The sequence below is a fragment of the Phalangium opilio genome, unplaced genomic scaffold (assembly GCF_054372755.1).
Source record: "Phalangium opilio isolate 3A_F unplaced genomic scaffold, DU_Popi_V2 ptg000062l_1, whole genome shotgun sequence".
Lineage (NCBI taxonomy): Eukaryota > Metazoa > Arthropoda > Arachnida > Opiliones > Phalangiidae > Phalangium > Phalangium opilio.
In genome coordinates, this window is record NW_028324179.1 from 912333 (window position 1) to 966203 (window position 53871).

The 53871-nt window shown below is 38.5% G+C and overlaps 2 protein-coding genes and 2 long non-coding RNA genes across 5 annotated transcripts; all 4 read right to left on the reverse strand.

The window, feature by feature from the left end:
* Window positions 1-6633: 6633 nt before the first annotated feature.
* LOC149663445 (uncharacterized) lies at window positions 6634-8116 on the reverse strand. The gene is made up of 2 exons (XM_089842204.1): window positions 7611-8116; window positions 6634-7308 (listed from the first exon to the last, which is right to left on the reverse strand). The coding sequence occupies exons 1-2, from the start codon at window positions 8091-8093 to the stop codon at window positions 6634-6636; spliced, it is 1158 nt and encodes a 385-aa protein (XP_089698330.1). The 5' UTR covers window positions 8094-8116.
* Window positions 8117-8616: 500 nt separating this feature from the next.
* Window positions 8617-9469, reverse strand: LOC149663446 (uncharacterized). Its single transcript, XR_016368558.1, has 2 exons — window positions 9114-9469; window positions 8617-9041 (listed from the first exon to the last, which is right to left on the reverse strand). It is a non-coding gene; the product is annotated as an uncharacterized LOC149663446 (long non-coding RNA).
* A 642-nt stretch (window positions 9470-10111) lies between these two features.
* On the reverse strand, window positions 10112-20822 carry LOC149663447 (uncharacterized). Its single transcript, XM_089842206.1, has 3 exons — window positions 20574-20822; window positions 12597-14550; window positions 10112-10165 (listed from the first exon to the last, which is right to left on the reverse strand). Exons 2-3 carry the CDS (start codon window positions 13293-13295, stop codon window positions 10112-10114), a joined length of 753 nt encoding a protein of 250 aa, XP_089698332.1. The 5' UTR covers window positions 13296-14550; window positions 20574-20822.
* A 3834-nt stretch (window positions 20823-24656) lies between these two features.
* LOC149663448 (uncharacterized) lies at window positions 24657-48450 on the reverse strand. Of its 2 annotated transcripts, XR_016368523.1 has the most exons (3): window positions 48337-48450; window positions 48250-48279; window positions 24657-25679 (listed from the first exon to the last, which is right to left on the reverse strand). It is a non-coding gene; the product is annotated as an uncharacterized LOC149663448 (long non-coding RNA). The 2 variants fall into 2 exon arrangements; XR_016368522.1 differs by lacking the exon at window positions 24657-25679 and having other exon boundaries at window positions 47344-48279.
* Window positions 48451-53871: the final 5421 nt, after the last annotated feature.

Consider the following 53871-nt stretch of genomic DNA (forward strand, 5'->3'; position numbering starts at 1 on the left):
AACACCAATTTCCTTATAGATAGGTTGCATTGGAAAAATCATACTGGTAACTAAATATAATAATTTTTTTGGCATTGAACTATAGTCAAATTCACCCCGACTTCAGAAACGACAGTTTCTTTTGCATGAGGCTAAGCATATGTTCTGACGCCTCAACTTTAACCATTTTATGAAGTTCTGGTTGAATTGTAGTATACCGAGTCTATTTTTCTAAGGAACTTTTATATTTCAGGCTCTGCTTTAGGGTACTGTTAAGATAAGTACATTAATTTAAAAAATATGAACTCTGAAATCAATGAACAAAACAATGCCAGTCTACAAAAAATAAAAATTTCTTTGTCGTACATGACTCAAGAAAATTTCATGCTACATTGTAAGCTATACCTATGGTTAGTAAACCAATCTAAGAAACATAACATACCTATATGAACCAAAAAAATTATACTTTGAAACAAGGAATTACGCGAGACAATCTTGTGAGCTTTGGTAAAGTTATGACAAATTTCTTTACCAATGTATGAACAAAGGTCAAACATTCATATTCATGAAGTCTATATTTTTAATTTATATTAATTAGTATAAACCTTAAACAAACTACTTTGTGTACACATTGTGATGCAAAGAAATATTTCTTTAGCCAAAAGGTTTAGCCCTAAACCATTATTATTAACTATAATTTCTCTTCCTCTGTTACATTTTAAGCCTAAAAGAAGTAATATAAAATACTGAAGAACGATTATTAGTTTTGACTAGGGTTTAAAATTGCTTCGAAAATGATCTCAGCTCAGTCTCATTCCTTCCTCTTAATAAAAATAACTTAATAAGGTTGTTAAAAATAGCGTATCACCTTTTAAAATACTGGAATAAAAGTTAAAAACATTCATATGACTGAAACTGGTCCAATTTTCAACTGTCTTTAGTAAAAACATTCATATGACTGAAACTGGTCCAATTTTCAACTGTCTTTAGTAAAATTAATTTAAATACTCAGATAAAAACTGCTATAATTCTATTCTAAGATAGGTATTGTTTTTATAAATCTAGAACTACCATATTCAATAAGAAACACGTTAATAGTCTTTGACTAATACCAAAATTTAATTCATATAATGTGATATAAAATAATTAAACGAAAGTGCGTCTCCAGTGGCCCTATAGGAAAAAACTTTCTGGGTTTAGCTTTGAAATTCCACTGCCACTTGTGGCTGAGAAATCTATTATCGTTTTAGCGATGAAAACTATTTGAATAGACCTTTTCACACTTATGGCCGCGCATGAGCAGTTGCAAGTTTGTTGCCATGAGTTTTACACTTCTATGGAGTTAACGTGTAAAATAAACTCCGATGGACGTGTTTTAGAACGTTTTGTAATTTAATATTGAAATGAAATGCCTAGTATTTAAACCGAGAGAGTAAAATTTAAACCATGTTAAGAAACAAACAGTTTTTAAGTTCTAATGGAAACGGTGCAATGATAATAGTTGGTTAAAACTCACTAAGCCTCGGCGTGCGTATAGGATCGACGCTTCATCGGCGGACATCGCCGATGCCGTGCCCGAAAGCGCCGCGTATAACACGCTCGTAAGCCTTGGCGCCCAATTTGGTCTGTAGAATATTATAAACTACCCCAATTTTACGTCTATTAATTGAATTCGATAATATTTCACCTAGGAAGTTCAATTTATACTTTTACAACCATTAATACAACAGTGTTTTATAAAAATAAACTCAAAAGCCTAACTAGTAAGGTAAAAGCAATGGTCACATAAATACGACTGGCAACAAACATTCTTTCTGCGCATGCTCACCTCTCGAGAATTTTACCCCCTTTTCACCCTCGCTCTAAGTGTGAAAAGGTCTATTCACTTTTTGCAATATGAAGCAAGAATTTATACATATACCAATGAATACATAACAGGTTTTAGAACAGTTGTCTCTGTCAAAAAAGTTCTAATGCAGTTTGTTTAACTTAATCATACTTAAAATAATAAAAACTGTCTTTGCAGACAAAGACTTGAAAAAGTAAGCGATAAGTTTATAAATTAATTGCCTGAAGTACAGATATTAAGAAAGCCGTATTTACGTTCCGAGAGCGCATCAAGGCTCCTCAGAGAAGTCCGCACTTCTATCGGAACTTCATACTTTCACTTCAATTGAATGTAATCAACTTAAAGTCACTTTCATTACAATATAACCTCATTTCAACCCAGGTTAAACGGTACGGTGACTATTGAGTAACACGTTTCCCGCTGTCCTTCAACAAATGAAAATGAGGAAATTTCTGCCGGGTAACGTAGAGACTAGATTGAGAGGCAAGAAATTGGGAAACGCCATTTTGTCAGCGTGCTTGCCAAAGCAGGGGTATTATAGAAGGGATAAGACACATTACCTAGAAAAGCATTTTTAATTTTGCGCTTATGATAAATTTAGAAAACTTGTATCGAGGGGCTAGTCACTTGAATAATCAGGTGTACAAAACCGCAGAAATCGATTACTTGATTTCTAGAATTCTTTGAAAATCATCAGTAATCAAAATCATTTCTGCGGGTAATCAGAAATCTCCGATAATCACTGGAAATCACGTGAAATCTTGAGAAAATTAGAAATAATCACATGATTTACTAGTAATCTTTTGTAATCACCTCGGTAATCACGCCTTTCGTGAAATAATCACGCGTAATCAATGGAGGAATTCGAAAATCCAAAATAAAAATCATAATCAGTTGAAATAGAAATAATCACTGTATTCATCGAAATTCACGAGGAATCCAGTGGTAATCACGGTATTCACCAAATAATCACCGGAATTCATTGGAATTCAAACGGAAATCACAAGTAATCCGCGGCAATAACGGGAAATCAGTGTAATGATTATGGAAATCACCGAAAATAATCGTAATCACAGAAATCAAGGAATTCGTCCAGTAATCATAGGAATTCATATAAAAATTCAGAAATCAGTAATCAGGTGTACAAATTTTGGCGAGTGACTAACCCCTCGACTTGTATTTTGTCATGAATACATACTAATAATCTTGGAAAGAAACTGGCCATTGTTTATTGTATTCTTAGGTAACTTTAGAATATGCACTAAAATGAGCATAATATAAATAATTACTAATTTAATTGTTACCTAATAAAAATGATTGGAAGAGCCACAAATAAAAATATTGGTTTGTTCGGTGACAGGGTTAAGTGATTGTTTGATTTCATCTCTCATTTATTTTACGAGCAATTTAAAGCCAAAAAATAATCTTCTTTGCTGTTATCGTTGTCACCTGGTGAGAAACGAAAACTGGCCATTGTTTATGGTTTTCTTAGGTAACTTTGGTATATGAACTAAAAAGAGCATTAAATAAATTAACTGGCCTCTGTTTATTTTTTTCTTATGTAACATTAGAATAAGCACTAAATAAATAATTAAAAATTTAATTGATACCTAATAAAAATGATTGGAAGAGGCTAAATTAAAAATATTGATTTGGTTACAGGAAGTAGTGGCAGTGTGATTTAATCGATCATTTATTTTACCAGCAATATAAACAAAACCTTATCTTCTTAGCGGTTACCATTGGCTGGTGGCAGCAGTCTAGAAACCACGGAATGAACCCTTCTGCGTACTTTGAATTAACCTACTTTAAACATCAAAAATTTATCTAATTTAAACAAAAACGTTTATTCTAAATAGCGAATATCGTTACTAATAAATAGTAATTAAAAACGAAATTGTCACCTAATAAAAATGATTGGAAGAGCCGATAAAAATGATTGGAAGAGCCAAAATAAAAAATAGTGGTTGGTTTGTTGACAGGGTTTAGTGATCGTGTGATTTAATCTATCAATTATTTTACCACTAATTTAAACAAACAAAATGATCTACGCAGTGGTTATCGTTGGCTCGTGGCACAAATATAATCTCTGTATCGTTTATAATTGGCAAGCTGGCCATTGTTTATTGTATTCTAAGGTAACGTTAGAATGGGCGCAAAATAATTAATAATTCAATTGTTACCCAGCACAAATGATTGAAAGAACCTGAATTTAAAATATTGGTTGATTTGATGACAGGGTTTAGTGATAGTGTGATTGAATATATCATTTATTTTGAAAGCTATTTAAACAAAAAACTTATCTTCATAGCGGTTATCGTTGGCTGGTTTCACCAGTCGAGAAACTAGGGAACGAACCCTTGTGCGTAGTTTGCATTAATCTACTTTAAAAAACAAAAATTGATTTAGTTTAAACAAATTACCTAATTAGCGGCTATCGTTGGCCGATGGCACCAAGTGAAACACCTTAAAAGGAACGCAACACGGCCGAACGCACAGTCAAAACTTTCTCAAATGACCTACCAACTACATTTGTTTCCGCATTGCCAGTCCCAATGTCTGGCAAGCCACAAAATACAACCGGTGATATTTCTACCTCGTCCGCTCGAAAGTTAAATTCATTGTTATTTCACGTTCCTGACCACAATTATCCCCAGGAAGACATGAACTTCGTCCGCCAACTCCTACAAGACATGTTCTTCAAACTAGCCGAGTACAATTCTGTCTCTACACGCCAGAACTATGACCGTCCCCTTCGACTAACCTTTTTAACTGTGTCGCATCGACAATATTTTGTGCAAAGCATCTTGGAATGGCGACCCCATAATAATTTTCCGTATGCCGTTACCCATGATCGTAACCCTGTCCAACGGCAGACTCATCGCTCCCTCCTCGCGGACCTTCGTCAATTGAAAGCCCAAGGCTGTTATGACCTTTGTATTCGTCAAGGCAAGATTGTTTCTTATTCAACGAAAGCACTGTGCCCTCACCAGTCTCGCTCCCACATTCTTTGCTGCTAGATCAGTCACCACCGTTAAACTACCACCACACCCGCCGTGTTATCACCAATCTCCCTACCATCACGCGACACAAGTCTAAGTGTTTACTCACTCAACGCCCATTGTCTCTCCAAAAAGGGAGATGAACTACTTACCCTTGCATCTACTGGTACACCTGATTATATTTGTATCTGTGAATCCTGGGCCTCCACCAATCATGCCGATGCCATTTTTAACTTGACTAACTATTTATTTCTTCGTAAAGACCGCGCGCTTCACAAAGGAGGCGGTATAATTATTTATATCAAGAACTCTCTAATATACCATGAACTAACTGTCCCTAACCAATTTGACGAATCCTTGTGGATTAAAATTAAACCTCCCACCTCCAAGTCATGGGTAACATTGGGTTTTATTTACCGGAGTCCTACCACACCAAAGGAGCAAACGTCGCAACTCTACCAGAATTAACTCCATATTTCCACTACACAAACTAACTTTATTATTACCGGTGACTTCAACCTACCGTTAATTAATTGGGATACCTTCTCTACGCTCCCACGTGCTTCCCCCGAACACGAACAATTTTTACAATTGCTAGCTGACACAACTCCAACTCAACATATTACGTTTCCTACACGCTACAGCCAATCGTGACATCTCAGTTCTAATGTCCTTGATTTGATCCTCACGCCTGTAACAGTACTACCCCAAATTGTTAGTCTTCCCCTGCTCGGTGGTAGTGACCACGTCTTTATCTCTTCGGTCTTTCTCCTTACCAGCTAACCTAAACGTGCAACGACACTTCCGGCATGACTTTGACTACTCGCGAGCTGACTTTACTACACTCAATACCAAACTTGGGGAAGTAAACTGGGCACCCTTAGATGCGTTACCCATGGAACAATCTTGGTCTTATTTTAAGAGAACAGTTATTCCGCTGTAATTTCCTCTGTTGTCCCGCTATACTCACCCCATACACACCAAACCCGCCCGTGGATAACTAGAGCGACTAAACGTGCCATTCGCCATAAGGAGCGCCTTTGGAAACAAGTTGGGAAAACCAAAATATTACCCTTCCGAGTGGAGATGACTATCACTACCCCTTAAACAACCTAAATATATGCATCTAACGCTTTTTTCAATTCTTTGCAAGTGCAGGAATTGAATTTTAAAATAATCAATTGTTCAAGCCTTTTCAATATCTCTCACTTGCTGTGGAAACTCTACTCTCTCGCTATACCTCAACCGTATTCTTAGTCTACCAGTATGATTTGTAACATTTGTCCATATCAAAGCTGAATCATATCTCGCCACACAAAAAGAAAATGTCCCCAAAACATGGAAGCCACAACCCAATCACACATAAGCTTGGCTCCCACTTAACCAAAATAATGACCTAAAACTTTAGCATGGCCATTTTCACAGGCCTTTGACTGCAAGCGTTAAGTTTGATTTCACATGCGACGGAATTCCGACCGAATTTAGTGGTCGAGTAGGATGACGTCTAAGGAAAGTCTCTTCAAAAATGTAAAATCTTCTTCTGATATTTCTTTTGAAACCATGAGCATATCAAACCACCCGGGTGGTTTGATATGCTTATGGTGAAGCACATAGGAACCACTAACTAGGCAATGCTGGAACTACTCACAAATTTTAAACATTGAACCAAATAGCATAAAAAAACTCTTTAGGCATTCCCAGTGTATTTTTCTTTATTTTCGTTCAGTTACCAACATTATTAAGCAAATATGTCAATTTTTTCTTCTTCATCATTATTTAAGGTTTTTTTTTCTGGTTTAAGTTTTACCCAGTTTTCTGTGGTTGAGGTTGACTAGATCGAGCAACCACATCTTGACTAGTTTGAGCAATCCCACCTTGACTAGTTTGAGCAATCCCACCTTGACTAATTTGACGGCGCGGATCTTGACTAATTTGAAGGCGCGGATCTTGAAAAATTTGAAGGCGCGGATCTTGACTGATTTGACTAGGTGAATCTTGACTACTTTGACTAGGTGCATCATGATTAATTTGACCAGGCGCATCTTGATTAATTTGACCAGGCGCATCTTGATTAATTTGACCAGGCGCATCTTGATTAATTTGACCAGGCGCATCTTGATTAATTTGACCAGGCGCATCTTGATTAATTTGACCAGGCGCATCTTGATTAATTTGACCAGGCGCATCTTGATTAATTTGACCAGGCGCATCTTGATTAATTTTACCAGGCGCATCTTGATTAATTTGACGAGGCGCATCTTGATTTATTTGACCAGGCGCATCTTGACTAGATTGAACAGGCGCATCTTGATTAATTTGACCAGGCGCATCTTGATTAATTTTACCAGGCGCATCTTGACTAGATTGAACAGGCGCATCTTGACTAGATTGAACAGGAACATCCTGATTTGGCGTCAAACGTGGAAAAGCGGGAGCAATGGGTGGTCCAGACTTGGAATGCGCAATATAACTGGAAACCTTAATAAATAAATTACAATTTTAAGTTCTAATGGGGCCATTCCGAATCAAGACACACTGCTAACGGACTCGATTCATGTGTACACAATGTTTTTAGACTAGAAAGAATAATACCATTTACACAAGGAGGCGTGGCTCTTGACTCCACCACCGAGTCAGGTCCCCTTGTGTAAATGGTATGAATGCTCCTAGGCTAAAAACATTGTGTATAAGTAGCACTGAAAGTAATAAATTATTTCAAGCCCAGAGGTGGTTCCCTCTCGAAGTTCCCGAACTACACTTGACAGTAGTAGATATAATACCTGATTTTCAAATCTGTCTAAGGTCGCAAGGTCAAAATCTAAGTCCTCGTCGTCAACGAAAATTTCTTCCACGTCCGTAGCTTTTTTTCCCGCAGAAGTGCTGGGCAGAGGCCGAGAAGAACTGTTGACGCGGTTGTACGGAGTTACTCTATGCTTGGATTTGTTTTTAGAACAATCAGCTACAAAGGGCCCTAAATTCCCGCAACCGAAACATTTTGATCGTTTAGAGAATGTTCTAGATGGAATAGGTGGAATTGGTACGTCATCTGGTTCACCGTACTTCGTCTTGAATATATTTTTTAATTGCATTTCATTCAGGGGTGCCGCCTTGTTTAATCTAAACATTCTAGTTCTAAAGTCTATGTTTGCACCAAGTCCACAGAGAGTTATGGCGCCTAATTCCACAAAGTTTTCTTTAGTCGAAATTAACATTTTATGTCCTTCCAATTGCTTATTTTCTAGTTTGAGATTTACGAATATCATTCCAATGCAGTCTGTTACATCTTCGACTGCTTTAATGTTTTCTGTGGCTGTTCTTTAATAACTGGGGCAACTAGAAAATTGTGAAGCCAATATACTAACGTAGATAATAGTATGGACTTTGTTCAGATCTATGCAACATCGTACTAACAATAGTATTAGGACATAACGTTAACAAAGTTAATTTTGTCTGTTTTTCATCGAATAAAATGAAAATGTGGGGAATATTTTTTGATAATTCGAGGCAGAGTGTAATTCTGTAGCTAGTTAAGACAATTTTAACTCAATATTACGATAATTTTGGTTAATTATTGCATTTCAAAATGAATTTTATCCTAACTTAGCTAGACCAAAAAGGATATATATACTAAGCCAAATCATCTCCACGGCACCGAGCTCAGTATCCTAAGCTTGGAGCAGGTAAATCCTGCTGCCTCGGTATCGAGGCTTTAACGGTCTGGAGTGGACCGAAAGTTAATTACACACTTAAATTATGCCTACATTTAAGATTAATGGAATAGTCAGATTTCATCACATGACCTCTTTATTTCAGGGTTATTTGGGTCATACAGTTTTTTAACACATTAAAGAAAGTTAATAAACACGTCATCTCCACATCGTAAAGCTTCACGGCGCCACAAATACTCGCATAGGTGCATGTAAGTCCTTGGTTTGAACACCTCCTCGACAAATACTTCTTTTCAATATAAAGTAATAGTCAATAATGTAGTACTATTGAGGCGATGATCCGGACATAATTCGATGCGGAACCCCCCTCCACGGCGTTCGCTTCCAGTCCATCATCCCATCCATTGTCCGTCAACTTTACAGCCTCGATGGTACTTCATTTTGCCAATTTTGGTCTCGTCTATCTCTACCACCAAACCCACACCCCCAATTTGGTATTCCTCCACCATCATTTTATCTATTGTCTTAATAGTTAGCTGCCACCTTTTCCAAAATATTCTCCTATTAATTAGTTGCTACCATTTCCATAATATTCTCCTAATAGTTAGCTGCCACCTTTTCCAAAATATTCTCCTATTAATTAGTTGCTACCATTTCCATAATATTCTCCTAATAGTTAGCTGCCACCTTTTCCAAAACAATGGTTTCAATAATTCGTTGCCACCTTTTCCAAAATATTCTGCTATTAATTAGCTGCCACCTTTTCCAAAATATTCTGCTATTAATTAGCTGCCACCTTTTCCAAAACAATGGTTCCAATAATTCGTTGCCACCTTTTCCAAAATATTCTGCTAATAATTAGCTGCCACCTTTTCCAAAACAATGGTTCCAATAATTCGTTGCCACCTTTTCTAAAATATTCTTCTATTAATTAGCTGCCACCTTTTCCAAAATATTCTACTATTAATTAGCTGCCACCTTTTCCAAAACATTCCTAAATGTGTTAAAAAAGTGTATGATAACCTTGAAATAAAAGAGGCCATGTAATGAAATCTGACTATTTCATTAATCTTAAATTTAGGCATAATTTAAGTGTGTAATTAACTTTCGGTCCACTCCAGACCGTTAAAGCCTCGATTGCGAGGCAGCAGGATTTACCTGCTCCAAGCTTAGAATACTGAGCTCGGTGCCGTGCAGATGATTTGGCTTAGTATATATATCTATTTTGGTCTAGCTAAATTAGGATCAAAACACATTTTGAAATGCAAAAATTAACCAAAATTATCGTAATATTGAGTTAAAATTGTCTTTACTGGCTACAGAATTACACTCTGCCTCGAATTATCAAAAAATATTCCCCACATTTTCATTTTATTCGATGGAAAACAGACAAAATTAACTTTGTCCAAATACTATTGTTAGTACAATGTTGCATAGATCTGAACACAGTCCATACTATTATCTACGTAACCATTTTAGCTGCATAATTTTCTAGTTGCCCCAGTTACTAAAGAAACCCCTTTTCTGTTAATCTACCAAACGGGAAATTGCCAAGCCTTTCCCAAAGCTTTGCTGACAGTCTTGAAAAATATCTTTCACTTCGAATGAGACAATCACACGTTATCTCCCCAACCTTTACTTTCTGGAAAAATGGTGGTGTTTCGGGTCTATAATAAATATACCAATAATTTAGTTAGTATCAATTACTTAAACCACCTTATTTCCCTATCACCGGAAGTTAGCCTTAATTTAGGGCTCATACAACTATTGGTAAACCGTTTTTCCTGAAATAACCAGGTTTTCTCTTATACATATCATTCATATCCCAGATTCAAGCGTAATAAATATTTTAAAACGTAAACAACAAAAACGAATGTTACTTATAATACTTCCATATCAGGGAAATATTTGATTTTTTTAGAAAAAAAAGGTAAATTTAGAGTTAAATTGGAGGAAAATTAAGCTATAAAAGTTTAAATTGTGGAAAATATAGAATACAAAATACAAGAAAATAAGCAGTTATGATACAAATATACTAAAATGTAATAGAAAGTGACTTAATTTTAAAACAGTAAACGGAAGCAGACAAAGTCAATATTAAAATGGCCAAATTAAACTTTGAAATGGGATGCACAGCTTAAAATGCAAAGTAATTGTAGTATCAAATATTTGCAAACCATTTTGTTGGACTTCAACTATTCCCCCTCCCCCCCCCCCCGACTTTCTCGCGAACAAATTTGTTTCCCCTGACATTTTCCGGTTTCCAGATTTGTATGAACCCTTACTTAAAAATCAGTTTTCCAAATGAACGCTATCGAAGCAGATGAAAAATTTCCTTTCCGTAACTCCTCTCCACGTATCCCAAAAAAAAAAGACTGAATTCCGGTGATAGAGAATGAAGTGGATTCTTCACGGGCCACTAAACTAAGAGGACATTTCAGCTCTGCTATCGGGCGGCGCTCAAGCTAAACGGTTTTTACTAGTGTCGCCTCTAGCGGTAGTTTTTAAAAAGCGGAACTACGTCATTTCGGTAACAAGGCGAGTGAGGCTGGAAAACAGTATTTTTAAGACTAAGTAGTATTGAGTAAAGCTTACCATCTGTCTTTTTAAGGCATAGCTGACTTTGAAAACAATCGTCTTTAAATGTTTAGAACACAGGTACGTATAGTGCTTAAAATTATGAACTGTTTCTTCTTTTATGACATCTGATTACGATATCTTTCCCGCAAAATCGTCAACAGTTCATTGAACGTCGTATCTACTTTCAGTTATTAAATCTGATCCGACCTAGCGCTATCTGAACGATTTCTAATCTTATATCTGTTCAGATATCTTTATAATTTTACAGATATCCGCGTTTAACTTTATACACTGATTATACAGGGTGTTTCTGAAAAGTCCATCACAAATTAAGGGGCGTGTTTATGGGACCAAACTGAGCGGAAAGTACCAAAGAACATGGGGTGTACAACATTTTGTTACGGAGATATGGCCTTCCAAACATTCGCCCCTAAAACAAGGAAATATCCAAAAATGAGGAGTAACACTCAAGACCGACTAACCAGCTTGTTTAAAATTACTAGACAATTTCAATAGCCTTTAATCGAACAATTGATTTCTACCTTTACTAATCAGAAGCGTATAAATGAGTAGAAGTATGCCTACGGTGGTAATGTAAAATTAATCCCAAGTGACATGATGTTTCAAGATCTTCCCAGCACCAAGTAAAATGGTTCTGATTGAAGGGACTTTTATTAGCACAGCGTAAACAACGTTATTTTCAGGAATTAGTCCAAATGTCCACGGGCGGCATTACAAAAACGAGGCAGTCTTTCGAATGATACTTGGACATGTTGGAAGATCCCTGGCTTGTTCCTGTTATCTCAAACCGTAAAAAGCTACGCAAATCTTCATCATCACGGACAACACTCTTGTACGTTAGGTATGACCTTGAGAAAACCTAAAAGGACATCTCGAATGTATTTGAAAAACCCATCTCCAATTAAGGGGCGTGTTGTTTGTTTCCAACAGAGTAAACTCGCCCAGAGAACAATTACAATGCAGAGCCACGTTTCGGCGTTAATGGCCCACAAAGGTGGTCCCAAAAACAAGAACAAACTTTAATTTGTTTCGTTCAGTAAGTGTTTCATGTGTCATAGATAAAACGCCATGATTAATGCACGAAGAAAATGAATTTATTGACAAGTTTTAACATTTAATTGCAACTAGTTACAAAAATTGTTCAAAGTGTTCACCACCCGCGTTAAGGCACACATTAGCACGTCTTACAAATGATTCCCTTACACGTTGAAAAATGCCTGGAGTTTCGCGAATTGTTTGACAGCCGTGAATTATTCGTCGACGTAGCTCTTCAACATCGGGCACTTCAGTCTGATAAACTAAGTCTTTCAGGTGGCCCCAAAGAAAGAAATCACAAGGGCTCAGATCGGGTGATCGAGCAGGCCACTCCACAGGTCCACCTCGACCTAACCACCGCAAAGGGAAGGTCGCGTTAAGATAATTTCGGACCGCGATGCTGAAATGTGGTGGTGCACCATCGTGCATGAACCACATTCTGTTTACCAAACCTAAGGGTACGTCTTCGAGTAGTTCCGGTAAATCGTCCCGTAAGAACTGCAAGTAAGCCACACCGTTTAACCTGGGCTCTAGGAAATATGGCCCAATTAAATTGTCACCCACAATACCACACCACACGTTTAAACTGAATTGTACTTGGTGACTTCTAACGCAAGTTGCGTGGGGGTTTAGCTGGGACCATTGATGTTTATTATGTAAGTTAATAATACCATCCCGTGAAAAGTTAGCTTCGTCAGTAACCAACAAATCCCGTGGGAAATCGATATCGTTTACTTTAGCCAGAAACCACTGACAAAACGCCGTGCGTCGTGGGTAGTCCGCTGGATTCAAACCTTGAACTTTTTGAACATGGAAAGGATGAAACCGGTGGCTTCTGAGGATTTTCCACACGAGCGTGTGGTTTACGCCTAATCGGCGACCAACTTGGCGGGTACTTGATTCAGGCTCGTCCTCGAAAATGGTGAGAACTTCGTCTTCTACGGCCTCTGGGATGGCTCTCGCTCTAGGCTGAGGTCCAGCCGGTTGGATTCGTCCATCTTGCCTCAAACGTCTGTCCACAGCCTCGAACGTCAGTCGATTTGGTAGTCGCCTCTGCGGAAATCTTTCCTGATACAAGCGTACAGCTGCAGCGGCATTCCCCTCGGCTAGTCCATACATTAGGTGCATATCCGCATATTCGGCATTTGTGAAGAAAGGCATTGTAACAGACTTCGTTGAATTATGAGTTTAATAAAACAAACACATGTACGTGAAACCTCTTTTATTCCTTTCTTAAAAAACATAGTGCTCTGTTTTAGTGCTCTGTTTTTTAAGAATAGGCGAAGTTCTCACTATTTTCGAGGACGATCCAAAAACAAGCAGCCGCCAATTGGTTTGCTGATTAAGAAAAAACCACACGCAACTTGCGTTAGAATTCACAAAGTACAATTCAGCTTAAACGTGTGGTGTAGTATTGTGGGTGACAATTTAATTGGGCCATATTTCCTAGAGCCCAGGTTAAACGGTGTGGCTTACTTGTAGTTCTTACGGGACGATTTACCAGAACTACTCGAAGACGTACCCTTAGGTTTAATAAACAGAATGTGGTTCATGCACGATGGTGCACCACCACATTTCAGCATCGCGGTCCGAAAACTTGTCAATAACATTTTCTTTGTGCATTAATCATGGCGTTTTATCTATGACACATGAAACACTTACTGAACGAAACAAATTAAAGTTTGTTCTTTTGTTTGGGACCACCTTTGTGGGCCATTAACGCCGAAACGTGGCTCTGCATTGTAATTGTTCTCTGGGCGAGTTTACTCTGTTGGAAACAAACAACACGCCCCTTAATTGGAGATGGGTTTTTCAAATACATTCGAGATGTCCTTTTAGGTTTTCTCAAGGTCATACCTAACGTACAAGAGTGTTGTCCGTGATGATGAAGATTTGCGTAGGTTTTTACGGTTTGAGATAACAGGAACAAGCCAGGGATCTTCCAACATGTCCAAGTATCATTCGAAAGACTGCCTCGTTTTTGTAATGCCGCCCGTGGACATTTGGACTAATTCCTGAAAATAACGTTGTTTACGCTGTGCTAATAAAAGTCCCTTCAATCAGAACCATTTTACTTGGTGCTGGGAAGATCTTGAAACATCATGTCACTTGGGATTAATTTTACATTACCACCGTAGGCATACTTCTACTCATTTATACGCTTCTGATTAGTAAAGGTAGAAATCAATTGTTCGATTAAAGGCTATTGAAATTGTCTAGTAATTTTAAACAAGCTGGTTAGTCGGTCTTGAGTGTTACTCCTCATTTTTGGATATTTCCTTGTTTTAGGGGCGAATGTTTGGAAGGCCATATCTCCGTAACAAAATGTTGTACACCCCATGTTCTTTGGTACTTTCCGCTCAGTTTGGTCCCATAAACACGCCCCTTAATTTGTGATGGACTTTTCAGAAACACCCTGTATATACAACCATTCCAGTACACATGAAAACCTTCAATTATATAGTCAAGACAGAAATACAGAGATTCATGTAATTTTAGAAGCGGGAATAGAGAACAGGGTACTTTTTGCGTGCGTCAAAGTCCACGACACCCTTCCTTGAGATGGGGGGGGGGGTATGAAAGAAGAGGCTGGTCATTGTGGCGGAGGTAAAAAGCAACGATGTATTTTTGGCCGTCACCGTCAGCAACGTCATCAAAATGTAGTTTAAGTGAGCCTGTTAGATAATTTAAAATTTTCGTTACGAATTGAAGGGATTGGATCTATGAGTCGCACTGAAGTAAATACTAACCGTTCTTCATTCCTGCTAATAAAATTACACGGATCCCTGGTCAAGACTAGTCACTGCGTTTTGATAAATCATAGCCCCCCCCCTCTGGCGCGATAATTTCTTTCTATCTTTATTAAATAGGTGGAACAAATTACAATGGCAACCATTGTTGTGATTTTGAATAAATTGGTGCCACACAAATAATTGCCCGCTTCTAAGGACAAGTATTACCTCGTACCTTGTGATGTGAAATTAACATATATTTTAAAAACGGTAATTTACTCCGTAAATTACTGATTCAAATTTTGCGAAATCAAAATTACAGTTCATCACCAAATTTGTTAATTTCAATTTTACGTGCTTACAGTAAATTAAATTTCAACAACGTTGAATTGTGAGAACTATATAAAGTTTTTTACATGATTTTGCGGCAGCCGTGGTCTTTCTAATCCGATCTTTAACTAACGATTTTTAGTTCTGGCTGGCGCCTGGCAACTCCATTTTTAAGTAAATACAGTAGTAGTTGATCATTTAAATATAAAATGAACTTTTAACGCGTAATGAGCCCTTGACCCAAATAAAAGAGCACTAGCATGTGCGTGTGACTACTTGGTCCGGCTTTCAAGTAAACACCACTTCAGTGACTAACAATGAATCACTATTTTAAGCTAGAACAGCCGCATGAACGAAAGGGGTACAGAGGAAAACGGGACTCCGAAGTAAGAGAGGACATTGTTTTAGTCTCAGGAAGGATAGTACACTTGGTTTCACTCCCAGGACACAAAAATTTCAAAAATGTTTAATAATTTTTACCATTATAAAATTACGAAAATTTGGTAAATTACCACCGGTAGTTTACGGACGTTAAATTACTGACTCACATCTCTACTAGTACCAAGTCAATTGTTTGGGAAAATAAACTGAACTGCTTCCCTCGGCATCCTACCTACAACAAACATCCAATTTGCCTGGATTTTTTTAAGTATATGCGTTATAAATACATTTGAAACGTATAAATTCTTAAAAGGTATTAATCCGAAACTACGACCGATGCCACAGATATCTGTTTCAAATGTCTACAATCTGGTTTTTATCTCAGATATGATTTGATCCGAATGTGTATATGAAAAATGCATCTGATCTGAACAGAAAACGGTCCTCAACTGTTTATCTGATAGCTGAAATCAAGCAAACATATTTGATCTGTTCGGATCACAAATCAGATAACTTTGTTCGGTTTAAAGCACTAGGTACGTATTAGGTCCAATGTCATCTACTGTAAATCCGTTCTTATACTTTGCTAACCAGTTTACCCATTGAATGCAATATACTTGTTTAGTTTTATATTCGGGAAAGGGTATAAACCAAACTCCTTGCATATGAGGCTTAGTGCTGTAGCGACTATCGCTGTTGCTGTTAGGGAACACACAATACTTTACACCCGTTATAAATAATAGAGTTAAATTAAGAAGTAAACATCAAAACTAAAAAGCGAGACAAGCCTAAAGCTATTATAATAGTAGCAGAAGACAGACTGGCAGAGTCAAAGTTCATGTAATTAGTCTATTGTACGGTAGATGGCGTTGCGGTACGTGTTACACGTTCCGGTTCGACCCCCTTTTTCCCTCCTAACTCACATAGGTGCCCGTTTCTTTGAAGAGGCACACCTTTCGTATTGGCAAAGCTAGAGCTTAAATGTCCTCTTAGTTTAGTGGCCCGTGGATTCTTTATTACGATTTCTAACCTCAAAATAACTGCCATGAAATCTCAAATCGAGCACCATACAAGAAATATTACGTCTGAAAGTAAATTAGATTTATTAAAAATGGATGACATTAGTAATAATTAATAACCTTTAATCTAAATAATTTTCATCACACCAATCTTGGTGATACCTGATTCTAGCTGCTATATTGGTAATTATTAACCACTGACTCTTATGTCTATCAAGGACCGTGCTTGGTGAATGAGATAGAATATGCTATCGCATTGTGCTTGGTTAAATGGTTGTGGGGGACATTTTGTTGTATTAAGATCGCAACCCAAATGGCGCTGTTGTCAACAGATTCTCCCGTAATGTGTATTAAGCCCATTTTTAAAACCCTGATAAACGGCGCTTTTTTGGCCAGAATTCTACAGGGCCGGTAGGCCCTTGTAGATATGAAATGACACCCTTCCGTAATGTTAAAGAAAAAGTCACACCTTTTAGGGTTAGCGTCCCATAGAAAAAGCATTAAAAAAAATTCGGTTTTTTAAGGAAATTGAGACAGGCCATACGGAAAAACTATAGCGAAGTTAGTTTTAGGAATGCTTCTAAATTAACAAGCATTTCTTAAATGAGAAACTTACCTGTTTCGATTTTTAATTAATGAATTCTAATTTTTGTAATTTAACTAATTAAGATAGTACGTCAAAAAATTACTTTTGGGTCAGAAGTCAGCCTAACCTCCTAGCGCGTTTAAACTTATTTCCCCATTTTCGTTCTCATTGATAACTAGAACGGCCTAGCTTTTTGCGTGCTAACAAGTTACGTTGATAAATTTCAAACGTTTGCTTTTATGTGGAAAATTCCTAATTTCATAGCAGACGACAGTAAGGCAACTAAAATTAATTACTTTGGTATTTCATCCGAGCTTGAACACCTTTATTTGGATATGCTAATTATCTATAACACCCTTAAGAACAAATACTTTGTTATCAGTCGAATTTTCATCTAAAAAATTAATTCAGGTAAATAATTACAGTTAATAGAGGTTTTTATATCTTTTGAAGTAAGTTTTTCGACGTTCTTTACGGCCAAGGCTTAAGTTGTATTTTAGTTAGTCTATGAAATTATAGTCTTTATAGTGTAGTGTCTGTCCTCTTCAAAGATTATTAAAAGGGCTTATTTCCAGCTCTCATTTGTTTTGGAATTCTTTATATAGTCTGCTCCGTTTTATGCTAGAAGCATTTCCTAACCAGGCTAACCCCAGGTTTTTTTACTGTATTTACCATGTGCGCTTCCAATTTGAAGTAAAAAATGGCATATTTATTCAAATTATTAAGGTGTTGAAATAAAGGTAGTGCTTTTCACCCTTTGTAAAGATCGAGAACTTCAAAATACTACTGGAAAGATGAGAAAAAGTTCAATGTGTTTTCCTTACGGCAGTTTTAAGAGTCGTCGTGTTTACGTTAGCGCAGTTAATAGGCCTTTACATAAAATCCGTATGTTGCCGGGGGAAAAAGCAGAGACGAAGGCTATTCTTCCCTCCCGCGAAAAGAAAATGTTGCCGGGGGAAAAAGCAGAGATGAAGGGCGTTCGTACCCTCCCGCGAAAAAATTTATAGAAAGGCCTATTCAACATTCTCATTTGAGGTATACAAGGTTTCATTATTTGTTAATCTCACTAAAATGCTACTAATTGTGAAGTTGTGTGATATAATTCCTGAAACTCAACCAACGTAGAGGACCAGATCATTCATTAAAACAATTTCTATACTATTGAACCAGTGTATGTTATGTTACGTTAATCATTTTAAAAACCATTTGTTACCAACAGTGGATTTTGTTAATTCATAAATATAACAGTGGTGCTGGTTAATCCAGGAGGACAGCGTCGTTATGTAATTTAATTAGTCAAATAATTTCCATGTTTACATCTGCGCAGATTTTTCAAACGTAACCACGTCAGCAACGGAGGGTTACGTTGTTCGCTATCTCCACAGTTCACATTGCCGTTTGTTTATTTGACTAAATTGCTATGAATTGTTTAGGTATTGAATTTAATTACTGGTATTCAAGTCAAAGTTGCCAAACTATAGAATCACATCATTCATTAACATATGTTATAGATGATCTTTATGTTACCGAAAATTTAGCACGGGGTGTGATAAAAATTGAACGCAATGTGTTGGCAAGAATGAAAAAACTCTTTTGAACTTTACTATAAAGGTAATTTGAAACTCATTTTATAAGCTAAATCAACACAGCCAAACCTCAATCCTTCATAAATTTAAACTTAATTAAGTATAATTAGCGTGAATTTAAAGATGAATTGTACATATTTTGGATGAGAACTCGAGTAACTTAAGATTTAAACTGAACAAGCTGTTAGTATAGCCCCATGTTTTCTATTTCACACTTAAGTTAATTTAAATTATCTTTAAAATACATTAATAGGCGCGAAATTCGAAAGTGTAGGGTAAAATAAGATTCAAAAGCTCCACTAAAAATTGCAATTAACGTGAAGTATATATTGAAAGGCATTTTATAACCTAAATGTACACTGCCGAAACACAATCCTACGTTAATTGGCACTCAATTAAATATAATTAACGTGAAATTAAACCAAATATATTCATTTTTTGGATAAAAACTCAAATAACTTTTAATCTTTTTTAAAACTACCCAAGCCATTGGTATAAATCCCAATGTTTTCTATTTCACACTTAAGTTAATTTAAACTATCTTTAAAGTACATTAATTGGCGCGAAATTCAAAAGTTTTGGGTAAAATAATGACTGGCAAAAATGTTAAACTTCACTAAACGTTGCAATTAGGGTAAAAAATTCCAATAAATTATACTTTTAAGCTTAATCCACTCTCCCGAACCGCGCTCAAATTAATATTAAAACATCACAAGTTTTTCGCACAACCACAGATGTTTCCTATTTCACTTTCAAATTAATTTAATTCATCATTAAAATACATCGAAAGCTCTTACATATTTTAGGGTAATTGCAATTAAAGTTAATATTTTATCGAAACTTGTATCCACACTAGATAAACCGTTAAATTAAACTTAATCAAGTATAATTAATGTGAAATCAACCCAAAACACGAATGTTTTTGGGAAATTCATGGATACCTTATAATTAAACTAACAAATTATAATTAAAACTACACTTATCTTACACTCAGCCTCCATTTTCCTGTTTAATTCTTACACTTAAATAAATTGTCATTTAAAAGCATTTTTCGCATATTGAAAGAGAGCCATTGAAAAGGAGCGAAACTTAAAGTTGGGGGGGATGTTACAGTATTTGTGCCTTTTTAACAGGAGTATTGTTACAATTTTAACACTACCAGACTTAGAAATAGCACACGTCCACTGGTCCAAAACCAGTTTATTGGTTGCTTGGACCAGTTTTTAATTGAAAAAATTAATAATTAAGTTTTTTGATGGGAATTGAGGCGGGACCAGTTTAAAAATTCAAGCTTTCTTCCAATTTCTACTCTTAACTTTTCTCTTTGAAACACACCAACCGCATCACTCTAGAGTTTAGACCCAAATGAAGGGCTTGCCAAGTGGTACCAGGTTTTGGTAGTGGTATTAAGTTAGATTTAAAACTACACGGTAGTCGGCAGTCTCGGCACGATTGGAATTTTGAAGTCTCGCAGAGTCAATTTAGTCAAACCTATCCTTTATGGTCAAACTACCTTGAACCTTCTCGCAAATGGGCTAGCGCCTATATATATATAAATAGCCCATATATATATATAAGAACCCGCATAGCAAGGTTTTTAGTTCGTAAGAACCCCTCCAAATTTTGCCCCAGTGGGGACTCGAAAATTGGCATGGTCGCTCTATTGTTAAGAATCGATGCACGGTCTTCAGTTCGTCAGAACCCTTTTCGGTGGAAGTCGGCCTTTAATATAAAATTTTACAATCACCAGTGGTTCCAGTGTTTTGGGTCATCTGAGCCGACGCAATACACCCAGCAAATATTACCATATAGGTCGAAACCTTTTCACATTAGTGAACGGTACATGACTCTCCGAACTTGCCCACCAACCTTAATAACCTAAAACTATAAAACGTTCGTGTACAAGAATGATTATTGTTGTGGCTTGACACTCGCTAGCGCCTGAAGGACCGATCACTCAGTCTAATCGGTGTACATTTGTAAGAGAGTAGACCATTTTAGAAATTACATACAGAGAATTAAAACACAGGTGTGATGCCGCCATTAAGGTCTTCTCTCTCTCTCGAACAGAAGCACCGCTATAGGCAGTGCAAGTTGACTAGCCTCCTGCTTGTAGTCAACTTTGTTACCGTCTGGCGGTGACCCTTGGTGCGAGGGATAATACCCAATGGTGGCCTCGCCACTGTGTGTTTTCCGAAATGGTATTTACGCGTGCTAAAATGATTATGCGTAATACGTTACCGGTGTACAAGTAACGCCAACAATGTAGAAAGGGGTGGTGACGTTATAAAACTCTAAAGTACGAAGAGGGAAATTGCAGTGCAACCTTTCCTTCATAGTCGCGACATTAGAAATGTAGCATTTCGATATACGAAATTAAATGTATGAATTCGTGCAACACCCTGGTTTGGAATCGACTTTTAAAAATTTACATTTTCCTTTCGAATTATGTCAAAGTTCGCTTGGTCTTTTTAGACAGAGTGTTTCAAATATTCATTATTGATCCCTCAGCACGTACTCCCTTGAAAATAATTAATTTCATGATAAAATGTTTTCGGAAAATGTAATTGTTCTTGAAAAAGCGTAGATATGTAATTTTTTCAATTAATTTAGAGGGACTAGATCGATTAACAGTAAAATCAGTTGATTGAATTTAATATTTTTTAAGGATAAAATGGATAAAAATAACTAAAAAAAATTGCAATATCTGAACTTCAGCCAATTGATAAACCTCACACATATCGTTTGTTTTTTCGGTCTTGGTCCAAACCAAGACGTTTTTTTATATTTTCTTCTTAGTGCTGTTTGTAGTGAAGGCTTAAAGGTACTCGTTTTTGGTGTACTTGTTTTGGATGGTGAAAGCGCTACATTCTGAATGCAATTGGTAATATTATTTAGTTTAGGTCGAATGATTGGCGTTGAATTGAATGGCGTTAGAATTGTACTATCACAGTTTGCAGTTGAATCTAAGCCAGCATTGAAAAGAAAGTCAATTTCATCAACATCATCAATTTCTTCTACATCTGTTGGTTCAAATACTTTTGTAACCAAGTACTCATCATTGGTCTGTGATTGCGTGTTGGAATTTCTTTGTAGAATTCCGGGGTTTTTACCCAGAATAATCATTTTAATTCGGGCGAGAGCGTTTAATGGTGTCGGGTGATCATCAAGCCCACCACGTGTTCGCAGTTGGGAAAAGAAATTTTCCAAACAGTCCTGATTTAGACGGTGTGTCAAAATATAATTAATTCCATACTTATATTTCAGATCATACCAGAGAGATTGAAGTGATTTATTGGATATAATAATTCCTTTTTGAAAAAGCTGCAAACTATTAAACGGCACACCTTTTTTGTTGTTTGCATAAGTAGTATTAATTTTAGGATTGTAACATTTAGAAATCCATATTCTTCGGATTTTTGAGTCCTTTGGTAATGTAAAGTAACTGATATGATTCTTGTCCACATTTTTAGAAGTTACGGAAAATTTATTATCACATCCAGTTATTGCACACTTTGCTCCACCGTACGGCATGTTAAATATTTTATTTAGGTCATTAAAACAAGTTAAAAAATAGGAACTAATCAAAATTAATTGATTTTATCTAAGCCTTGTCCATAACTTATAGCCTCTACGCTGTATATTTGAGCTATGGTCGTCTGCAGAATCTCCACGTACTACGTCACAGAGAGAGTCAGGGAGAGACCAATCAAATAACGAGAAAAAATCAAAAGAAAACGGCGCGATCGAGGCAACCTTATATAGCGCTTTCTTTACGAACCTTGGGGTTAAGCCCCTATTTAGCGAAATCGTTCGAGAACCTATTGTATTCAATGGTATTTTGGAGAGATGCAGGGATGTTGAGTTTTTTCTCGCTGGTAGGGGGTCGATTGTCATGACGCTAGCCTGATGGCCAACATGTCATAATAGAAGCCCCTTTTTAGACCGTATTCACCATAAAGGGTTCCCCTCTCTACAAAAGTGAAACCATACCTATTTTCAACTACTCTTTCTGATCATACCGACATTGTTATATTGGTCAGGAAAAATAGGGGGTTGACCTTTCATACGTTTGCTACAATTTGAAATAATTTTCAGTGGTATACTACCTGTATTTCCTTCATTTGATTTTCCGTAATTATTTTTTAGACCAAATAACAACAAGAAAAATTAGTTGTCAATGTTAACAGGGATATTTGTTAAGAATGATGTGTGCACTAAAGGAGCTAGAGAAAATGACTCGCGACACTTGTCTAGAGTCAACTCTTAATTTGGAAAGTACGTTCGTTATTACAATTCCAAAAACCCAAAAAATCTTCCCCATTAAATAAAATTCTCCGATGTCAACGTTAAAATTCCTAGTTTTTTCCACACATTTTTCCCAAACCAGTGGCAACACTACATCTAAACCAAGAATAAGCGAACAAACAATCGTTATTCGTCGAACTCCGAGCTCCTATTTGATCCCCCCCCCCATAAAAAAATTAGGCAATAACTTTATATAATTTTAAAAGCATTCTCATATATACTGAATTTGGTTTCTTGAAGCGGATAAAAAAGGTAGTTTTAGGCGGGACTAGGGTAGCATATGGTTGAAAAGGGGGCCCAACGTAAGGGTCCCCGCTTATTTTTAACATCTTTGAAACCCAATATGATCTGGGCATCGCCATATAAAAATAAGGCTTCCATTTTTCTAGACTCCTGAAAAGGTGTTTGCCAAACGTTTTTCATTTCTTTACGGGAAGTTTTAAAACATCCAACCCATCTCCGGCCAAATGTTTAGAGAGAAGAAAAAAAAACGCATCTCAGTTTCATCCCTCGATTTCTCAATGAAAACCTAATCCATAACCTAAACTCGGTATGAGCACTTCGAAAGAGTACCTTCTTTACAGGGTGTTTCTGATAAGTCTGCCATAAATTAGAGATTGTGTTCTTATAGGTTCAAACTGAGTGGAAAGTGTAAGCAGAACTTTATTTACGACGATAGGGGCCAATCCATGTTTTGGGAGCTCATATCTCTGCACGTAACTAAATGTTGTAGACCCCATCCATGTTCTGGTGACACTTGCCACTGACTCAGTTTGACCCTAAGAACACACCTTTTAATTTACGTCAGACTTATCGTAAACACCCTGTACATACCACCATAACTTCCAAGGAGACCCGAGGACCGCGAAACAAAGACGCACATATGCAGTTTAAACGGCAGCCGACATAAATAAATATGAGATCCCAATACAAAAAACAATAAAAGCCATGGAATATCCTTGAATCATTCCATGAGAATTTTTATTTTCAAAATCTCGGGCGGCGTTTTGCTTTTCCTTGTGACAAAGAAATTTTGTTATGAATCACGTGACACGGTGGGGTGTTGTTTTCTTTATTGACAATCAAACTTTAACTTGATATATTTTATAATTCAGTTATGTTTAACGCATTTAATCTTTCGAAATTAGGGTCTAAATAACATGAGGTTTTTTAATAGGTTTTTGGAGAGTCAAATATTTTTAAAAACAAAACAAATCTACAAAAACAGGTGGTTATACCTGAAACGCTATACTACACCTTTATACTATGAGCGACGAAGCGTTAGAAAATTCGTAATGTCACCGTGTACCTTTAAAAAAAACCGCTCTGATGTATATTTGCGCTTTCTTCGACAACATCTAAGGATTAAAAAAGTCCCCTTCTTCCCTGGCTGCTTCTTCCCGTATACTTTAAGGGAGGAATTCTTTTTTTCTCTCTCTCTCTCCAAAGAGGCGGTATATCTGGTGTCAAATAACGGACTTTTTTTCACTAAGAGTATTAGAAGCATGGGGTTTTCAAATCTCTGATGGGCTCTAAACAATATTTTTAAGCCTAGGTCTAATTTAAAAACATTAAGACCATTATGATTGGAGATATCACGTTTTTATTAAAGGAAAGAAACTTCTACAACTATAGAAAAGAAACTTCTACAACTATAGAAAAGAAACTTCTACAACTATAGAAAAGAAATATGCTTTTTTTCGGTTGTTGGTTTATTATTAATTCTTTACTCGCGACATACGTATTAAAATAAAAGCAATTTCTGTTTCATAACCGTTACTTATCAAGAAATATTTACAAGATTATAACGATTTGAGATTAATATCAACTTTATAAAGAGGATCTTGTACTTAAGTCTTGTTAGTGGGGAAATAAGTAACCCCGTTTTTAGTTTTAAAAGGAAACAACAAAATGGTAAAAAAAAAAGTATTCCCCATCAATTATTAAACATTCGAGCAAATATTCTTTATTTGCTTAAAATTATTAACTAACTAGTAATTAATTATAGTTACATTTCTATAATCAAAACTACCTTAAAACTTTTATAAAAGAAAATTTTGACAAGGATGTTTTTAATTTTGCGTGCATTCTAAAAAAATTGGAAAGAAAAAATTCAATAATTATAAAGTAATCTTTCTTTTTATAGTGAGACTTTCTCTTGTAAATAACAATAAGAAAAAGGGGTATAGAGAACTAAAGAAAAAAAAAAGTTTGCGGTCATGGTTCAGGTACATTTTCAAAGGATTTGGTATGAGAAGGGGGTTAATTTTCTCTCTAACGAACATCGTATAGCTTTCCTCTTCCATTTCAACGTCATTTGGATCTTTATCTTCATAGGCCACCCTTTTCCAAATAATTGGGGGTTGCCATTGACGGAATGATCTTCTGAAAGCGCTAGAGTTGTTAGATTTGTCACTCGCGGATGAATCGGGAACAGTTTTACACAGCCGCCATGGTTGAAATTTTTTTCAAAAGTAGCGAGCATGGCGTCAATCAACTGGCCCATGTTGAACAGTTTGCTCGAAGATCCCGGCATGGGCCTTTATGGCATTTGGCTATTTCCTCTTTCACGTACCCAATGGTGATGCAGTTCATCTTGAAGACTAAACGATAAACGGATATTCAATGAATAAACAGAAGTAGTCACCTGTACTTAACATAAGCCAATCAGCGGTATAAGTAACAGCGTTAAGTTTGCCGGTGTAACGCGACAACAGTAAGTGTTTGAATAGATCAGGGGTTTTAAAAGGTTAGGTATGGCTAAAACCATATTACCTACGCGTTACTTTTTCACCCAAATAACATTCTCGGCCAAAGGGGTTTGGGGTAATCAAGAATGTTATTTGAGTCAAGCTTGACCCTGGTAATGTATGGCTAATAGTATTACCTATATATTACCTTGTCACTCATACGACTCTTTCCAAAGGTATTCCCCATTATAATAAAAACGGCAACCATCTACGTAGCTATACTATCGTACCCCATGTATAGTAACAAGAATCCATACATTTAAGAGGAATCATTCTGTAGCCTCCCGGACTCCCTTTTATAAGTCGCCAAAGATTGAGTGAGTTGCCCCTTCACTCCCATTAAAAACAGGCAATGATTAAGTGAGTAGCCCCTCGATTCCCTTTTAAAATCTCCAAAGATTAAGTGAGTTGGCCCTCGACTCCCACCAAAAACAGGCAATGATTAAGTGAGTAGCCCCTCGACTCCCTTTATAAATCGGCTATGAATAATTGTGTAGTCCTTCGACTCTGCTAAACTGGCGTCATTGAGTTCACTCCATTGAATTGAAAAATCGCCGATTAAGTTAGTAGCCCCTCGACTCCCTTTATAAATCGGCTATGAATAAGTGGGTTGCCTCTCGACTCTTTTAAAATCGAAAATGATTGAGTTATTAGTCCCTCGAATCGCCAATCATTACTTATGAATTAGTGAATAGCTCCTCGATTCCCTTTAAATATTACCAATTATTAAGTAGGTAGCACCTCGACTCCCTATAAAAATCGCCATTGAATAAGTGAGTAGCCCCTCGACTCCCTATAAAAATCGCCATTGAATAAGTGAGTAGCAACTCGACTGACTTAAAAAATCGCCAATGATTTAGCGAATAGCCCCTAGACTCCCTTTTGAAATCGCCAATAGACTGCCTTTGACGCGTAAGCGTTTGAAAGAGAATTTGGCTTAGGGTTACGAATGGCAGATACGTAAGCGATTGAAGTGAATTTGGCTTAGGGTTTCGTTTTCATTCTCTACTTAAGTGAGGCTAAAATTTAAAATCAATTATAGCATTTCCCAACGTATGTTAGCAAAATGCTATAATTGATTGTGACATTTCCCAACGGATGTCATTTAAAAAGTTTCTTCAAAAATATGTGGCATTGCGCATCCGCACCGAACTCTTATTTAAATCATGACCGCTTCTTTTCCGTTTTCACTCTCCCTTTAAAAAGGCGAACGATACTTTTTCTTCAGACCGAGTGAAAATAATAACCCATCGTTAGATGTTCACCAAACGATGTAGCGAAAAACCCTGGATAAAGAATGCGCGTGAGCTTGAAATTTTATTATCATGCTATAGGATCAGCAACTCCCTATCTCGAACGACAGCTTATTCCGTATATTCTCTATTACAAGATCGGTTGTCAGCACTCGCAAACCTAGGTCTCAATTTAATTTAGCCTTGCGCGTGCTGACAAGAGGCTAAAAAACTTCGGGATATAAACGATTTTAAATCCTGAAGATCCTGAAGTTTTTTGTCTCTTGACAGCACGTACATGGCTAGGTTACATCGAGACCTAGGTTTGGGCGTGCTGACAACCGATGTTGTAACGTGAGTATATACAGAATAAGCTGTCGTTCGAGATAGGGAGTTGCCTATCCTATAGCGTGAAAACAAATTTCGTTTAAAGATACGAGATCCCACGCATTTTTATAAACTGGCTCAATCCATTCAAACAATTACCATTCAATTACTAATTTTAATTTGTTGAGAAAATTAATTAACGCGCAAGTATGGCTAATCGTAATAAAAACATCAAACTATATAATGAACCTAATGATTAGGTTAATGTAATTTGATTACTTGATCGATTAAACCATGAATAAAACCCGAAATTAGACGGAGGCATCTTATGATGAGTAAAGTAATAATAATTATTGTCACTAGAGGGCGGTAAAAAGTGTAATATCACTGGGTCATCTTGTTAATGTTCACCAGAGTGATAAATTTATAGCTCCCGAAGAAAGATGGTGATTATTTGAAAATAAGTTGCAATGGATTATAAAATGCTGGTCATAAACACTCGTTAATGACGAGGGCACTTTATAATAAAATGATTTCTAACTTAAACAGACACACGTATCAGAAGTGAAATCCTATATTTTCACAGAATGAACGAGAAAACCCTACATTTTCATAGAATGACCTATAAAATCCCACATTTTCGCAGAATAAACAATAAAATCCTACATTTCCGCAGAATTAACAATAAAATTCTGCGTTTTCGCCGAATGACCTATAAAATCCTGCGTTTTCGCCGAATGACCTATAAAATCCTTAGGGCTCGGGGATCGGTTAACTATTATTCAAACATATTTACATACCAAAATTTGTTAAACGAAGATTATATAAAAGTCTTTCGTCTCGATTTATTTTGGAAAATGGTAGAGTGATGATTATTATTCGTAAGTTTTTTTCCGAAAAACTAAAATTTTCAACATAATCAGAAGAATTTTACTCAAAAAAGTTTTTTTGCGATACGTTTTATTCGATTTCGATCAAAAATTATGATCCATACATTTCTTGATACAAATGTGGTTTTGGCTTCTTTTATCGATTAGTATTTGGAAGAGTAATCGCCACTTTTATTTTTTTACGATAAACTTTGATAATTTTTAAATTTTTTAAAGTCTATATTAACGAAAAAACGCAAAGTTTTATTCATTGACAAATAATTGTATTTAAAAACGTGATAATGGTATGAACTATCAATAAAAAATTGTGATTTTAAATATTATCAGAAGTATATAATACTTATCTTCGAGAGAAGTGTACCACATAGCGTGGTAACATGAGAACATAAAAAACAAGGTTACTATACCGAATCACATACGCGATAAATAGTACCCTCATCATTGACTATTTCCCAAGGCGTGCACTGTTAAAAAATGTTGCCTAAATTGGATGTAAATGGATCCAAACGGCTGACTCTGAGAGAGCACAGTTTTTCATCTATTTTTGGATAACGTAACTAGTGTCCAAAAAGGGAGGGTCGAATGATAAGCCAGATTTGGAGGCTCATCCAAAATTGAATCCAGAATCATCTATTAAGGGATCGATTATTACCCAAAAATGGTCAGAAAATTATCCACACATAAATCAAGCCCACTTTGGACAAAGTCCTAACCGATATAAGAATAAATAGAACCCTTATTGGACAAATTTCTAACCTATATCGTTCTAATATCAAGCCCATATTGCACTAAGAGCTAACGGATATTGGACTAAAATCAAGCCTACATTGGACTAATTTCTAACCGATATTCGACTAATATTGAGCCCATATTGGTGTAATATCTAACCGACATTGGAAAAATGTCGAACAATATTGGAATCATATGAAGCCAATATAGAGGCTAGATTTTTTACTTCACCGAGTGATGATTTATTTGGAAACGTTCTGTTCTCGACGTCTCCATCTGTCTGTGTGTTTGTGTGCCTGTCTGCCTGTTGTTACATCCCAGGGGGACGCGTTCGCAGTTTCCTAATCTGAACAAAAGGGTTCACAATTTCCGCATCTTATTCACAGTCGACGGATATCTGAAAAAATGTACTGACCACTATTCTATTAACTGTCATCACCAATCTAACTACACCATTTTAAGGTCTTTCAAACACTCTAGGAAAAACGTCTTTTAAAACGATACAACTAGTAGAAGTATAAGTAACTTCAGAAGAAGTATAAGTATCTTCAGATAAAAATAATTAATATCATGTAAATTTAATAAATTATATGCGATAAAACCTCTCTTAACTGAGAACTCTGTAATCAAGGACGAGTAACGAAGATTGGGTATGAAGTCGATAGACTGGATACATTTAACTGTATAGGCGAGAAATTGAGACTTTACTCCACTGTATCATGGAACTCTCTCTAAAGTTAATATAGGATGAGTATTGATATCGTTAGTTAGTAAAAACGGAATAGAGAAGTCGTTTGAAGTAAATGATCAAAAGATGTTTCAAGTGTGACTCTCTGAAATACAGTAGGCGGTAGGGACGACTGCATTTTTACTTCTCCTGTAGACAGGCTTTGTACCTAACGTGTCTGTCTGTGTTTTGTTTTAACTTCTGCAATTGTTTATCAATAAAGAGAAATGATTGCATGTCTAGGTAAATAGGTGTGTTGGTGATCCTTAAATATTATTTCACTTCCCCTTTTTACCTTAACCCCTCTTTGTTCGAGTCTAGGGCGTTTATGTTGAGATAATATGGATGCACCAAGAATCGAAGGCATCCATTTTCGAATTAAAACTAGCATTATCTATTATCCCTTTCTGATGTTACACATTAATTGTTGTTGCTTTTATCGCCATTTCGACGATACGGTAAGCAAAAGTAGTTTCCAAGCCCGGTAATCAAAGACGTTAAGTTCATACACAATTAATTCAGTTTTCCCACTAAAACCTGTGTAATTTTGCTACTAGTTTAACGTGGTGTCGCGAGATCCCTATGGCGAAAATTTCACAGATATGCTTTTTTGCTGTTTGGAGGAAAGTATTTTGCTATATAGTCCACTAACGTAATAACTATGGCTTTTTGGAATTGGGTTTTTATCGAATGATTGTAACAATAAGTGAGTTTGACGATCTTATCATAAATAACTGATACGGAAAAAAGCGTATGCATGTTAAATTCTAATAAGAAATAATAGTGACAATATTCCAGATGAATGTCTACTACAAAAAAAATGATTTGAATATTTTTTAAAAAGGTTCAATTACAAAATATTACGCTAAAAGTTAGACTTCAAAGCAAGTGAATTTTAGAATAGAAAATATTTTTAATTTAACCGAACAAAGAGTACGACCTTTTTTTCTACAAAACGTTTTTCGGAAATTTTGCCGATTGATTAAATTTGTCGGTTAAATTCTTACTAAGATTATTCAATCTCAAAAAATATCAGCTAAAATTGTTGTTTTGTTTAAATGAATAAACTTCTGAATAGTTTTCGATTATTTGTAGTTAACCGTATTTTTCGAAAAAAGCGATCAAAAAACCCCGAGCCCTAAAAATCCTGCGTTTTCGCCGAATGACCTATAAAATCCTGCGTCTTCGCCGAATGATCTAAAATTAAATTAAATAAAATTTTGGGCCTAAATAGGATTGGCGACCATCTAAGCCGAAATACCTAGTCGCTATTTAGGCCCAATATTTAAGTTTGGCAACACTGAAAATGCGCTGTACAGTGGAGAAACAGGCACTCGTCGTGAAGCACTCCGTTGCCTACGAAATAAGTAGTTCAGTGATGCCAGGTGGGAAAAGTGGAATTGCCCTTTTTGGTGGGCCAAAATTTCCCTGGTTCAGGGTTGCCAGATTCGGCGCATAGAAAATGAATGAATTATAGCATGACGAATGTTAATGGCGATGTATTCTCGTCTGCTAAGTAAGTGACCGATTGTGGTCGTTACCAACAATAGATCAATTATTTAGCATAAGACTTTTGATAATTAAATGTTTAGTAATTACTAAAAACAGTAGCAGGGCTGCCAAAAAATGGGAACTCAACTTAAATAACAAGTCAATTTGATGAACATTGTTAAATTTTTTATGTTGAGATTGTTGGCTTTGAAAAAAAAATTCTTTCCATGGAATAAACCCAACCAACAATGAAACAAGTTGGCTTGGTCTAGCCTCCATCTAAGGGATAGGATCACGTGACTAACAAAGTTAACTGTAGCACCATCTGTCGTTGAGCGACGAAAATAAATCTCTTACTTTTCTGATTGGTTTAAGAGTCTGAATCTTGGGGTAAAACGGGTTCTGCGCATGGCAAAAATCAAACCCATCATGTTATCCCTTTCTCTTCTCAAAACTCGAGCTCGAGATCTGAACCGTTATTAAAATTCAAAAGATTTGTTGGCTGGGTCTCGTTCCCTAGTCTAAAAATTGTAGGTTTTCAGGAGTCAAAATTTCCCTTAATCTGGCATCTCTGGGTCACCAGTTGAAGCTTGGCTGAAGATGGGGGGGGGCTTTACCTTATATATGTCGTCGCGTGATGGCGCTAGTTGCTATTCATCTATAAAGGGATCATACATTAAAGCATGAACCTTCTATATAATGGACCAGAATCTAAATGGCGGATCCCATGTTAAAGTTTTCTCGCTAAAGTGTCCCAATTCCCCAAAATAATAAAGAAAAAAAAGCTAGCAGACGACAAGGTCTTGGTGAGAGAGACGGTACAATGCAGGGTGGGAAATAAGGATTTTTTTGAAACTGGACATTGGGCCAGCGACCCCACTGGCCTGGAATAAATAAACTGGTCCATGACCATTGACCAGGGCGCGTGTCTACTAAACTTTAGAAGTTGATAATTAAAATAGTTGAGATAATGTCTGGACTCTGGTTACCCTTGAATTTTTTTACTGGTCCCATGGACCACTGACCCATCGCCCCTCCGATTTAATTTATAAACTGATCCAGGCAATATTTAAACTGGTCATTTGCCCTGTGCCACCGCCTTATTTCCCACGTTGCACGGTAGAATGTAAATAAGTAAAATGGCCGCTTAGTCTAATTTCTCTAAGCCTTGGGACTAATGTTAATTTTTTTGCATCCATTTAAAAGTTTAATAAAGCAATTAACAATAGTTAAAATAAACATTTGCGCCTTTGCCAATTGTGAAAGTGATTCAAGGAAACTGAAATGGAAAAACGAACGTTTTGTACCCTTCCCAAAACGACCACGTTTGTTAACATTGTACCGCGGTGCGCGTACGCTGCGAAATAGGCGAGCAACTGCGCACAGACGTTGTAAGCGGGAAAAAAAAACCTCAAAGTTTCTAATCCTTTTAGATTGATGGTTCATGATTTAAAGTAAATTTGTTTGGTTTGGTTCATTGTGGATTTTGAAAATTTTATTATTTAATTTCTTTTTATTATTAAATATAAGTAATTTAATACTAGAAGTTGAAATTATAAATCGAGAAATATAGACAGCGCGACAACTAACGTCGTATAACCTTGTAGAGAACTTCTATTTTAAAGACCCCAAAAACGTAACCCTCATATTTCTTTTCGAACAGTTCTACATTCTATTCGTCTTAATCTAGTTAATGGAGTCACGCAGGGGAAAGGATTGAAAACCGGTAAAGAAATCTATCCATAACCGTTGATCCTGAGACCGGGCTCACTAAACCTATATTATCTGTACCTATGTACTGTACAAAAAAATGAGCGAAGGCTCTTCCTTTACGGAAATCCATAAACAGAGTGAAACAACAATTAAGCTTTCCATATATGCGGCCATAGATGGCGGAAAATTCCACTTCTTTAGTAGGTTGGAGGTGGTAGTACCAAAGAGAATATACCAAGAGGAGCAGAAACTTTGTAAATGGGGACCAGTTGTTCCCATGACCGCGTCGTCGGCTAAAAATTACCTTTTGTACGTCAACGGACGAACCAGAGATCAACCCTTTCCCACTACCAAAGATAAGCAGCCGACATAATTTAACCCATAACAGGCGTCGCTGTTTAGCCAATCAACAAAAACCGGATCTAGTTACTCCGAAACCGTGACTGCGCTTTTCAAAAGCCTTGTGAAAAGCTAGATTTTCTGCTCCTCTTGGTATATTCTCTTTGGTAGTACTTGGTACTCATTCGTTCAACAAAAATTGTGTCAAATGTTTTGAGTAAGAAGTTAATATAAGAACTTAAGATGGATGTTTTTAAATGCAAAAGCGTAATCTAATACATAGTTTACAGGCATGGAGGATTCCTACCATTAACACAAGAAGACCAAGCGACTTGGAGTGTAAAATCGTCTGCTATTTTACACTCTAAGTTGCCCGGTCTCCTTGTGCAAATGGTAAGAATCCTCCTTGCGTGTAAATTATGTATAAGAGAAGAATAATGTGACTGAGGTGAATCCTCAACGAGTTTTAGGAGCCGAGACCGACGTGAGCTCGAAGTTAAATATTGAGCCCGGACTTTATAAAGCGAGCCGAGTCCCGTTATTTAAACTATTAAATTTGAGTCCGAGCTGAGCTCAGACTTATTATAACGATGAGCCCCAGCCTGAGCTGAAACCCGTTATTTAAATAATCAAATTTGAGCCTGAGTTTAGATTACTTTAGAAAGTGAAAATTTCGTGAGCCAGCCCGAGCCGGACTACTTTTTATATTCAAGAGGTGGGGGTTACTGGTCCTTGGGACAACATTATCAATTGCAAATCTACAGAACCAAAGCAGGGACCAGTTTATTATTTTGAACACTAGAGGGAGGGCGGGGGTCACTGGTCCCCAAGGGCTAGTTTAAAAAATACTCTAACATCCCAGACTGCCAGTACAAACCCGTAGGTAACGAGCACGGAAACTTTAGAAGAATAAAAAGGCCCTTAACACTTGTAACGGGGAGCCCGTTACCGGAGTTCACCAACAGATGGAGCAAGCTACACCTATACCAGAGTTCCCCGCTAGACGGCCCAGAAAGCTGAACCTTGGACCTGTCGTCTGCTCGCCCTCGGATTGGCTGATCCCAGGAGGCCCGAGGGGATATAATTCAAAGGTAGCCCGGGAATCTAGGCAGTTGGAGTAGTATCGGGATCGAGACCAGTTAATGATATTTATTAGACTAATTAACTTTATTTGCTTGTTTATATGTTATTTATCGGATTGTAATAGATATATATTAATTTTACTAACGGATTGTAAATATAAATTAACCGGTTTTCTATACAAATAAATTATTAATTAACTGAAACTACGTAGTCGTGTGTTTTCGGGCCTAAGTAGAAGCGCGCGATTACAATTGGTGCCCCGAGTGAGGACATAACTTTTGAATTTCGCGCCTTTATCTCCCGGAGTTTGTGTTTAATACGGACTTGCGTTTCAACGGGTGCTCACGCTCGGTTCGGAATTACGGAATTTTTTCTCTCTCCAGCAGTCTCGCTTACGTGACGTCACGCTAGACCTCCGCGACTCTGCTTCGCGAACGAACGCATAGGAATAAAGGCGCGCGTTTTAATATTTTGAAACTATAGCTTTATTTAATTATTCTTTTTAACTGGGGTAATTTAAAGAATATAAATTAGCGTTTGCTTAATTATTATTTTCTGATATTTACCCGATTTAAAAAGATATTAAATATAGTTGATGAAAAATTGACAAACATATACATGTCTTTCAAAATAGTTTTTATTATTTTTGAAAATTTGAACTTGTTTAGGAACTTAGTAGTTTTAACAAACACATGGTAAGGAATTGAAATTAATCTAGGTAAAATTCGTTTTTTCAAAACACCAAAACACAAAAGTTAGGAAAATTCATTTAGAATTATCAGGTACATTTTTAAATACTAGTAGCTTATTTAACTATTTTACTCATTTTTTTGGAGCTTTTTCTCTTTCCATCATTTGCTTCAGGGGTTGTGACTTTCATTGAGTTGAGGTATTTAATTCGTATAAAAATTCGAAGTTTTACGAACGTTTTGACAATATCACAAGGGTATTTTGTCTCCTTTTCAAATATTATTGAGCTAATATTTTTGACAATATTTTCTTCGTTGGATAAAGACATATTTGGCAATAATGTTTGAAAAATATTTTCATAAATTTTTATCTTCTCCATGAAGGAACTGGAAGGAATGACTAGTCCTCCATATGACAAAAAATTAGCCCAGGACGGAATTTGATATTCGTGATCAGATTTATTTTTATCCACTAAGTCTAATTCTGGGTAAGCCTTATAATGCTTTTTGGCTACCCATCCACCAAAGTATTCTAACCCGTATTCCTCGCATTTCTTAAAATCACTATTACATTCTTGAGATTTGATTGGGGTACTAGTAATATTTTTTTTACTATTAATTATATGGTTAATGGACTGAATATTAGCAGCATTAGTAATTGAGTATAGAGGGGTGGGTGTTATTTTGGGGCACAAATTATCAGCCACTAAACTATCATTTGATACAAAATCATCAACATCAGTTTCTACTTGGGCAGTCTCTAAAATGCTATTGAGAAGGTAAACATCATTATCTTTTTCATTATTACTAAAGATACTTGATGCTAAATACTCTCCGTGGCTCTGATCAGTTGTGTTGCTATTGTTATTAAATACTCCGGGATTTTTCCCTAAAATAATTAAGCGTATTCGGTATATAGCATTAAGTGGAGTAGGGTGATCATCGAGACCACCCCTCGTACGGACTTGGGAAAAAAAATTCTCCAGGCAATCCTGATTCAACCTGTGCGTTAATAAATATTTGATGCTATAGTTATTTTTTAAATCGTAATATAGCGCTTTTAGTGAGTGGCATGATGTTATAACCCCTTTTTGAAAAATCTGGAGAAATGATTTTACCTTCCCATTTTTGTCCTTACATTGCATGTTGTTAATTTTTGAAATCATCTCATTTATAACATCCTCCTGCTCTTTTATATTTACGCCAAAACCACATTTATTCGGATTTGAATCACTTTCAACATAAGAATTGAAAACGTCAAACCAGTTGTTAACAATTTCAATAAATTTTGCTAGTTCGATAGTAACGTCATTTTCTAAATTATTGATTTTTGTACCTTTATTCATATATAATAAGGCTTTAGATGTGGTATTTGAAAGTAATTCAGCCGCTAAAGCTACATTTTGTCGTTGAGGGCCTGCACATTCTAAATGTATCTTTCTTAATTTTGGGCACATTTTAATGTCAGACTTTTGGGAATTCAATAGCTTTTCAAGGGGTTTTCTATCTATCTCAACATCCCCTCCGTCTAAAACAAATCCACCGTCTAATAGCCAATTACGAATTAACTTTAAGGCATGGGGCGCATCCGAGAAACAAAATACTTTTCTATCAGGATTGCTTGGGTGTGAAAAAAATGTACGGTGTATATTTATCCCCAGCTCTCTCCACAAACCCATGTTTCCCCCTCCCATATCACAGACAGTGGCAACGATCATATATCCAGCTTCATAAACTTTTGAGATAATTTCGAATAAAATTTTTTTGGTCATCTTTTTATCAAAATCTATGTAAACAGGCTGCTTCCATTTGGAAAAGAGTCCTCGCACCATTCCCACCTGCATTTGACTGTGCTTCCCTATTATTTGGTCAAATTTCACATCGTACTCGTACTGACTTTTTATTTTCATCTCATCAAAAGTCAAGACTGCAACTTTTTCTATTTCTGGCTTACTACTTCCGGTACTCTTCATGATTTTCAAAATGTCTTCTAAAACACCCTTTCCCAAATTAATTTTCGATGCGTATTTTCTCAGGGTCGAGAGTCCTGGTAATGGAATTCCAAATTCATTTTTTACAAAAAGATAAGCTCTTTTGCTGAAATAACGCAAAGTAAACGCTTTAGTTAGATCTTCCGTAGACCACACGACCATTTTCTTTCCCATTAATAGTTTCACTTGACTTTCAGTAAAGACTGTGCTTAAAATTTCTGAACATTTAAGATTGAGTTGTTGTTTCATTTTCTTTTGAGTTTTCAATTGCTTAAGTTCTTTTATCAACTGTTTGTTAGAAACTTTTAGTATATTGATTGCATTTTTCATATCATTCATTCCCTTGGTTTTCTTCATGTATTGTTTTTTCATATTAGAATATCTTGTTTGCCATATTTTAATTAATTTCTTTTGTTTTTCTGATGAATCACAATTACAAGACTTTTGATGCTTCGTTAATTTTTCGTTACTTTTAACCATAGGTTCTATTGTGGGTTCTAACGCAGGCTCGTTAATAATATCGTTACTTAATTCAGAATTTAAAACATCTTTGGCAATTTTTCGCATCTCCCTTTTACGAGCTCTGGATTTCCTTTCATTTTTCGAAGTATCACAGCCTGAAGCTTCATTTCCCAAATTTTGGGTAGGAATTGCAGTTTTCTTTAACTTGTAAGCCTTTCTTTTTGATTGAGAGCTCATTAGTTCTGCTTTAAAATTACGTTCGTAATCTTCATCACAAAAATGACTAGAGCATATAACACTTGTATATGGATTAAAGGAATCCTTTCGCCTACATTTATTAATCCAAATAGCCCGTCTATCAATGTCATCTTTGGGGAATACATGATAAACGATGTGGCACTTTTCTGGATTTTTTTTTGTGGTATTTAAGTTGTTATTGCACAAAGCTACTGCACATCGTGCTCCTGGCATTACGACGATTACGTGGCATTCAACAGGATTGAAAAATTCTATAAAGTTATAAGCAATTTGTTTTAGAACTAAAAAAATCACTAGTAAACAGCGAAAAAAAGAGAGAACGTTTAGGCCTAGGCTTACACATGATCAGATAATAATGAAGCTACACGTCAAAATTATATACTTTTTCAAGATATTTTTAGGCTGACCACTAAAATCATACGTTCTACATTTTATATAATAAAATTGATGGAATAAAAGTTATTCTTACCTTTGAAATTATCTTGTCAGTAAACATAAACAGCCGAGCTGCTCTTCGCGCGCCCGCACGACAAGCGAGTCGTATCTGGAGGTCTAGCGTGACGTCACCGAAACTTCTCTCTCTGGCGCGTACATTCTTCCCCCGAAACCGGCTGCGTGAGCAAACCTATATTAGTATTTTCTCAAGTTACCTTGCTTGCGTTTTACACGGACATCTTTTCACCGAGTGAACTGTTGGTATACTACTGGACTTGTGGGCTGATGTGCATCTTAGTGTGTTCCTTCTGCACAACGTGGGATTAGAACACCCTACAGTGAGCCCTTGATCCGGCCTGGGGGGATCTTTGAGGGTGTTCCGCAGACGCCGGGAACACTCTACCAGCACGGCCAACCAGGACTCTACGAACGATAAGTCGATCTTCCGTATTTCTTTACTCGGTTTTTGTATACTCCGTATGTTTGCCCCGGTAAGCGTGAGCAAAGGGGTTGTATAGGCTTCCCCAGTGTTCTCTCTCTCTCTCTCGTGGGTCCGCGTGATAGGGCGGGGCCTAAATTTCTCCTTGTGACGGAATGTACTTTATCTGTCGGAAGCCATTCCACGTTGACCGCCGAGCGATTTATATCGTATCATAAATTTTTTTACGCCCGACTACGAAGACCAATTTTTCGTTATTATCTACCTGACTGCCTTATTAACTGCTCAACTATTTTCCGGTAAGGCGATGGATTTAATTCTTACCTAGGGACGATAGCTTGCTTGGATAAACGGACAGTGATTCCGTTAACTATTTACTCTAAGCCTCGGTTACTATTATTACGGGCTGAGTCATTGCGCTTAGGTTTAGCCTATCTTCAGGGGCCGCCAACTTGGGCCTTGGACTTTTTGTCCGTTAAGTTTTATTAAATTCATTTAATTGGCCTTTATCTTTAGGTATCCAACATGGGGCTTTATTTTATTTGGGATCAAATCATTCTCCCTTATTTTATCCCATTTGCGGTGACGGTGACTTTGGGATATGTGGTCTATTTAATATGCCGGGAAATTGGTGTGACCGTGGGATATGATCGACATACCCCGTTACATGGATTTAACATACCTCCACCTCGTCAAGGTATTAATCCCCAGCTGCCAATTGGCAACATTAAACAGACTGGGCCTCCCATACCCTTAACCTTAAACCCTGGTACAGGGTGTCAAGTGCAAGCGCGTCCCGGCTCTTCTGACCTGATGGACCGGTTCCTCAAGGATTGTGATTTACAGTATAAGGACTTTAATGGCTCAGGACCCCCCTAAAAGGGCAACTTCTAGTATATTATCCCGGTCGGGTAGTGTCTTACGACCTTCCGAGTTAGACGCCGTCGATGTTCAACAGCGTAAAGCCTGGCAAAACTGGGCTAGGATTGAAGCCGAAAGAATTCGGGCCCGCGTGGGTCAATTTCGTGATGACCTAGGGACGGGTGAGCCACATCGGGAGCCACCGAGGGGAGTTACCCCTTTATCCCCTTTAAGGGCACCCCCTCCGCCAAATATCCCGGTCCTGAGAACCTCGTCGCCCTTGCAGCAGAGACAGGTTTTAGCCTCTGCGCCCCCTCTCCCCTTCGTCCAGCCAGGAGCTGTCAATCCGCCCCCCTTTGCAACCCCAAGGAATCCGGGGCCCTATTTAATATTCCGGCTAGGTCAAGAAATCGTAATCTTCCGGGGGAAGCCCCTCGCATGGTAGCATCCGGTAATAGCTCGGGTAGGGGCTCTGTTCTTCGACCTCCGTATGTTCCGGTGGTCAATCCACCTCAAACACCACCGCCAGTGACTCATAGGACGATGGGGACTAATCCCTCACCCCCTGCTGCCCTAATTCAGCATATTCCGGTGGTCAATCCACCTCAAACACCACCGCCAGTAACTTATAGAACGATGGGGATCAATCCATCACCCCCTGCTGCCCTAGCTCAGCAAGTTCCGGTGGCCAATCAGCCACTAACGCCACCCCGAGTAACTCAGAGTGTCTGGAACTACTACACCCCCGCCGGTGAATCCCACTACCCCAGTGCAGATAGTGGCCACCCCAGCCAGTGGCACGCGTTATAACCCGGTTCTGGGACCAGCCATTATGTTGCCTAGTTTTTCGGGTCGAGAGGATCCCAAAGAGTATTTATGTCAAATGGAAATGTTTATTCAATATCATAGGTTTACAGTTCAGGACATAAAATTATTAATACCCTTGTCTTTAAAGGACGATGCCCTTAGCTGGTGGAAAAATATTAGCCGCCATGCTAATCGCCCCGGGGATTGGGGATATTTCCTTCAACAATTTACCCAAGAATATTTGTCCTCCCGAAGAGACAGGGAAATCAGGGTCGCCCTCTATAGTTTAAAACAGGGTATGGGTGAGAACCTACATTCATTTCGTAGACGAGTCATACAGTTGAACGAGACCCTGTTGGATCCTATTGCAGAACATGAATTAGTCGAGATTTTAATTACCAATGTTTTACCGGAAATCACCTTGCTGTTGCCGGTAGGTTTATGTCGTACCCTGACTCAAGTACAGCAAGAATTTAGCCGTATCCAGAGTGGTATAGACCGAAAGTATGCCCAGGGTGGAACAGGGGGATATCTTTCAAGTCCTGGTCCAAGGGTGCGTTTTTCCGGTCCTACTGAGCCCACGAGCAGTACGAGTGGTCCGAATAGACCACCATTATCCCAGGCTTGCTATCGGTGTGGTAGCCTTAACCATCTTCGTCGGGATTGCCCCAGACCTGCAGGTACACCTCCTCGCCCGCCGCACACGAGAAATTTACCCGCACTTCCACCTGTGGCCCCCCAAGGTCAGGCACCAGGTGCGGGAAACGCTTAGGACGCATCCTGATAAGGTCTCAGGATGTGCGCCGGAACCCACAAGACCCCATTCTCATTCATACAGTCAAAGAAGATAATATTAACGATAGTCGACTTAAGGGTATAATCATTCAGATTGCATGTCAACCATGTGTTGCTTTTCTGGATAGTGGGGCAGACCATAGTATTGTTGCGTGGGATTTTTTGCATCAATTAGGAGTCCTTTCGTTAGTGGTTCCTCAGCCGAAAATGGTTAGGGGTGTACAAAAGGGTATAACTACAACTTCTGTAGGTTATATTGAGTTAGAGATAGATTTAGGGAGGCAAATGGGCACAATACCGGTACGCTTCCACGTCCTAAAAGACATAGAATTCCCAATTATCCTGGGAATGGACATCTTGGACGAGCTTCGAGCTAGCATCGACCATGAACGTAACGAATTCCGGTAATGTGGCTATATTCTTCCCCTCATTTATTTGAAAGATCATGCGACCGGGTTCATCCAAAACCAAGAACTCGACACGGGGACAGTCGATGTGTCCCAGTTAAATATGGGTACTTTAACGGAACAAGAGGTGGGGGACTTAATCAGGATTTGTCAAGAGTTTTCATTCCTTTTCTCTGGTCGTTCGGGTAGAACTCACCTGTTACGACATCGTATTAAGGTAAAACCGGGGACTGTCCCTATTCACCGACAGCCTTATAACCATAGCCGGATGGCTAATGAAGAAATAGATAATCAGGTCAGGGAATTATTGCAACAGGGGTTAATCCGGCCTTCAGATAGTCCATGGGCGTCGCCTACTATAGTGGTGGGAAAGAAGAATACAACAGAGAAACGAATGTGTATAGATGTTACCCGACTGAATAGTGTTACGGTAGATGACCCCTACCCGGTACCACGTATAGAAGACATCATAGATTCTATGGGAAAGCCCAGATACATTACTAAGCTTGATCTAAAATCGGGTTACTGGCAGGTAGCGATGCATCCGGATGATATCGAGAAAACGGCATTTGTCACACGGGAAGGGAAATTTGAATGGCTAGTAATGCCATTCGGGTTAAAGAACGCCCCTTCAACTTTTTCTCGGTTGATGAATAAGGTTCTGAAGTATGCTAGACGATATGGGGTTGGTGTATACCTGGATGACATTGTCATAGCTAATGCTAGTTGGGAGGAACACCTGGAAGCTCTTCGGTATGTGTTTTCACAGCTAAAACACGCCGGTTTAACGCTTAATTTAAGAAAATCAAGTTTTGGAGTCTCCAAGGTAGCAGTACTCGGCTATGTAGTAAGCGCACAGGGTGAACAGATTGACCCCGATAAAGTGAAAGCTATTAGGAATTTTCCCAGACCACGAACCATGAAACAGGTTTCATCTTTTTTGGGAATGTGTGGGTTTCACTCCCGGTTTGTCCCGCATTTCGCGGATCTGACGACCCCTCTTAATCGCCTCAAACGTAAACACCAGCGATGGCGGTGGGGAGACGAAGAGGAGAGGTCTTACCAGGCTTTAAAACAGGCAATAGCTGAAGCAGCTATGCTGCAGGCCCCAACCCCGGAGGGGAAATTTATAGTTACCACGGATGCTAGTGGCATCGGTATCGGGGGTATGTTAACCCAGATCCAAGGGGAAGTAGAAGTTCCCCTAGCATATACCAGTCGTCTCTTAAGACCTTCGGAATTGAAATATAGTACTCCAGAACAAGAAGCCTTAGCGGTTGTAGAAGCCGTTCGTAAATTTCGCCACTATATAGAGGGTCGGGAATTTGCTGTCTTATCGGATCACAGGGCGTTATGCTGGTTACTGCGCCTGAAGGATAAGAAAAGCCGGCTCATGCGGTGGGCCTTAGAGCTACAGGAATTTATGCCATTCGAAATCTTGCATAAATCCGGTAGGGAAAACGTGATTGCCGATGCCTTGTCTCGATGCCCGGTATCAGATTTGGACACAGTCAGTCCAAAGGTTTTAGAATCGGACGACACAGATCAGTCGCCCGGTCCTGAAGACCAGGAAGTCCGGGTTAATATGGTATCCTGTAATCCATTAGCATTAGGTCTCCCGCTTGATGTAGCAACTAAGGCCGACATTAAGTTAGCACAAGCAAATGATCCGTACTGGCGGTCTATTAGACAGGACTTGGCAAATGGAAAGGCGTCAAAATTATATGTGCTGAAAGATGACATGTTATACCGGATAGCGCAGGGTTTTCAACCGGAGAAGGTAGTTATTCCAACCACGATAGTACCACGGGTATGTCAAGCCTACCATGACCATCCGCTCTCGGGTCATAGAGGTCGCACCGCAACGTATAAACGGGTGCAAGCTAAATACTACCATCCAAAGCTATATTCCCTGGTTCAAGATTATGTCCGGGGATGCGACGTCTGCCAGAGATATAAGAGTCGCAATACTAAGAAACCCGGCTTAATGATTCCGTCTCATAAAATCCATCCCGGGGAGTTGGTTGGGATTGATATTATGGGTCCCTTACCAGTAACGAAATCCCAGAATAGGTTCTTAGTGGTAATGGTAGATTATTTTACCAAGTATGTAGAGTTATTCCCGGCACGAAGTGTTACCGCCCCTATATTATGTAAGATCTTACTACAGTATGTTTCACGTCATGGTACGATGACAGCTTTATTATCGGACAATGGACCTCAGTTCATATCTGTCTTGTGGAAGCGCTTATGTCGAATGATAAAAATTCAGTTAAAATTCACGTCCCCTTATCATCCCCAGGCGAATATGACAGAAAGAGCAAATAGGGTCATAGGAGAACTCATGAGTATTTATACCGGGAATGTCCATACGAAGTGGGACGAAAGCTTGCCCCTTATTCAATTGGCCATTAACAGTGCCATACATACTTCAACTGGTTCATCCCCCTTTTATTTACATCATGGTTATGAGCCTACCTTACCCTGGGATGAACGTACCTTTGCCGGGATACCCGAGGACATTGAAGGAGAGATTAGGGGTTATGAGGATGGGCCACTCAGGGAATGGCAGTTATCCATTGACTTTGCCCAGGAAATGAATGAGCAAGCCAGTGCCAAACAAAAACGCTTTTATGACCTTAACTATTCCGATGGGGAACTAGAAGTGGGGCAGTTAGTATGGAAAGTAGGACATAGCTTATCCAACGCTGCGGCTAAGTTTTCAGCTAAGTTAGCTCCGGCTTGGGAGGGTCCCTATAGGGTAGTCGAAAAGATATCACCAGTTTCCTATGTTATCATGGATTTGGAGTCAGGTGCTTTAGCCGGTACTTGGCATATCAATCAGTTGAAACTACTGTTGAACTCAGTGGTCCTTGAAACCCAGGAAACCACGGAGATTGAAATCCCACCGGTAATACAGGAACTGGAGAACAATGTAGACCCCGGAGATGAGCCCGAGCATGAATTGGGTGTCACACAGGAAGAAAGGTCGTTTAGTGAGGCAGATTCCCGGGACGGTCTGGAGAATATCTGGGATACGGTGCCCATTAGAGTATACGACTTCCGGGCTCGTCAAACCCAGACAGAAGGAGTCGTCGATAGGCCGTCAACCTCGATAGACGTAGAACCAGAGATACCTGTTCCGTATCCCAACATGCCAGTAGAAAACGACTTGGTTCCCCCCCAGATACCACGGCGGGAATATAATCTTCGACGCCGGGGTCGAGTTGAAGAACAAGAAGAGCAAGGGGTAGATTTAGCGGTGGCCGGTCCTTCTGGGGAGGGAAGACGGAAACGTGGCATTCAGAAGGACCCGGTGTCGGAGATAGACAAGGAGGATGAGGACGATGTGTTGATGGCTCCCTTTCGGTATGGGTGGAAAAGGGAAATAGTTTTGAGGAAGGATACCGGAGGTCGAATTGGGGATGTGTATTATTATACTCCGGAACCAGTTAAAGAGAAGTTACGATCATACAAACAAATTGCGGCTTTCCTCGGTACCCATCGCAACCAAGCCCACTTATTAGGCATGCGTAATTTCAGCATGAAGCCCCAGCCGTTTGCGTATCCCCCGTTTGAGATTGTTCGCCATGCTCTATGGTGAAGCACAACCAATCGGACTACGATCTTAGTTCCATTTTGCATGGACCTATCGATTCAAGTGTGATGAGACTAACTGTCTATAGCCAACCTTTTACCTATTTCAGGCCATGGCCAGTTCACGACCAAAGACGTATTGGAGCCAACTTTTTGGCCTAATGGACGCGTCATCAAGCGATGAGGACGACGTCCCTAACTACGTACCAACTCAACCACTAGTGGTTGAAATTACCGGAGAACTTGAAAATGGGGGAGTAGCTCAAGCGTCGGTTACCCCTGTGGTTGAAATTACCCGCGAACTTGAAAATGGGGGAGTAGCTCAAGCGTCGGTTACCCCAGTGGTTGAAATTACCGGAGAACTTGAAAATGGGGGAGTAGCTCAAGCGTCGGTTACCCCAGTGGTTGCAGTTACCGGAGAACTTGAAAATGGAGAAATAGCTCAAGCGCCGGCTACCCCATTGGTGGAAGAGACAGAGAGGGTGGAGGACATTCAAGAGTCAGAGATAATAACCACACCACCCCCACCCGTGGAGGAGCAGGCCCTGGCCCTCCGTAATATAGAAGATATTTCACCGAACAGTCCAGAGGGAGCAGTACCACACTTCCGCTACGTGGACATTTTCTGCTCTCTACCGTGTTACGCATCGAGAACGGGAACAGATCTGAAAAATTTCTCCCGACACGTCCGAGCCCTTCCGGAACGTTTCCCGGAAGGTTTTAAAGGGTGCCTCTCCCACTTCGGGGCCATCCCTGATGAACTTAATATAGAATTCATGCAATCCGACCTGGCAAGTCCCGGGGTTCTTGGGGCAGTGGGCATTCCCCCCCTGTACGCTAAAGCCTATCTACAGGATGACAGGATCGAACAGCATTTAATTAATGCTCTGGCGTTCTCCAAGGTCCGCGCGGTCGGAGCCATTGGCCTGGATTCGTCCCGGGTCATAGATCTTTGCCCCCCGGAAATTCAAATTCGGGCTTTCCGGCGCCAGTTACGCCTTGCCGCAATTTATAACTACCCGGTTTTAATTCAATGCCGCGAAGGACAACACAACAAAGAGGTCTTTAAAACGTGCTATCGCATGTTAAGCGAAGAACTCCCTCCAGGACATGCCATTGTTCTACTCAATTTTTCCGGCGGTCGTGAGGTGGCCGACAAATTCCTTGCTCGGTTCCCACAACTATACCTTGCGATATCCCCGGCTATGGAGCCGCGTTATATGGCTAGGTTCCTCCACGGACTCCAGGTGGTGCGCCTGTTAGCACAGTCAGGGGCACCGATGTTTGCCCTGACTCGAGCCTCTTCTGCCGTACCATCCCCTGGTCTGGCCTTATCGGTGATCCAACGGATTGCGCAAGCTAAGAGTTTACCGGTCGCGGACGTGGCCGCTACCCTCTGGTCTACTTCCCAGAAATTATTCAGATATGCCAACTAAGCCATGAGGCGGATGTTTTGTTTTCCCGGATTTCCCAATTAATTCATTTTTGTATTTAGTGGGTCATATTGACCTCCTCGATTATCCCCTGGTTGGAACTCAGGGTGTTCCTTTTCTTTGTTTTTCTTATTTTTTGGACATTTAACCTACCTGGAAGAGTGATCTCGGACATCACCTTTTCCCAGAGTTCTTCACGATCACATTCTAATTTTGACTAACTAGGCTAACAACATGACTTTATATTTTTTTTGCCCATAAATCTGGGACATTTATCGATAAAAAAAAAAAAAAAAAATATTTTTTTTCTTGTGCTCCTTCTGGTTGCTTCTTGTTTTTCTGATATCAATAACGTGAATATGTCTACTCTTGTACCCTCACCCCAAAGTAGACCTGTTCCCACATAACCATCGGACTCAATAAATATGTTTGTTTCTAACTCCCTATCTGTGGTCCACCCGTGTTTCTGAATTTGGTTCCCTGGCTTTGGGTGGGGTTTCCCTCCCCACTCTTTTCTTTTCAGATACTCCCAGCGGCCTTACACTGCTGTTTCCCCTTTCACCCGGGGCCGCTGCTTCTTTCTTGCAGAGGGGGAGGATGTAACGGGGAGCCCGTTACCGGAGTTCACCACCAGATGGAGCAAGCTACACCTATACCAGAGTTCCCCGCTAGACGGCCCAGAAAGCTGAACCTTGGACCTGTCGTCTGCTCGCCCTCGGATTGGCTGATCCCAGGAGGCCCGAGGGGATATAATTCAAAGGTAGCCCGGGAATCTGGGCAGTTGGAGGAGTATCGGGATCGAGACCAGTTAATGATATTTATTAGACTAATTAACTTTATTTGCTTGTTTATATGTTATTTATCGGATTGTAATAGATATATACCGGTTTTCTATACAAATAAATTATTAATTAACTGAAACTACGTAGTCGTGTGTTTTCGGGCCTAAGTAGAAGCGCGCGATTACACACTCTCAAAAATATTGACCAATTACGTCTGAATCGGGCCAAAATATCATTTCTAGGCCCAAATTGCGGCTCTGGCAATGAACGGAGGTTAATTTTGTATGGAAACCAGCTCCAATATAAAAAACGGATCAATGTAATTATATTTCATTGAGAAACTTCGTCTGCTTATATTTCGACCGCACCCACAAATCTTACAGCGACTTCTATTGGTCAAAAATGTCATTCTTATCAATATTTTCCGGATCAGTCAAATTATTCGGTAATAATAAGTACAAAGGAAGGTTCATAATGTCATTAATACCAAATTAAGAGTGAATTGAATTGAATGGGGGGGGGGGGGCGTTTTTACCCAATCGGTCAATTCCTCGCTACTAAAATATTCTTCAGCGGGAAGAGCAGCGTTGGCGTGACCAAAGAGAATATACCAAGAGGAGCAGAAACTTTGTAAATAGAGACCGGCTCTGAATTTGGAGAAACTAGTTCCGGTTGTTCACGTGACCGTGTTGTTCTCTTAAAAATTACCCTTTGTACGTCAACGTTCAACCCAGAGATCAACCCAGGCTTTGCCACCACCAAAAATAAGCAGTCGACATAATTTAACCAATAAAAGGCGTCGCTGCTTAGCCAATCAACAATAACCGGATCTAGTTTCTCCAAAACCGTGGCCGGGCTTTTCAAAAGCCTTGTGAAAGGCTAAACTTTCTGCTCCTTTTGGTATATTCTCTTTGGCGTGACTTTGCGCGGGCGTACCCGAAGACGAGACCACGGAACTGTTGGGTACTACAAGTAAAGAAGAACTTGAGGTCGGAGGTGTGCTCTGTTTGGGCGTTCTACTACCATCGCTTCCTGGTCCCGATCCACCGCCGCTTTTACGATGCAGCAATGGACTTTTCTTGCGTTTCATCCTCTTAGTTGGGCTTAAAAGAACACTCACAATCATAATCACTTTAATGTAGAAATAATTAAATGTCAAATAGAGTAATGGAACCTACTTGCCTTTGACTGTATTAAGCTCTATGGGTAGATAACATGGAGTGCCACTACTCTATACTCCTAATGGTAGTTTATTAACCAAATTAATGTAGAAAACTTAATTAAAATCCTAATGATAAAGTCATTAATTAAGAAGACCTACCCTGAGGTTCCTCGAGAGGCTACACTACAATAATTGTTATTCCTGAATCACGCGTTATTAATCATAAATTAATTAACAAAGCTTATAATCATTAAGCCTTGGTTCTTTTCCTTTCCCATTGGAAAAGATGAGTAAGTGGATGAATATGAGCTATTTATATCTCACTTTGAAAGACCTTTATTGTTGCCTAACTGAACGAATAACAATAATAAAACTTAGCTCCATTTTTTAAAATTGTAACAAAATTATAACAGCGCTATTTAAAACCACAAAAACTACGGTTAAACTTCAGGAGTCAAGGATTACGTTTACCCAGCCTCGCCAGCCTTAACGGCAAACGGGGAATACTATTTTACCCCCAAAACTCGACATCAAAACTAAAATAGGAGTACTAATAATCCTATACGTCGTCTGCTAAAATATTCTAAATGACTTCGAGCTTCGGCTACCGCTTTTCGGGGTAAAATCAATGAGATAGATAGAGTTACAATTCAAATCGGCTTTTACTTGCTTATTTGCTATCAGAAACATCGTTATGATTTCTATTTCTTCTATTTATTAGATTAAAAAGGACTAAAGTTTTTATTATTTAACTCTCGTATTTTATTTAACACGTTTAAAAACTTTCTTGGCAGCTTGTTACACAGATCAGGGTGGGAAATAAGGATTTTTTTAAACTGGACATTAGGCCAGCGACCCCCCTGACCTGGAATAAATAAACCGGTCCATGACCACTGTCCAGGGCACGTCGTCTGCTAAACTAAAGAAGAGGATAATGAAAATGTTTGAGTTTTAATGTCTGAACTCTGGTTACCCTTGAGTTTTCTTAGTGGTCCCGTGGATCACTGACCCCCCTCCGATTTAATTTTTAAACTGGTCCAGGCAATTTTTAAACTGGTCATTTGCCCTGTGCCACCGCCTTATTTCCCACACTGGTACTGGCTAGCGAATAGCGCCTGGTGAGTCATTTTGGAAGTAAACTGTAAACACAGAAATAATTGATCAATGAGTAAAAATAACATTTAATACGTAGTAAAAATGTTTGGTAATTTACTTACCGGTAAATTACCATTGTAAAATTACGGTAAGATATAAAACGGTAATTTATGCGGTATTTGGTATATTACTAATACTGATACGACTACAGACAACTAGTACTGGCTATGGTCAAGACTGTCGACTACAAGAGACTCATTCTAGAGTATAGACGATAGACAAGATCAATAGTCAATAGACTGCAAAACTTTGGTAGGGAAGTTGTAACCAAGAAGTACTAACTACCTATGAGTAGAATTGGGAGAAAATGTGTTGAGCTAGAAAAATTCCAATAAGGAACCCAGAATTAATAAACTGGTCCCACCGTTTATTTTTTCCAAAAACCATAATTAATAAAGTGGTCTCTGGGACCACTGACCCCAAGTTTTGGAATAAATAAACAGGTTTTGGACTTGTAAACCTGTCTTATTTCCTACCCTGCACGGGAGACGAGAAGTGTAATACTTTTCTAGGTAATGTGTCTTATCCCTTCTAAAAAAACCCTGCTTTGGCAAGCACGCTGACGAATCGCCATTCCTCGATTTTCCCCTCTCGCCTCTCTCTCTCTCTAGTCTCTCTACGTTACTCAGCAATAATTTCTTCGTTTCCATTTCTAGGAAGACCGCGCGGCACGCAGGGATGCCATATTGGGCTGGAAAGCCGCCAATTGGGCTTCTTCTAAAAAATATTGGCTGGAAATAGACGGGTTGGCTGTTGGCTGGAAATTGGGCTTGTCGGGGTTTTTCTTTGGCTTTCTGTACTTAAAATACCGCCAATAGGCGAAGATCATTAAAATGCCCAAAAAAATTACAAATGGTACTGTCAAACCATTTGTGTAGCTTAGAATTCGTCAATTTATTGTTAAATAAAGTGGTTTCATTTTGTTTTGGGTTTTCAAAATGGTGTCAGTATGTAATATGCATTGAAATTTCTAAAAGAAAAACAAATTCCAAATTTTCACGATAAATTTTTGGCTTGTTTTTGGACTGGATTGTTTAGATCTTAGTCAGTTTTTGGGCTTCTTTACGAAATGTAGATTGGCGGTTTTTTGGGCTTGTTTCCAATTTGATTTTGGCGGGTTGATGGTTTTCAATCTGGCATCCCTGGCGGCACGGTGGTACTCCATTGTCACCGGGCCGCTTAACACGGGTTGAAATTAGATTATATTGTAATGAAAGTGACTTCAAGTTGATTAAATTCAATTAAATTAAAAGTATGAAGTTCCGAGAGAAGTGCGGACTTCTCTGAGAAGCCTTAATGCGCTCTCGGAACGTAAATACGGCTTTCTTAGTTAGAACACAGAAACCTTTGTTTCTCGCTGATGTCGATGGAAGTTTAAACAATTGAACATTATGTGTAAACAAACTAACTACTGTAGAACGAATAGATGGCAGTGAAATAAGCAAAGTATTTTCGTAAGAACTTGTACTATTAATGCTCAGTATATTTTAAATATTTCAATATCGTGGTACGGTAGGCTTGGCCTTGTAAGCCACGCCAGACGTAACTTCTCCCTTCCAATTTGTTTGAAAAATATAAATAGCGGTTTGAAATCTTTGTTTCATGGCAATGTTTATTATGAGTAGACATGTTTGAGATAAAAGGATTTGAATAGATTTTGATATTGCAAATAAATAGGAATTTAATCTGGTTTAGATATATCTCGAATTGGAAATAATAGAAATATCTTGGATTCAAAATTGGTTTTGAAAAAAGTAAATATCTGGGATTTGAAACGTTCCTTGGGGCTGCAAATATCTGGGATTTGAAACGTGCATTTGGGGGCTGCAAATATCTGGGATTTGAAACGTTTCTTGGAGGCTGCAAATATCTGGGATTTGAAACGTTTCTTGGAGGCTGCAAATATCTGGGATTTGATACGTTTCTTGGGGGCTGCAAATATCTGGGATTTGAAACGTTTCTTGGGGCTGCAAATATCTGGGATTTGAAACGTGCATTTGGGGGCTGCAAATATCTGGGATTTGAAACGTTTCTTGGAGGCTGCAAATATCTGGGATTTGAAACGTTTCTTGGAGGCTGCAAATATCTGGGATTTGAAACGTTTCTTGGGGGCTGCAAATATCTGGGATTTGAAACGTTTCTTGGGGCTGCAAATATCTGGGATTTGAAACGTGCATTTGGGGGCTGCAAATATCTGGGATTTGAAACGTTTCTTGGAGGCTGCAAATATCTGGGATTTGAAACGTTTCTTGGAGGCTGCAAATATCTGGGATTTGAAACGTGCATTTGGGGGCTGCAAATATCTGGGATTTGAAACGTGCATTTGGGGGCTGCAAATATCTGGGATTTGAAACGTTTCTTGGGGCTGCAAATATCTGGGATTTGAAACGTGCATTTGGGGGCTGCAAATATCTGGGATTTGAAACGTTTCTTGGAGGCTGCAAATATCTGGGATTTGAAACGTTTCTTGGAGGCTGCAAATATCTGGGATTTGAAACGTTTCTTGGGGCTGCAAATATCTGGGATTTGAAACGTGCATTTGGGGGCTGCAAATATCTGGGATTTGAAACGTTTCTTGGGGGCTGCAAATATCTGGGATTTGAAACGTTTCTTGGAGGCTGCAAATATCTGGGATTTGAAACGTTTCTTGGAGGCTGCAAATATCTGGGATTTGAAACGTTTCTTGGGGCTGCAAATATCTGGGATTTGAAACGTTTCTTGGGGGCTGCAAATATCTGGGATTTGAAACGTGTAAGGAGAATTTAAATTATTTATAATAAAATATAAGATAGGGGTTGAATTATATTCATGATGGTTTAGAATTAACCCACGTGGTGGTTGACAGTCTCCCTACAAAGGTTTTAATAAAAGCCCGGGTAACCGCTAAGTTTTCACTATTGGGACTTGCGGGGTAGATATAAATTGTCTAGGGGATGATTTTGTTTAATTAATAGATATAGAGTGAAATAACTAAGAAGTTTTAGGGTTGCCAAATAACATGATAATAGTTTAATACTAGTAATTAGCATACTCAAAATAAAAACTAACGTACGTACGTGCCTTAAAAAAAAAATATATACAGTGGCTATCCGAATCTTAAGGATCCGGTTTAACATATAAAATAATGGTAATAAAGGTAATTAAAAAAATAATAATAAAATAAAATAAACCCGCGAACGGGGAGGTACTCAATGTTTAGGATAGAGTCATCTCTAAGGGTTTCTCCACGGTGCCCATGACGAATCCTAGGATTTATTCCTATTAGCGCGCACCACGAGATAATTAACGCGCACCAAAAGATAATTTCCGCGCGTCAAAATGAGGTTTTCGTGCTCATAAAGATAAATAGACTTTAGTTTTTTTTTAAAATAGATGGTTTTCGTCTATTTTTACGTCGACGCGGGACGGTACGTTACCGGACTGGCGGGTATCATGTAGCGACGGCGCGAGGGCCCAACGGACGAAGTGCGGGGCCTGGTCTTAACGAAGAGACCATAGTCGCGAGACCGATCCTGGTTCGACCTTTCGTCTTCGGCGTCCAAAAAGAGAATCTCTTCTTTAACTATCCTTCGCCCTGGTCCTCTTGGCTCTGGTCCTCTGGGCTTTTGAAAACCATTCCATTGACCTTATCCTGTTTTTCAACGACTCCGTGCGTCATGGGTTTATTTTACGCGTACGTCAGAGGTCAGAGGTTTTTACCTCTTTTAAAAATATAGTTACACCTTTGCAAACTGCAGGTGTTTTCTTAAACTTAGAGCTATACAAAGTGGTTTAGGTTTGGCAACCCTATTTTCTAGTTATTGTAATGGCATGGGGCATAGTGACAAAAGGGGGAGATGGGTAGAGGTTAAGAAACTACTGTCGTAGTATCCCAATAGGTGAACTGCGGAACAAATGGGTAACCTCTGCAGCAGGTCAACCACGCCCGTTGAGTGAAAGAATTCAATAGATATTGTTCAGCTTAAGATCCCAAACGACCAGCATCAGGGACCCCGTGACTAAACAATACTAGTGGAGTTCTTTGAGCTTTAAATTTAACTTATGGAATTTAAGAATAGTGTTTTTGAAATAATTTGAGTGCGTGAATTTTGAATTTGGAAGAATTTTAAGTCATACCAACATGAATATTTATTAAATTTGGAAAATAATTATTTAATTGGGAAAATAAGTAATTTGGACGTTACACTCTCCCCCATGCATGGGTACTTTAAATTAGAAACGTACACAGCTTGAAATTCAAT

Bases quoted from the DNA above. Each gene is read 5' to 3' on its own strand.
- LOC149663447 (XM_089842206.1), bottom strand. From the start codon at position 13,295: ATGCCTTTCTTCACAAATGCCGAATATGCGGATATGCACCTAATGTAT. The intron at 10,166-12,596 runs GTACCCTTAGGT...TATTTATTATAG, and splicing joins TACCGGAACTACTCGAAGAC to ACCCGAAACACCACCATTTT.
- LOC149663445 (XM_089842204.1), bottom strand. From the start codon at position 8,093: ATGATATTCGTAAATCTCAAACTAGAAAATAAGCAATTGGAAGGACAT. The intron at 7,309-7,610 runs GTATTATATCTA...TTATTTATTAAG, and splicing joins TAGACAGATTTGAAAATCAG to GTTTCCAGTTATATTGCGCA.